At 44.7% G+C, this 72,089-nt stretch overlaps 1 protein-coding gene across 1 annotated transcript; it reads left to right on the top strand.

Moving 5' to 3' along the window:
• The first annotated feature begins 29,123 nt into the window (after positions 1-29,123).
• On the top strand, positions 29,124-70,339 carry LOC138582816 (myosin-4-like). Its single transcript, XM_069654481.1, has 40 exons — positions 29,124-29,176; positions 35,440-35,656; positions 35,755-35,898; positions 36,765-36,921; positions 38,873-38,900; positions 38,986-39,100; positions 40,367-40,459; positions 42,036-42,099; positions 42,193-42,291; positions 42,410-42,513; positions 44,595-44,733; positions 46,739-46,857; positions 46,951-47,100; positions 47,213-47,383; positions 48,149-48,452; positions 51,377-51,444; positions 51,543-51,630; positions 51,878-51,995; positions 52,815-52,938; positions 53,537-53,673; positions 54,163-54,418; positions 55,141-55,383; positions 56,078-56,254; positions 56,368-56,513; positions 57,488-57,578; positions 58,741-59,130; positions 59,233-59,359; positions 59,448-59,566; positions 60,047-60,243; positions 61,680-61,863; positions 62,443-62,608; positions 63,076-63,200; positions 63,349-63,657; positions 63,750-63,953; positions 64,977-65,102; positions 67,188-67,358; positions 68,620-68,724; positions 68,831-68,926; positions 69,545-69,676; positions 70,207-70,339. Exons 2-40 carry the CDS (start codon positions 35,453-35,455, stop codon positions 70,219-70,221), a joined length of 5,805 nt encoding a protein of 1,934 aa, XP_069510582.1. The 5' UTR covers positions 29,124-29,176; positions 35,440-35,452; the 3' UTR covers positions 70,222-70,339.
• Positions 70,340-72,089: the final 1,750 nt, after the last annotated feature.

Below are 72,089 nucleotides of genomic sequence, written 5' to 3'. Positions count from 1 at the left end.
CAGAGAAACCAAAGGTAAATTTAAAGCGTTTTTGAGCTAACAGGCGCTGCTGTTTTACCTTTGGCACCCATTCCACTCATGGCACCCTGGCCCATCATGCTCGCACTGGTGGGTGGCAAGTTAGGCAGCCATTTTGGTGTACGCACAAACTACGTGGTTCTCCTGGATTCTGGCGCACATGTGGGCTTTTTGGCCATCTTGGATTTTCTAAGCCCACAGCACCAAATGTTGCAGCATGATAGCTCAAACGTGGGTCAGGACACCCAACAACACACAATATCTTCTACCCACACTCACACCTGGACAACCTCTGCCACCCACCCAGCTACTTCATCACTCCCTCTATGCAGTTGAAGGGGATACAAAGTACAATATAAAAACAGCCAAATAAAATAAAAATACACTTTAAAAGAAATACTAATTTGTGATAACATTCTTAAAAAGGTAGCAAAATTTGCACTGGAGCAGGAGACTACTTCCTCCAAGAGTTCACTCTTGTTTTCTTTATCCATCCTGGCCTCGAGAGTTTGTAAACACCAAGAAGATAAATCTGCGCTGGCAGCTTTCACCAAGAGCACAGTTTGCATCTGCTGGAGAAAAAAGGCCCTACGTCAGTAATAGCCCTTAACATTTCCAGCCAACCAATCAGCCAACCAGTCACTCACTAACCCACTCACTCTCTCAACCAATCATTCACTCCCTCACTCAGCCAATTAGTCAGTCAGTCCGTCAGTCACTCACTCACTTAGTCTGCCAGTCTGAGAGTCACTCAATCACCCTGTCACTCATGCAGTCACACCATCGCTTAGTCACATTCAGTCAGTAACTCAATACTAGTCACACAGTCAGTCAGTCACTCCCTCACAATACCAGTCATTCAGTTACAAGCGCTTGGCTGGACTCAGTCAGGCTTACTCTGTAATCATCACAATTGATTGCACTAAGTCACTGATTGAAAAGACAATCATGCTCACTCAGGCACACAGTCGGTCATGCCTAGTCACTCAGTCATGCCCACTCAGCCTGGCAATCCCAGAAAGCCCTAAAAAGTAGCATTCAGTTGACGCTCCCCGTTTTGAAATCCTATTTTTCACAAGATTGCGGCGGGTATGGGCCACGAGTGGGGGTGAGATAGTAGACATGGATATAATGAAATCTTAAAATGGGTGCTCTGTGTTGCTCACTTTAACTATCACAGATTTGCAAGGTAACTGGTGCTTTGCTGGGTCTTTGAGGTGGAAAGGTTGCCTTGTGCATATGAGAGGCTCTGACACTGATAAAAGAAATGTGTTTGCAACCTGAGCAACCACATTTTGCATGGAGATTTATGAAACAGCTTAGTAAGCACAATACATAAAATTATAGCGCTGTAGGTTTAGGCATATAGTCTATTGCAAATTTTACAAGGGTATTGACCACAAGATTGCTTACAGGAATGTCTGGGGAAGAGATGAGGCAGGAGGAAGACTAAGATTTCACTCCATATTGACTGAGAAAATAATTTTAATACGGGCGTCAACCAACTTTCTTTTTTTCTCAAGGGTTGCTTACTTCTGATGCTGTTGCCGTACAGGACTGGGATCAGATTAAAGCACCTGGTGGTTCTGGTCCCCCTCTTTTTCCACTGAAAAGCCTGTTCCAGGCAATGTTCGATGGCCACCTTCTGATGCAAAGCTATTCTGTCCCAGTACACTGAAATAGTAGCACAAGTATTAATGAGCCATCGAGACACACATGACCCCACACACGGGGGTGGGTGGGATGATGCAGACTGCAGGGGTGCACCCATGGGCGAGTCTCGGGCATATGCCAGTCTTACCTGAACTTCTGAAACGGTGAACACCTAGGCACACTAAACCAGTAGGTGTTTGGTTATTTGATGTTAATCCCTATGGCCATTACACCCAGATCCTGCCCCTCCCAAAACATTGCCTCTTGGGAACTTCGAGGTCGCTTTACTCAAACCTTACCAGACAGGCAGGCACTTTGAGTGCACAGTTGTTTTTCAAAGCAGTCTTCTGAGAATTAATTACTTAATTGGAGTTGTAAACTAACTACTTGTGTGATAAAAATGTCTTAACCAGGTCTGCCTTCAGCCACTCGATTTAGAACTGGTACGGCAAGCTTGCCGCTTCAGCTAGTATGCACAGAGACAGGTTGTGAGGTGAATAGGAGTGCTGTGAGCAGTGCAGTGCACTCCAGCATTGGGCTCTTCACTTTCATCTGGCTAGTGTCAGTTGCCAAGAGTGAACCCCCATGTGTCAATGCGCTCTTACCATTCCTGCTCCTGCCATTGCACTCACAGTTCTTCCATCACAACAGGTGCAACTCACCTTCACGATGTACTAAAATAATAGTACCCATTCCCAGCAACACTAAAAGCATTCAAGCCTGTGTGTGTGCTACATATTGGCTTGATTGAGCGGTTTTACTCCGCACTAGTTGAGATGGAAGTTCAAATTGAAAAATAAGGACACTGGAAGATTTAAGAGGTTGGGATTGGTCTTAAAGATCATGGAAAAAGAGGCCCCTACATACAAACTATCCTGTATGTCCACAACAACTCATCCCGTTCTGCAAATAAGTATTCCTATTTCCGCAGCAGTGTAAAGAAGCAACGGAAAAAGCATGAAAGTGAAAGTGTTAGATGAAAAAGTAGGACATACCCTAAAGCATAACTATTTTACTCAAATGTATGTTCTTTATAACTACTTTTATTGTTCAAATACAACATTGATGGGTGTATATTGAATGCCTCATCAACCGGTGCATGCTACAAATCCTAATAACACAACATATCTCCTTCTCAAAGCTTCTGTGCCTTTGTCAGGCTGATCAAACAAAGAGCCAGGAGAATGAGAAGCGGAAGAGATTGTCTGCACTGCGGTTTGAGCAATCACCTCCACCAGCTTTTCAGAGGTGCTCGGCATTCAGTGGAATGGACCTAGGCGAGAAATGGCACCATCAATATGCAATCGCATTCATGTGCCAATGTTCAGGCCATTTGCTCCAAAATAAATCACAAAGATGAAAGCAAACCAGCATGCCATTGCCAAGTGCTGAAGACAGGCGTGTTTACATTCCAGTGGTTGGGGATGTGCATGTTCTAGGCCGCAGGGGAATGAACTGTCTGAGGGCTTCCCACAGACGAGCAAGGAAAGCTGGAGGGGATATTTGAAAAGCATCTAGTAAGGGAGAGGCGGCTATCAATGTAGAGCATCAACAGGGAAGGGAAAGGTGATTCAAGAGGAGATGGACTGCAAGCAGTGCACGCGTCTCTCTCATACACGAAAACAAACTAGTGTTCCATTAACATGCGCTGTCACATAAAAGGTTGTAATGAGTCCAGTAGAGACTGATAACAGTGAATATTGTATTGCATTATCTGTGATATGTCTGCCTGCCGACAGGTGTTTAGACCTATTTGGTCTTTTTTAAGGCAAGATTACAACTCCATATTGCACATTTGAATTCTTATTCATGTATACACATTCATTGTTGTAATAGTCACATGAAAACCAAAAAATAAATTTAACTAATGTAAAAGTCAAACAAATAATCCATGGGTACACACAGATCCCAAGTCAGTGATAAAGTGATAACATAAATTCAAAAAGAGGATAACAAACGCATGATCAATATACACATTCAAAAAGGAGTCAGAGGCGAGGGAGAAGAGGAGACAAAAAAGGAGAGAGAAAAGAGGCAAGAGTTATCAAACCATCTGTTAGCAGTTTCATGAACTCCTATCACCACTGAGATATTAATGAATTCCTTGTTCATACTCCAGTGAACCCCAAAAAACCATGTGACAATGTTACCAAGGCACTTCAACCTACACCATTTTGACAAAGCGTCACTTGGTCACAACCCAATCAGGTCAAATGTCATCATAATATGGTTAAACTTTGAATTTCTTGATTCCATCTATGCGCTACTACACACCTGATTAATCCTGTATAGGATTCAAACGAGCAATTACTAACCATTCTTAGCCTCTGACAAAGGCCCACATGTAATGGAGACTAGGAAGGTTAACCGAAAGCATGGACAACCATTCAATTGTATTACTTGAGATCCGAGATTGTTCATCCATTACTACTGTTAATGGAGTCTAATGACAAGTGACATGAGTCCACACCATGTGAGAACCATCATTTATTGTGAATGGAAAAAAGCAGAAAAATCTCATTATATACCTATTGCATACATGCCAACCCTCCCGAATTGCTACTTTTCACGGTCTCCTGCCTAAAATAACTGTAGCCCCAATGCATACCTATGGGGAAATATGCATCTCCCGATTTCCATGAGGAAATCTCCCTTCCCGGTGCAACTGAATGTTGGCATGTATGCTATTGTTGGGTGCGCCACATTATGATCACATTTGTTTATTCACACCACCAAGCAAACAATTGTAATTACCTCTCAAAATAAGTTTACCTCCTGGCTTTCTAGTAATGTGTGAGCCATTGTATTTACTACGCTCGCAACTAGAGAAGGAAAAAACAACAAAGAAAATTATGCTAGAAGTAAGCCACGTTAAGCCTTGTTGGCAGAGCATATTCGTACATGTAAACATGATACAGTTAAACTTGAAAAGAAAAGTACCTGAAAAAACCAGGCAGTCGTTACTGTGTGTAAACCCTCCTTGCATGCAGCTTCCCAATCTGGTGTACAAATGTACATCCTCAAATAAATCTTGTATTCAACGCATCCATTGGGAAGCTTTACGTGTTTGTTTAACTGCCGCAATTGATATTGTCAAACTGTTCAAGTGATAGTTATAGTTGCGCATTCCTCTCAAATATTTTCTAAACAGCTTTACCTGAAATGAGTGAAGGGTTCCACGGATGTGCGGGCTGCCGTCCTTAAACAGGATGTGTTCGCGCCTGAGCGCTTCGCTGTGAATTCAACATTACGCACCTTGTCAGGTGACCGCATCCCCGTCACGTGACTCCTCCATCGTAAAGAACGTGCTGATTACACACTTTGGAACGGGTTACTTGATCCGAGGCCGTCTTCTCCTTAAGTTTGTTTCGTTATTAGTGCATATTAAAGCGAAGTGTGCTAATAATTAAAGGAAAGCTAATGGATGTGACGTCCCAGTTTATGGTAGCGCGCAGTGGCGGGCCTCGTTGTGGACCCGCGCATGCGCAGTAAGAATAAACTGCGTCCGTGCGGCAGTTGCCGCCGGGACGCGTAGTAAGCAACATCGCGTCCCGTGTCCTCCTTGCATGATTGCGTGTGCGTATGCATGTGAGGGCCGCGGGGCCATATGTAACAACTGGCGACGAGGCGGGATTGTCGCCACAGCATTCGCCCAACGTACGTGGGCGCACAATCCGCATCATTACGCGAGGACACGACGCGGACCGAGCGTGAACCTCTTTTCTCCTCAGAGCAGTAGCGGCCTGAAAAGGTGCTCGTGCGCTGCTACCCAGAGAAGAGAGGGTGAATTTTTGGAACATTTGACTGTCCCCAACAACCTGGGGCAATCCAAAAAGGAAAGGAAAAAAAGCCAGACACAAGGGAAAAAGGCGACAGACAACAGCAGGAGGTACGTTGAGCCTTACACCAGCCAGGTTTGCGGCCTCTAACAGACCCAGAGGTGCCTGTGTGACCTGTGAAGATGGCCAGTAGCGACGAAGATACAGAAGTTGCGACAAGAGCGGTGAGGATACAACAGGGGTCGCTGTTGCCAATGCAGGAGTTTGACACGTCGGGGCCCCCGTCCAAACTAGGACCCAGGTGGCTACTATGGGTTAAGAAGCTCGAGATGTACTTTACAGCGACCGGAACCACCAACGATGATGCAAAAAGGGCGACCCTTCTGCATTCGGCCGGGCTGGACGTAATGCGCATCTACGAATCACTCACCCTGCCAGTAGTTAATTACAACACTGTCAAGACTGCGCTAGAAAACCACTTCATTCCACAGTCGAATGTCGACTATGAAAGATTTTTGTTCTGCAGAGAGAAGCAAAGGGAGGAAGAATCTCTCGATCAATTCTGCGCCAGACTGAGAGTGATGGCCAGCACATGTCGCTGGGACAACGACGAGTTGATGATAAGAAACCAGGTCCTCCAGGGCTGCAGCTCAGGTAAATTGCGGCGAGAAGTGCTGAGAGAGCCGGGGTGGGCACTACAGCAGATACTAGATAGTGGCCGGACGTACGAGCTGGCAGAATCCAGAGGAGCGAGCATGGACGCAGCGGTTAGGCCAAGCGCGCGGGAAGAAGCTTTTGCCATAAACAAAAGGACAAAGCTGAAGGACAAGTGGGTCCCGAAGACAACGGAGGACAGAGATCCTACAACTCCCGGATCACTCTGCCAAGACTGCGGATATGACCTGCCACATGGAGAGGAGTGTCCTGCTAAAACAAGATCCTGTGAACGGTGCAATAGACCGGGGCACTATGCCTGCATGTGCCGCGCCCCTGCTCCTGTGCCTACACAGAGAGGCCCCGCGAGAGCAAGGGGCAGCGGTTTCAGAAGGCAGCGCAGCATCGCATCTCTCGAACAAGAGGTACGGTGGTTGCAACTTGCAGAGGAAGAGGAAGAGGAGGAGGAGGATGAAGAAGAAGTGTTTTTCATTTCAAACATTGCCTCAGAAAGCAAACGGAAAAGACAACCCAGGTGTGTGGTGAACATACTGGGCGTGCCGACGCAGATCCTCATCGACACCGGAGCATCCGTATGCGTGCTGGCGGAGGAACATTATCTAAGACTCCCAGGCCCACAGGCACTGGACAAGTCCATGGCGAAAATATTCACTTTTGGAGAAGACACCCTGTTGCCACTCAAGGGTGTGTTCGTGTCACCGGTATCGAGAGGGGAAAACACCATCAAGGCAACATTTTTTGTCACAAACGTTAGCCCTCACTCGCAACTCAGCTGCGCTGCATCGGAGGCCCTCAATTTGGTTCACTTTGCATATGGAGTATACCAGATTGACATCGAAACGCTGCTGGACAAGTTCTCGGGCATCTTCGAGGGAATCGGGTAGCTGAAAGCACCCCCAGTACTCCTACATATCGATGAGTCCATCAGACCGACAGCGCTCAAACACCGTAGAATTCCGTTCCACCTAAGGGAGAAGGTGGAGGAGGAACTCCGATCACTCGTGAATATGGATTATTGAGACAGTGGAGGGGCCGACACCCTGGGTGTCACCGATTGTGGTGGCTCCCAAGCCGAAACAGCCCAGGGCGGTGAGAATTTGCGTGGACATGCGCCTCCCAAACGCCGCAATCAAGAGGGAGAGGCACATTACTCCAACTGTAGATGACATTATCGGAGAGCTTCAGGGGGCAAGAGTATTCTCAAAGCTGGACCAACGAGGGGGCTACCATCAGCTTGAACTGCACCCAGACTCCAGATTCATAACAACCTTCACGGCGCATGACGGCCTATACCAATTTAAACGCCTGAGCTTCGGTGTTTCGTCAGCTGCCGAAGTATTTCAGAACACCATCAGGGGGGCACTGGCTGGCCTTAAAGGTGTGTTGAACATGAGCGACGACATCTTAGTTTTCGCGGACTCGGAAAGGGAGCACATGAAGAGGCTGGAGAATACGCTCCAGAGACTGAAGAATTTAGGGCTCACCCTACATCGACAAAAGTACGAGTTCTTCAAGGACCGCATTGGTTTCTTCGGATTCATCTTCCATGCGGCCGGTGTATCACCTGACCCGGCCAAAGTCAAGGACATTAGGGAAGCCACCCCCCCACAGTCCCCCACGGAAGTAAGGAGCTTCCTGGGGATGGTAACTTACTGCGGGCGTTTCATCAAAGGGTTGGCGTCGCTGGCAGAACCGCTCAGAGTGCTAACAAGGAACAACGCCGCGTGGAAATGGGGTGCCAGTGAACAAGAGGCATTCCAGACCCTGAAAAACGCCCTATCCGATGGGGACACCATGGCATACTTCAACCCCAAGGTGGAATCGGAGGTAGTGGTCGATGCAAGTCCAGTGGGAGTAGGGGCTGTGCTGCTGCAACCCGATGAACGCGGGGACATGCGTCCCATAGCCTATTCAAGTAAGGCATTTTCAAACACGGAAATGAGATACTCGCAGATCGAACGGGAGGCGTTGGCCATCCTGTGGGGCTGTCACCATTTCCGTTTATACATCCTAGGCAAACCTGTCGTGGTGGTGACCGACCACAAGCCGCTACTGCCCATACTGGCAGGCGTGTCTTCTAAGCCGCCCCCCAGTATCGAAAGGTGGATGCTGGCCCTGATGGAGTATGGGGTGAAACTAATTTATCGACCAGGAACGAACAACCCGGCCGACTACCTGTCGCGCCACCCCAGCAAGGAAAACTCTGTCACCGACATTGGGGCGAACGAATGCCACGGGCTGCTGTGTCAGGTGGTGGATGGGTCCCTTCCAATGGCACTCTCAAGAATTGCGATAGCGACGGAATGCTCCAATGACGAGGTCTTTAGCATCATTAAAAAAACGCTGTGAGGAGCGGTGATTGGAGGGAGGTGCTGCGCAAGAACTCGCGCCGACAAGTAGAGGCCCAGAGAGACCTCCAAGCACTCTGGAAAGTGAGAGATGAACTCTCCGTCTCAGACGATGGGCTAATACTTCGAGGGAGACAAATCGTCATCCCACGGGCACTGAGGACAAGGGTGCTCGAACTGGCCCACATTGGTCATCAGGGGGTTGTCAAAACGAAGGCTCGGCTGAGACCCAAAGTATGGTTCCCGGACTTGAAGGGGAGAGTGGAGAGCTTCGTGAGGAGATGTGTGGCATGCCAGGCGGCGGCCCCAGGAGACAGAGCCCCGCCGATAAGGTCGATGGAGCGCAGTAGCAAACCATGGGGGACTGAGGGAGTCCAGGAAGAACGGGCCAGGTGTAACGACAAAGAAAGTGAACGGAGGGGTCTGCAGGAAAAAGAGGTGCGAGTAGGGGACAAAGTGCTGGTCGGAAACCGGCACCCCGAAGGGAAGCTGTCCCTGCCATTTGAGCCGCGCCAGTGGAAGGTAATGCATGTGAAAGGCACGATGGTGACGGCAGCCTGCGACTGAGGAACAGTCACGCGCAACCGATCGTTCTTCAAGAGACTTGAAGTGCCCGCTGAGAACGGAGCTCCGGAGGAATCCGTGGGTCGGGAGGAGCCACCTGGTGATCAGGAAGGTGAGCAGAACAGGGACTCCACTGGCTCTGAACGGGAGTGTGCCACTCCGCCCACCACCTCGCCAAGGTACCCGGTCCGCCGGGAGCAGAGGCTACCAGGGCATCTCAAGGACTACGTCCTGGACTCAGGTGACTGACATGAGAAAGCGAGGTGAGACTTCAAGTTGTTAATGCGACCGCCCACATGGTCACCAGATGTGCAGGGTGTGCACACCCCGAAAGTTTACACTGTTTTGGTTAAAGTTGGAAAAGGGATGTGACGTTCCGGTTTATGGTAGCGCGCATGCGCGGGCCTCGTTCTGGACCCGCGCATGCGCAGTAAGAATAAACTGCGTCCATGCGGCAGTTGCCGCCGGGACGCATAGCAAGCAACATCGCGTCCCGTGTCCTCCTTGCATGATTGCATGTGCGTATGCATGTGAGGGCCGCGGGGCCATATGTAACAATGGACACGTTCCCTACATCTTTTTGATGAACTGCAAAGTCTGTTTTTCGGCATAAATGAAAAATCAATAGAATGCCCAGTGGGGCTTTGATAAGAATTTAGTTGTTATCTTAATAGTGCCCTAAATTTAAATGCATCTAACCTAACAAAAAAGATTAGCTTTGATAAGAACAATGCTCAAATCAATAAGGGGAGGGATATAATAATAAGATGCACCTATTTGCATCCGCTCTAATGAGCACATGAAAGGAGATCTGTAGAAAATGTGTTTAGCCTGCTCTGTTACTTCCCGCATAGAGTTGTGTATTGGGCCTGATTAACTGAAAGCCACATATTTGAGCAAAAGGAAGATTAGCAAATGGAAAGCATGCTCCAAGTGCCATGTGTCATATATTTTTTGGTTTTTTAAAGCACTCACATAGCCCAGAGGCATTGAGGCGCTGTTACAGGAATATGTCTTAGTTGCATATTTATAACACACTTAATACCAAGAGGTTTCTAAGCACGGACCCGGGGAACAAACCTGTGTTGCTACGTATAGTCTTGTTTCCAAGGCAAGCACATTGCCGCTGAGCTATCCTCCCAGGATATACTCTGTCCAAGCATTGGTCGCCATACCTACTTTCCCCATTAATTTGACCAAAAATCATCTCCCACTAAATTCCAAATTCACAAAAATAATTGCAGTTTACATAAACATGGAAGACTTCCTGAAGATGTAACAATAAGTTCCAGTTCTAAGGATCACACCAATGGATATGGGAAAAACCCAGGTCAAGACTCAAAAAAGAGCCTTGAATGCATTGAATAAAAGATTTTGGTCCTTGATTAGTATGCTCTGGTAACGGTCAGTGGTGAGCCCACAGACAAATGCCCCCATGCTGCTAGTCAGCAGTCTTATAACACAGAAATATATTCCTTCATATATTACTTTAGTTCTGGGGCTTTAAATGTGTGCTTTTCAGCGTTTCCCCCACAAGCTGCGTTTACTGGACCCCTTCTGTCTATTACTTCTCTCGTGCAATGCAGAAGTGTTCTTATTACCTTGTTGCCCTTTAATATAGGTTTCTCCACATCAGCCACTTGCTGACAAAGAAGGATGTATAGCTTTTCAGTGGACATTTAGTGTTTCAGCTTTCTTTGACTGGCTGTCTCGTGATAATTGGCGGCTATTAAACCATAGCTCTCAATCTTTCATGGCCCATGGGCGGGTGAAAACACCCGATTTTGTATTTGGCACGTGAAAGCCCATTCATTGTTATGGGCTTGTAGGGAGCTTAGCGGATGAAAGAGCTGCCTACATGGCAGGTGACAACCGCTAAAAGCGGGTGCGTTGAGAGGTATGATTAAACCCTGGCTGTATTTCTTTGTCTCCATTATAATGTATGCACCCCACGGGTGCCTCAGACTGGTTTCCACTCTAAGCAAAGGGTCCCCCAACTATCATGGTGAAATAGGCCCCCATACCTCTTCAACCAGGCCTGAAGATAAGTTACCACGTGTCAAGACTGGCCTACATTTTGTAGCAGATTTGGACATATTTTCTCACTGTGACATAGCATTTTTAAAGGCAAAGCTAACAGGGCTGTTTTCTTAGGTGGGGATACTGCCATATACTGGCTGAACCAGCGTGGACATTTTTTCCACTCTAAGCAAAGGGTCCCCCAACTATCATGGTGAAATAGGCCCCCATACCTCTTCAACCAGGCCTGAAGATAAGTTACCACGTGTCAAGACTGGCCTACATTTTGTAGCAGGTTTGGACATATTTTCTCACTGTGACATAGCATTTTTAAAGGCAAAGCTAACATGGCTCGTTTCTTAGGTGAGGATACTGCCATATATTGGCTGAACCAGCGTGGACATTTTTTCTTACAGTATCATTACTAGCGTTATGCGCAAAGCAAACTTGAGTATGTTTTATAGTTCTTACATAGGAATACTGGCATATATTGGTGCTGCCATAATGGAAATATATTTGTGAAATCAGGATGAAATTGCTTTTATACTGGTACACATTGTGTTATTCATTTTTACTGCACAATGCACCATTTTATCCCATTATTAAAAAAGCTTTCTGGTGGGGATCACCCCTCCCCTGAGACCCGCTTTAGTTGGTGTGTACACCCTTACTACACTCAGTCGCTTTGGCATATTTTTAGGGAATATTTACACCCCTCCAATTAAAGGAATCAGCAGGTGCCACTGTTAGGTACAGTGTGCTGGTCTCCAGGTCTAGCGTTTTAAGCAATAAAGGTGCTCATAGGTCTTGATATGAATACAATGTGGATAGGATGTGCTTGTGATGTGATTGTGATGAAGGTGTGGCTTTGGAGTAAGTGTAATATGGATGGGATGTGATTCTGATGTGGTTGTGATACTGATGTGAATTTGTGCAGGCTTGAACTATGCTGGTGCAGGAAGGAACAGGATATGCCTTTGGGCTGGGGTCCCCCTTTATTGCTCATGTTATAGAACCATTGAAAAAGTAGCAAGTTGGTACTGCTGCTGTGCCAACGGTTGGTAGAAGCAGGGACAGGAGTACCTGATGTTCTGAGGGGGTACAGCAGATCAGTGGGTATGGCGACCCTGCTCACAAAATATTAAGGTTAACAATTGATCTCAAACCAAAGTTAACCAAGTCCACTTACACTAATTTGCTGGAATACTAGGGGTCATTCACATTTTATACATATGAAAGCTGGTCTGGCCAATCTGATTGCGACTATGTCACAGGAAACGTATCTTACTTCCACATTCGCTCTAGATGGATATATGTGTCTTAATAGACTGCCCACTAAGTGACAGGTTGGCAGACATAGTGTGGGTTTGATTCTAGGTATTAAGAATATAATGCAGGGCCAGGAGTTGGGTGTTGGGAAAGCTTTTAATTTTGCATATAGATTTGCCGCATGAAGGGTTGTGCTGGGCACCGCTATTTGAGACATAGGAACTGCGTGGCCTTCACCGAGGGACAAATGAATGGACGGATGGGTCAGAGGATTGACGGATGGACAGATGGATCAGTGGATGGACAGACAGTTGGACAAATGGAGGGATGGATTAATCGATGGAGGAATGGACAGATTTATGGATGCATCAGTGCATGGATAGATGGAAGGTTGAATGGATCAGTGGATGGTTGGATTAGTGGATGCATGGATGGATGAATATATATATGGATGGATAGATGGATGAATTGATGAATCACTGCATACATGAATGAAATGGTAGGTGGTTGGATGGACCAGTGGATGCATGGGTTGATGAAGCAGTGGATGCATCAATGGATGGGTCGATGGGTGAATGTATGGATGACTTGATGGCTGGATGAGTAGATGGATGAGTTGATGGATAGATGAGTAGATGGATGTAGGGATGTTTGGGTGGAGCGAAGGAACAGTGGATAAATGGTTAGACAGGTGGATTACAATACATCAAATTCAGAATAGGGAAAGCAGACAAAGTGCAACCTTATGGGGTTTAAGGGACAGGGGAAAGTACAGTGGGCATTGAGTAGATACGTCAGGAGAGAGGCAGGATAGGTGAAGAGGTGTTAGAACTGTGACTCTTCTGACAGTAGAAGGGCTTTAAGGTTAGATTTAAATAGTGGTAGAGAAGCAATTGAGCAGAGCGGGAGAGGAAGACCATTCCTGAGAAGGGGAGCGAGAAGAGAGAGGGATCAGAAATGAGAAGGAGCACCCGGGGGCTCGAGAGGTGTCCAGAAGGTGGGGCGAGGATGATCTTAAAGTGCGAGGGGCAGAGTAGGAGGTGAGGTGGGCAGTTAGGTAAGGAGGGGCACAGACATATATCGTTTTGAAGATGATGAGAAGAATTTTGTATTTAGCTCTAAGTTTCACAAACCAATTTACTGGCGGGCCAAGGAGCTAGAGGTAAATAAAGGAAGGTTCAAAGTGTGCGGGCAGCAAAGTTTTAGAAATTGTCCAGTGGAGAGTAAGCATAGTTGGAAAGGCCGTAAAAAAGACTAGCACAGTAATCAGTTTTACAGAGGACTATGGCAGTTATTAGGTTTTCGGTAGTGTTGAAAGGAAGGAGATGGTATATTTTGCAAATATTCAAGGGGTTTAGTCTGGTCGGGCCATAGCAGATATCAAGATAAACAACGAAAAATTGTGAGGTGGGACAAATACAACACCAAGGTTGCAAGCAGAAGGAGAGTAAAGACGGTAGTCAGGGGTGAAAAATAAGGGAGGAGGAGAGTGGGGGGTCGTGTATTTGGTAGTGAAGTAAAGAACTTTGGTTTTCGTGGAGCTGAGCATGAGTGAGTGAGATGGCATCCAATATTGTATGGTGGTGAGACAGTGAGAGATGTTGTCTCTCAGTTTGTCAGGTAGGGAGGGAAAATCAAAGGACTGATATGAGAAGGCGTAGGATATGAGGAGATGAGGACACCAAGAGCAGAGGTATAAAAGGTGAAGAGAAGAGGACTGACCCGTGGGAAACAGCAAAAGGATGTGGTGAGGAGGCAAGGTTGTTCCAGGACACTTGGAAGTGTCTGGGGGCAAGGTAGGAGGATATCCAATCAAGGGCGTTATCTTTTGTGCCAAGGATAAACCGTGTGGCTAGGTGGTCAGAATGTTCGACAGTAGCAAAGGCGGCAGAGAGGTCAAGAAGAATGATAGATGATAGGTTGTCATGGCGAGTGGAGGAAATTATGTTGTTTACATTGAGAAGGGCTGTTTCAATAGACTGGAGGTGTTTGAAGCGAGATTGCAGTGTGTGCCGAAGGTTGTGTGTATCCAGAAATTTGGAGAATCGGTTAATTACAATTCTTTCCAGGATTTTGGAGTAGTGAGGTAGAACGGAGACAGGATGGAAATGGACAGGATTGTTAGGGTCAAGGCTGAGTTTTAGAATGGGGATGACACTGGCCGATTTGTTAGATGAAGAGAAAGTGGCCATGTCAATAGATGCACTGAAGAGGGATGTATGGTACAGGAAAACAGTGAGTGCTATAAGTTTCATTAGTTGAGGGGAGCGAGGGTCAGTGGGGGAACAACAAGGGTTTGTTGGAGAAGTACATACATTTCTTTGGTGTCAGTGGGGTTGAAGTTGAACATGGTGGCGAGAGTGGAGGATAGGGGTGGCTGAGTGTAGTGGGCAGGAGGGGGATAGGAGATCATTTCTGAGGGTATCTCGAATGGTAGATATTTTAGAAGCAAAGTAGACAGCAAGATCATTAACAGAGAGAGTAGAAGAGATGGAGAAGGATTTATGGGGAGAGAAAATAGAGTTTAGAGGTTTTTGGAGGTGTCTAGGTTGTTAGGATTGAGAGGAAACTAGAGAGTGGTAGAATTCACATTTGGCAGTGTCAAGTTCAGCAAATGAGGAAAGCACGTGTTGTAGGTCGGAGAGGTAGATGGAGAGTTCAGAGACAGGAAAATTGCACTTACTAACAATCATAGAGGCTGGCAGGAGGAAGGAGGAGGCAGATGAGGGTGTCAGGATAGAGGCAAAGTCTATTGAGTGGCCAGATGGAGAGGCGGCAGAAGAGATTTTGCTGGCTCAGACTAGAGATGAGATTAGAATAGGAGTTCCCATTAGCATGGGTGGGCAAAGAGTGGATGGAAGAGAAAGAGTGATGATGGAGAAGGGAGATAAAGTTGGTGGATGTGGCCAAGGAGCGAGAGTAAAGGTTAAAGTCATCTAAGACAATGAAAGGCTGAATTGGAGTGAGTGAGTCAATTAGTGGGAGAGATGGTCAAAGAATTGGCCTACCAGAGGTAAAGTACAGCGATAGCAGAGGTAGTGTATGAGGGAGGATTGATAGGGGATTGGGGTGAAGCAGCGATATGAACTTTGGAATATGAAAATAGAGCCAACCACCACCCCTAACTATGAGGTGGGGAGCATTGCAGAAGTAGTAGAGGGGGTCATTGAGGGCAGCAAGTGTAGCAAAATCAGAGAGAGACATACAGGTTTCAGTGAAGGCAATCATTTCAAGAGAGGGGGAATGGGAGTCCGAGTCTCTCCCTGCGAGTTCCCACTTACCGCCACTGCTAGAGGAATATTGTGTAGCGGGATCACCTCCTTAGCCGCACAGAGAAGGTCTCCCCTCTGGGGAGAAGTGATGAGATTGTGGGAATCGTTACATCTGGTAATACCTGAGAATGTTGCAGCCCCATAAACACATAACCTTTGTATTCAGTACTTATGTTCCCATATCAATAGAATTCCTTCTATGATTTTTTTAAGGTTCATGAGTACCATGAAGTACAGGAATGAGAGCTCTGCCACCAGACACTTCGGCATAAAAACTTAAAAAAGGACATTGTGTTCCAATAAATATTGCAGTTTGCCAATGTTTGTAAACCATTGACTAACCTCCGTTTTGCAACTGTTTACAAAGCTCCTTTAAACATTTCAAAAACTTAGTGTTAACTAAAGTTTGCACAATATTTAAATGAGTGTGCACCGTGTTTGACAATGTTTTACAAAAATGTAAACTTCATGCAATACCTTACATTTACAATGTTTACTCTGTTGTAAACCTAACCAAAATTATGGTTTGAAAGGTTTACACATTTTTGTGAACCATTAAAACAAAAGATATGCTAAATTGTTGTAAACTATGTAAATCTTGTGTTTATGGTTTACAGAATATTTGTAAATCTTTCAAACCATAGGTTTGGTATGGTTTACAAACAAGCAAACCAATGTAAACACAAGGTTTTGCATACAGTTTACATTGTTGTAAACTGTTTGCAAACATAGTGTACACTGATTCAAATGTTGTGTAAACTGCAAGTAGACATTATGTTTGCAAAATGTTTACAATAGCTGTGTAAACTGTTGCAAAGTTGAGGTTACACAATGGTTTACCAATCTGAGAACATTGGTAAACTATCATTTTCATGCAGTATCTGTATACCAATGAGGCCCCACGCATTTTTTAAATCTTTGAAACTGATTACTGTCACTGACTCACAGCCTTTCCGTTAAATAAGGTTTGCTTCAATCGCAGCATATGTTGCCCTGTCTGCTGCAGCCACAATCCCTGCATTGACCTCCTTGAAACATGTGATCAGAGCTGGAGACATTCTCTAGGTACATAGCTTAATAGAAATTAAAAGAATTGCTTGGAGATTTATTCAAAATAACCCTCATCTGTACTTCTGAATGAAAAGGATATTGATACTTTGGACAACATGACCAAATAGACACAGCACAAAAGTAAAAGCAACAGAGAAACTGCCATAAACAAAACGTTTATTTCATGTAGCAGAACACAATCACATTTGTTTGCAATGCATTGCAAAGTCAGATGGAGTTTTCAAACCTAAGTTGCAAAAGGTCCTGTGGTAAATATCATTTCTACCAACTACAGCTAGGTAAATGTGTGTGCAAGTGCCTGGGTTCCAAACTGGTCTCATATCTGGATTTTCCAGTTAGCCAAAGTGTGTGCTCCTGGGCAAATCATTTTCTCACCTTTACTTGCCTAACAAAATGAGGAGTCTCTATAAGTGATACAGCTCACACTGTCTGCTGTTCCAAAAAAGCCTTACTCCCGATATTGGCAGATATGTCATCACTCATAAACTGAATATCATACTTTATTTGTCTGGGGGCTTATTCCTGTATGAAACGTTACATGAACATGTGGAGTACTACAGACGCATTCTGTGATGTAATTGAAAATGCAAATAACGGGCCTCTACATAGTTTTTGCCACCGTCACCCAACACATCCTAGGGCCCTGTTTGTTGGCTCAATCAGGTTCCAATTTTGGCAGCTTTTTCTTCTTCCACACATTTTTAATTCGTATTTACTAATATTATTTATTGATTGCATTTAATTTCATTTTATTCTGATATTAGTTCTTTATTGCGATACAAAATGATGGGAACCGACATACGGCTGTGGTTCAAACTAGTAAGAATGCATTCCGGCTACAAAGAAGTCAAACCAAGCTTTTATAAGGTTTATATCTCTTTCAGGGGCCGCTCGACGCACTCATTATTTGAATGACTTGAAGCTTGGCTCCAGCTAGAGCGAGTAGCGCCCCCTCAGATCACTCACCCTGGAGGCAGGATCACAGCACCCTCATAGACCGAGATGATTGAAGGCACAGACGACCTTTGGAGCGCGGAAAGGGGAATTGGAGATCTTGTTTCTCCTTTACCAAAGAAGCCACTTGGCTCCCTGTGACCTCCATGATAACCTTTAAAATGCAGTGCCAACTTCATAATTCTATTTGCGGTGCTTGTGAATTCCTGCCAGTGCTCTGTGTTCCTAGGAGGAAGGTTTTTCAGGGTCTGCTTTGCTTTCTTTGCTGCTGGGAGCAGACTCGGGGATATTTTGTGGGACGGCTGTAACCTTAATTGTAAAACTTCTTGGACTTTCAATGAAAAGGCGCTATCTGGGGAACAGGAGACACCACGTCATTCCTGATTAACACTGCATTGTAAAGTTCCCTTTTCTGGGGCCTGTGTCTGGTGTGCTCGATCTCTGGCTTTGCTTCTCTGTCATTTTCCCGCTTTCTGAAAGTCGCACAAATAAAGACTCATTTGTTTCCATTGATTTAGAGCGGTCATCAGGAAGCTGGAAAACGGACATACCTGTGGTGTTTTTTTTTAAATTCATGGCGTTTCACCCCCCCCCCCTAAACTCCCCTTTGCTCATTCCTGCTGTCTCCCCCACACCCTTTTTGCGCACAGTCACACACACAGTCATATACTACCCTTCACTCCTGTGGTCCATCCTCTCCGTCTCGCCCTAACTGTGGGCCCTGCGTGCACTCGTGTGTGGCAGGGGCGTGACCGTTTCATTTAGAAAGACCGATCCACGCAAGCAGTCTTTCTAAATCGATTACTTTTCCTTTTAGGAAAATAAAAAAAGATAATGACCTAAGACCTTGGCTTTGCATCTAGTAATCACTTGAAGTGACGACAGTATACAAATGAGTTCCTATTTTTCTTTGAATGTGTGTTGAGTGAATGTTTCTGAACGATGCTAGACTGGAAACAGAACTTTGGCTCATGGTGTCCTATTTTAAGGTTAGATCTCAATGGACTCTTCTGGGTTACAAACTATCCAGTGTGATACACAAACACTTACGCACACACCTGACAGGATCCACCTTGTGGAAATGCAGTTTGGTCTTTTCATTTGTTCCAGTCGTTGGTCTATGCCTTCGGTGCAGCACAGCGAGGACTATGAGCAAATGAATGGGTGGATGAAGTGCAGTTTTAGATCAAGGCTTCACAGCACAACATAAAGGGGTTGTATTGTAACTGTTGCAGCTATCACCCTCCCATTCATCCATTCCATTGTATTAATAATATAAGACCAAAAAAGACTTGATTCATGGAACTGTGGAAAGTGTATTTTTGCCTTGCAAAGTCCGGCAAAGTCAGCGCATAGTCATTTTGCAGTACAAAATAAATGTGTCTGGACTTTGCACGGCAAAAATACACTTTGCACAGTTCCATGAATCAGGGTTTGTGTCGGCAGTGCAAAGTCACTTTTCAGCAGTGCAAAGTCACTTTGAACTGGGGAAATATTCCATGAATCAGGCCCTGAAAGTTGAGGAGGCCTGAATACTTAGACCTGCCTGCCATGAAACTGTGATGCAAGTGCAGGATGATTTAGAGAAGGACAGATTTTGAAGGAACTTTTGGGTTGATATCACTTAGAACCCTCGCGACCTGATTAAATGCAAAAATGTGCACTGTCGCATTGGTGTGACATAGAACGGAGACTTTGAGTTCCTCCACTCCGTTTGTTTAATTAGGAAAACAGGCTGCTGTGGTCACACCTTATTAGTGCACCAGAAAAAAATTATGCTGGAGACTGAGTCCAATTGCTGTTGTGTGATAAGGAAGTTTAATTGATCTGCCCTATGGATTACACGTGTTTCGGCAAGGTGCCTTTCTCAAATCATGGCTTATCTAATTATGACCCATCATAAGTGAATGGTGCATTTATTATTTTCACTTATGATGGGTCATAATTAGATAAGCCCTGATTTGAGAAAGGCACCTTGCCGAAACACGTGTAATCCATTGGGCAGATCAATTAAACTTCCTTATCACACAACAGCAATTGGACTCAGTCTCCAGCATAATTTTCTTCTGGTGCAGTAATAAGGTGTGACCACAGCAGCCTGGTTTCCTGATTTAGAAAAGGCATAGCTTTCATGGTGGTGCACGTATTAGCATGGAGCCATAACTCAAAGTTCCCTCCAGTATTTGTCTTGTGTTCTGAATAGTGACCCATTAGCGCTGGTCGCCCAGCTAATCACCAGGACTCCTGCTTTACTTATGTTCAGCCATATTCCCCTACCACCATGGTAGCCACGCCGTTGAATGGGGCCGGTTACAAAAAGAAAATATTCTGGGACCACCCACTATATTTTCAAACTAGTGCAGTGTCATTAAGGGGCAAATGTGTAATATATGTGTGACTCTCACCTGGCACCATCAAGTTAGGCTGTGGGTACATGTGGTAAAGCATGATTCGTCAGTATGACTACCAGAGAAGGGGCATGTGCCCCCTTCTGCAAAGGCCACAAGCCCTGCCAATGTGTCCCCCGGCATTGCTCCCAGGCCTCTCTGACCCTCAGCCATGTATGTCTGCATTCCTCAGCGGCCCCACACACTAATATCCACGCAGCCCTGCACAAACCTCAGGTACACTCCTACATGATATTCCCACAATGCTGCATAGCCACTCGCCGTGCATACTCAATGTATCCTACAATCCACAACCCCACAGACACCCCCAGTCTAAGATGTTAGATGACACCTGAGCCATGCATACCACCGAGGCCTGAAACCCCGTCCCATGCATACCACCGAGGCCTGAAACCCTGTCGTCCTCAGATGATCCCAGACTCATATGTATCTTCTCGCATTACCACCAATGCTCCACGGCTCACAACACATCAGGTTCTAAGGCCACAGCAGAGGTACCCGCCTAAAAAAAGCCCCCTTAGCCTGTATGATCACAAGCCCTTCCTCACTCTGCACGCCCTGCACGAATACCCCAGAACTGCCTACCTCCCCCAGCCCTGCACAAACACCCCAGAACTGCCTGCATCCGCCAGCTCTGCACAAACACGACAGAACTGCATGCCTCCACCAGCATTGCACAAACACCACAGAACTGCCTGCATCCCCCATCCCTGAACGAATACCCCAGAACTGCCCACATCCCACAGCCCTGCACAAACACCCCAGAACTGCATGCCTCCACCAGCAATGCACAAACATCCCAGAACTGCCTGCCTCCCCCAGCCCTGCACAAACCCCCCAGAACTACCTGCCTCCCATTGCCCGGCAAAAACACCCCAGAACTGCCTGCATCCGCCAGCCCTGCACAGACAGCCCAGAACTGACTGCCTCCCTCTGCCCCACACAAACATCACAGACCTGACTGCACCTCCAGCGCTGCACAAACACCCCAGAACGGACAGCCTCCCTCTGCCCCACACACACATCACAGAACTGACTGCATTTCCCAGCCCTGCACAACCACCCCAGAACTGCCTGCATCCCCCAGCCCTGCACAAACACCGTAGAACTGCCTCCATCCACCAGCCCTGCACAAACACCCCAGAACTGCCTGCATCCGCCAACCCTCCACAAACACCCCAGAACTGCCAGCATCCGCCAGCCCTGCAAAAACACTGCAGAACTACCTGCCTCCCCAGCCCTGCAGAAACACCCCAGAACTACCTGCCTCCCCTTGCCCCGCACAAACACCCCAGGACTGCCTGCATCCCTCAGCCCTGCACAGACACCCCAGAACTGACTGCCCCCTCTGTCCCACACAAACATCACAGAACTGAGTGCATCTCCCAGCCCTGCACAAACACCCCAGAACTGCCCGCATCCCCCAGACCTGCACAAACACCCCAGAACTGCCTGCATCCCACAGCTCTGCACAAACACCCCAGAACTGCCTGCCTCCACCAGCCCTGTAAAATATACCCCTGAACGGATTGCCTCCCTCTGCCCCCACACAAACATCACAGAACTGACTGCATGCCACAGCCCTGCACAAACACCCCAGAACTGCCTGCATCCCCCAGCCCTGGACAATCACTCAGAACTGCCTGCCTCCACCAGCCCTGCACAAACACCCCAGAAAAGCTTGCCTCCCCCAGCCCTGCTCAAACACCGCAGAAATACCTGCCTCGCCCTGCCCCACACAAACATCACAGAACTGACTGCACCTCCCAGCCCTGCACAAACACCCCAGAGTTGCTAGCACCCCCCAGCCCTGCACAAACACCCCAGAACTGCCTGCATCCGCAGGCCCTGCACAAACACCACAGAACTGCCTGCCTTCCCCAGCCATGCACAAACACCCCAGAATTGCCTGCATCCCCCAGCCCTGCACAAACATCCCATCCCTGCCTAACTCTGCTAGCCCTGCACAAACGCCACAGCCATGCCTGCCTCTATGAACCCTGCACAAAGAGCCCAGAGTTGCCTGACTCTCCCAGCCCTGCACTAACCCCCCAGCCTCTTCAGCCATGTATTTATTTATAAAAAAATCAAAGGGAAAGCAATACATTTGTGCTAAGTACAAACAACGCAGCCCTGCACAAGCCTCAGGTACACTCCTACATGATATTCCCACAACGCTACATATCCACTCGCCGTGCATACTCAATTCATCCTACAATCCGCAAACCCACAGACACCCCCAGTCTAAGATGTTAGATGACACCTGAGCCATGCATGCCACCGAGGCCTGAAACCACGTCGTCCTCAGATGATCCCAGACTCATATGTATCTTCTCGCATTACCACCAATGCTCCACGACTCACAACACATCAGGTTCTAAGGCCACAGCAGAGGTAAACACCTAAAAAAAGCCCCCTTAGCCTGTATGATCACAAGCTTTTCCTCACTCTGCACACCCTGCACGAATACCCCAGAACTGCCCGCATCCCCCAGCCCTGCATGAATACCCCAGAACTGCTTGCATCCCACAGCCCTGCACAAACACCCCAGAACTGCATGCCTCCACCAGCAATGCACAAACACCCCATAGCTTCCTGCATCCCCCAGCCCTGCACAAACCCACCAGAACTACCTGCCTCCCCTTGCCCCGCACAAACACCCCAGAACTGCCTGCATCCGCCAGCCATGCACAGACACCCCAGAACTGACTGCCTCCCTCTTCCCCACACAAACATCACAAAAATGACGGCATTTCTCAGCCCTGCACAAACACTGCAGAACTACCTGCATCCGCCAGCCCTGTACAAACACACCAGAACTGCCTGCATACCCCAGCCCTGCACAAACACCACAGAACTACCTGCCTCCCCCAGCCCTACACAAACACTGCAGAACTACCTGCCTGCACAAACACCCCAGAACTGCCTGCATCCGCCAGCCCGGGACAGACACCCCAGAACTGCCTGCCTCCACCAGCACTGCACAAACACCCCAGAACAGCCTGCATCCCCCAGCCCTGCACGAACACAGCAGTACTGCCTGCCTCCACCAGCAGTGCACAAACACCCCAGACTGCCTGCCTCCCCCAGCCCTGCACAAACACTGCAGAACTACCTGCCTCCCCTTGCCCCGCACAAATATCCCAGGACTACCTGCATCCCCCAGCGCTGCACAGACACCCCGGAACTGACAGCCTCCCTCTGCCTCACACAAACATCACAGAACTGACTGCATCTCCCAGCCCTGCACAAACACCCCAGAACTGCCTGCATCCCCCAGACTTGCACAAACACCCCAGAACTGCCTGCATCCTCCAGCCATGCACAAACACCCCAGAACTGCCTGCATCCCCAGGCATGCACAAACACGCCAGACTTGCCTGCATCCCCCAGCCCTGCACAAACATCCCATCCCTGCCTAACTCTGCTAGCCCTGCACAAACGTCACAGACCTGCCTGCCTCTGTGAACCCTCCACAAATAGCCCAGAGTTGCCTGACTCTCCCAGCCCTGCACAATCCCCCACGCCTCTTCAAGCCATTTATTTATTTATAAAAGTCAAAGGGAAAGCAATACATTTGTGCTATGTACAAACACCCCTGGCCTGCCTGACTCTCCAAGCCTTGCACAAATATCCCAGCCCTGCCTGACTCTGCTAGCCTTGAACATACACCCCAGACATGCCTGCCTCTGCCAGCCCTGCACACATACCACAGCCCTGTCTAACTCTCCGAGTCCTGTTCAAACAACCCAGCCTTACTGCCTCCCCCTGCACTGCCGAAACACCCCAGCACTGTCTGACTCTGCCAGACCTTCACCCCTTTCCCAGCCCTGCACAAACATCCCTACCCGCCAGCCTCCCCCAGCCCTTCAAAAGACCCCAGCCAGCTGGCTCTGCCAGTGCCAACCCTGCACAAACACTCGTGCCCTGCCCACCTCTCCCAGCTCTGCACGAACACCCCAGCCCTGCCTGCCTCTGCAAGATCAAGATGCTCCAAGTCGTCAGCCTCCCTCAGCCGTGCATGCATCAACCATCAATGATCCGGATTCTTAGATGCCCTCCAGTTTCCCGTTCCCTGTCAGGCCTGGTAGGGCTGAAGATGCATCCTTTCATGGGGCAGACACTGCCCCAGCTGCAAGCATTTCAGTATCCTTGGTAAGTCATAAAAGTGCGTCAGGGCCTTTCAACTTTTTCAAATGAAAGGGAATAAAGCTTCTGGGGGGACCCTAGCAATTGCCCCCATGTTTCCAGTAAGCAGTGTTGTAACACAGCAATATATTCCTTTCTCTATTTTTGTTGCAGGGGTTAAAATTGAACTTTGCAGCGCTCATATTAAAAGCTGCGTTTCCTGGAGCCTTTCCGACATCACTTCCCACAGACGACAGTGTTACCACCTCATTGCCATTTAACACTAGTTCCTCCATATCAGCCATTTGCTGACAAAGAAGGGTTTATAGCTCTTCAGTGGGCATTTAGTGGTTAAGAGAGCTGCTGGCTGGCCGTCTAGTTTCAACGAATACCTGGCACTTCTTGCCCACTGCATCGCCGCTCTCTGCTTCAACTTTCAGTGCTAAGCGGATGACACTCAGCTCGTTTTCAGGCTCCACTCTGCCACCTCTTCTCCTTTTCTGACTGTCTGTCTGCTATCCAGGAGTGGTGTGCCGCCAACGATCTCTGCCTTAATGTCAGTAAGACGGAGATTCTCCTCATCGGCACACCTGCACCCTCCTTTCATGTCACTCTCTGGCTGGCTTCCCTTGGCCCTCTTCCTGCTCCCATCTGTGAGAAGAACCTCTGGGTCATTTTTGACTCTACAATCTCCTTTTCTCCTCACATTTCTGACGTCTCTAAGAAATCGAACTACTAACTGCACCTCCTCAGAAGTATTCTTCCATTCCTCCCCTTTTACTTCCCCCAGAAGCTCACTGCACTGTCTCTAGAGCTCTGGTTCTCTCTAGGCTCGACAACTGCAACAGTCTCTTTCTAAATCTGCCTGCTGCTACTCTCAGCCCTCAGCAACTCATCCAGAACACAACAGCAAGACTTCTCCTTGGTCTCAAGCCAAGAGATACTATCTCTCCAGCACTGAAATCTCTGCATTGGCTCCCAGTGGCTGCAAGGATTAAGTTCAAGACCCTCTGTCATGTCCACAAGGCCTTCTGGGGCCTGGGTCCTCAATACCTCCAACCCTCTCTTCGTAAATACCTTCCTACTCAAGCTCTTCACTCCTCCACCGCCATCTCCCTCAGGGTGGGTCACTTCTCCAAGCAACGAGTTGGTGGTAGATCTCTTTCCTCGGCTGGGGCCTCCCTTTGGAACAGCCTCTCTGCCTCTGTGAAACTTGATCAGAACCATCTCCAGTTCTGGAAGCACCTCAAGACCTTCCTATTTGTTTCTACCTTCTCTCTTCCTCTCCCCTTCTGATTGCCTGTCTGATACTGCACTGATCACCTGGTTACCCTCTGATTCCGGGCCAAGGTCCCTGTCCGCCCAGTGGCACACCCGCACCGCCTCTCGGCAACCCTTGCCCTTGGGTCTGTAGCTGTAACCCTGCAGTCCCGCTACCTGCACTTTTGGACACATGCTGTATGCACTTACCCTTGCACTTGCCACCTGCTGGCTGCACTTCTTGTTATTGTTTTGATCCCATGTACAGCACTGCCCCCCCTGAACCTGTGCAATCTCAATGTCACTTGGCTTAGTAAGTGTTGTCTCAGTCCTCCCTCTGTTCCCCCTTCCTTGCCTCGTTGTGCCTTGAAACACTTGTGTATAGGCGCCTTACAAATGCCACATCATATCATATCATAATCAGCGGCTATTAAGCTTATCTTTGTCGCCATTGCAATGTATGCACAGTGATATTCGGTGGTGCGGCTTTTGATGACAAGTAGACAGGAGGTTTGCGGGAGACTCTCCTGTGCTTTCCCTCCTGCGGCGCTTCAGCACAAGACATGAGTGCTCCTAAGAATCACAGTGTGTAGGTGCAGCACTGCATGTGCCATGGTGCACATATCAGCCTGTGGGCAGGCACAGGTCTCTGGCGGGGCAGTTTGAATAACATTTGGCATCAGACACGGGGATCAGGAAGCATCCTGGAAAATAACAGCTGCGTTATTACATAATTTCCCTAGCCTCGACCCTAAAGCAAATGCCCAACGTTGTCATAGGGCTTATTAGTCCACAATAGCCCCAGGTCAATGCGTGGCTACCCAAAACCTTAGCCTTCAGGCACGCCCCTCCCAGATGCATTGGTGCCAGGGACCCTTCACCTCCAGGAGTCCCGATTAAAGTGAAAGGTGCAGACAGTGGGGCCATCTGGACCCAGGTCAACAGCCACCCACACCTACCTGATAACCTTAGGATGTGTTCATCTCCCTGCTCTGCGCGCATGGCACCTCTGATCCAGTCTAAGTGGCATGTGCAGTGATGCATACTCCCCAGTACTCACATGGGGTACGGTGTGTAACAAAGCGAGAGACAGAACCTGTACCCCACTGAAAGCCGTGGCTGTGCCCCCCCCCCGCCCTGTCAAACTTAAGTGGCTGGCGTTTTCACCTGACGTTGGTGGCCTCACTTTTGCCTCGTTATATAAAGAGGCTTGCTCCTCTGCAGACATTTCTTCGATTTGGACGATACATTTGAGCCATGTACTTTAAAGAGCACTCCCCTTACTGTAGTACTGTAGCACTCCCTGTAACGCCCCTCTGTACACAGGCTCATGACGAGTGTTGTTAGTGTTGTCATTCTAGTTTATTCCATCATCACAGTCATTATGTTCTGGCCTCCAGCTGCACCATTATATGACAAGTGGGAACCCTGCTAAGGGGGCAGTGACAACTGATATATTAGGTCAGAGTTCCAATTAACAACGCCTTCCTGTACGACAAGGCGTACGACAAGGCAAGCTGACGCGGTGCGCGCTTATACACACATACATTCATACATTGGAATGCATTGTTGAATGGCAGTGCAGGCAAGCCCATTCCAGAAACAATGTTGAGTAGTTCTGTGAAACTCTGTGTCTGCATCTTGGAAAGTCAGTGTGCTTAAAATAGTCTCCGGATCTCAGCCAGTTATTAAAAAAACATAGAACTGGTGAGAATGGGACGGGGAGACGCTGATCAAGATACGTCTCATACCACATTTCCATGCCTTCTTCTTCTCTCCCAAATCTACCCTGTGGCTGGAGGATGAAGACACACACTGGCCCAAGGAAACATATAACTATGGTGATCAGACGACAGTTCTCAATCTGGAATTCCACTGCCGTCTCGATACATCCATAAACAATATTCACATTTATAGTATGAGGATTACCCTGATGAATATCCATCTATCCTCACTAAGGATAGAAACATGTTGGGCTTTTAGGGAAGGCAGTGGACTGAATAATGGCGAACAGGTGTATCAAAAAGGGACGAGCACCAGCAATCTACATTTCATTCAATCCCAGGCATGGTAACGACTATCTTCATAAATGTGAAAAGATGTTAATACATCAACTAGAGAATGGCCCATGATGTGCAAGTGGCAGTACATGTATACATTCACCACTGTGGTAAGAAGCACATGGCACACTCCCCTTTCACAAGCAGGCACACGCATTCTCAAGTAGCAAAAGGTTGCCCTGCCCTGCTGCTCAGTGTTGCATAGGGGCTTCACCTGGGAAATGCGCACTGTTTACAAAACACATTAAATAAATGAAATAAACTCCAAGGATAAGCGCATTCAAACTTAAATACACTTTCCACTAATACAGACTTCTGCAGCTGCTTGTTTACAAAATGCACACCCGTCCCGTTAAATTGCTATCAGAAGCTGCAATCTTTTTACCTTCGACCCATATAACATTGCTGCCCATCCCATTAGGCAAGACCCTTAAGAGTGAAAATCATACTTCCTAGGAAATTAATAAAATAACAGAAATAAGAACAAAGAATTGGCAAGTCCTCGATGTTTTAGTTGAATCCCCGGTCTGTTTCTTCTTGGCTTCTGGCTCTCACTGTGTTTCCTGGGCTTCCTTAGTTTTCCCTGATAAGTCTTCCCTGCTCCCGGATCACAGATGCACTGAAGAGAGGGAGGGCGAGCATCTCCCACGACGCTCCCCGCCAGACTGCTCCATGTGGTCGAATTTCAGAACAAGCGAACGCAAAGCATCCATTGGTGCCCAGCATCCATCTGCCAGCCAATTATATCCCACGATGACGAAGTGAAGAGAAATCAAAGCCTTGGGAATTTGATAGACGGATCCCTGGACACTATTTGACCAAATATAGAAGGCCGCCCTGCTGAGTTGGCAGGTCTCAGCTTATAAAAGAGCACCCTTTGGGATGGCCTTTAATCCGCCTGCAGCCCGGCTTCCAGAGGTAATTAAGGACCACTTGTGTGTGTGTGTGCTCCTTGTGTCTCACTAGTCTGGTGTGTAAGGAGTGGATTCTACAGGCAGTGCCTCCCTGGTACTTTTAAGCTAAATATAATTTGAAGCAAGCCTGCATGTAACCATTGAACTGAAATCATACGTGTATGGGACCGGTGTGCATCCGCGCCTTTCCCATGCCCGGCATGCCTGAAATAATGTCACTGAAACCCAACTCCCAAACACGATGTGCCCGGTCTGTGCCCAGGAGCCGGGAACTCAGAAATGCTAAGTGATGAATGTTAAATGTTAAAGGTATTTGTACCGTGCACCTTCACCAACGGACTTGGTCCAGAGGCGCTCTGGCGGATCTGCAAATGAGAAGGTGGGATGGGTTAGTAGGTGAATCGGGAGTAGGGTAGTGAGAGGAGTGGTGTTCTGTTGGCAGCTTCAACTCGTTATACACCGGGTGCTGAGCTTTGGTGCGAGTATTGGATCGGTGTCAGTCCACGTGTGCTGTTGGTGTTGCTTATGTATTGTTGCGGTGTTGTGAATTGCGTGCGGGTTGTTGTGCGAGAGATGGTTGTGTGAGATTTTGAGTGAGATAAGTCTGCAGAATGCTTCAGATGTTGCTGCTAAACCTCCCTTGGCATGACTCAGTTAAATAAGGATTCACAACAATGCTTGAGACTAATTAGAAAACACCCTGGCCTACACCTGTTCTCTCTCTGCTTCAGTTTTCAGTGTGCCTTGAGGTCCTACGATTTTTCCACCGGGGGAGTAAGTGAAGGTAAGTGCCTTTGCAGAACGCTGCTTATTTTACACAAGTACGCAAACTTTGGATGCGCTGACAATTTACCGAAGTGTGGGCCTCTTTCGAGTTGGGGGGTAATTCTAGATCAGTTACCCCCAAACTCAGTTACCAATGCTGCCACTCGTTCCTGCAGAATTCATGTCAGGTTACATGTGGAAGTATTGGGGAGTTACCCCTGCACCCCCATTCATAGAGTCCATAGGAATCCAGGGGGGGCATTGCTGGCAATTCCACCCACGGTAACACGGTAACTCCTCCAGTTTATGCTATTAAAGTGGGGGAGCTTACTCCAGAAAATTGCTGGAGGAAAATCCCCCACTTTAAGGGTACATTTGTAATTTGATTGCAATAAAAATGGCGGTAATTCCATTCCACCGAAAAAGCTGGTAAGGGAAGTAATGCAATTTTTTTGCCGTACAGTCAGACTCAGATTCTACCTCTACGGTGGGGGAGGGAAGAACATTCAATTGAGGGCCACATATTTCTTTGTTAACATGAAGCAAACTTAAAGCTAAATATAGAAATGATGCCAGCAGAAGTGGTCATGTGTCCTACTTCAACGGACACAGGATTCCTACTGAGTTGTGCTGACTTCTCCTTGAGCTAACATGCTATTTCTATCTCTGCGTCTGGGCAGAATCATTTTTTTTGCTGCAATTCCTTTCTTGACATTCCTTTATCGGTATACCACTATAACAGGCCCAGTGACTGTTGAAAGCCATCAACATGCTCGTGTTTTGAATGGCAGGATTGTAACTCTGTATTGTGACCATGGCCGAATTGGTTTTGCTGGTCAAACTTCTTTTAGATACAAAACTATCCGTGAGCGATGCGAGGCCTATGGCAAAATGATGTGTTGAGAGATGCATGGCCTCTAGCCTTTGCAACAACCTTCTTTCTGGGCTTTGACCGGCAAGAGGAACTCATGCCCACCTAGTCTTTCATGTCTGATTCCTGGTCAACCCCGAGTACCCGCCTTACACTCTCTGGCTCTATTTGCTCAACTTGCCTCCCAGCTGCTTTCCACATGGAGTACCATGGCTTAATAATACTCAGCGACTTGCAACCAAGTTTGGGAATGAAAGTATGCTACGTTACCTTATATTTGCATAGCGCCTCCTGCCATATTTAATGGTGTCGAAGTCCTGCATTGAATGGCATCTTTTCTGAAAGGGATGGCAAGCAGGTGGCAAACTTGCTGCTCGCCCTGTCTGACTCTGATCCCTACATATCGCGGAAACGTACCCCTGATTATCGCAAGTTTGTCCGTCTGGGTACCTCTTGGAACCTGAACCCACCTGATCTCCAATCTAAAACCCTGGTCAACCAAAGCTCATCACAGACATCAATCTACTTCTCTAAATTCAGAACTGAAAAAGATAAATCCGAAAGGTCCTAGTGGGTCCTCTAGGGATCACAATTCCCATTCTAGCTTTCAGGAAGGAGAAACAACAACTTAACTGGCACCGTAAGTGGTTCCTTTCCTGCAGCCCCTATCACGGGTGTAGGTGCCTACCTACCCCATAAACTGGAAACATACCCTTGGTCTTCCTTACTTGTGTCGATTGCTGATGCCAGGTGCTACACCTAAAATGATCAAATATCATGACATCACTTACTGACAGAAAATACTGAATGCAAGGACCACCTTGTACTGCCACAACATTCGTGTCTCTGTAGTTTTTATTGTTGTTGTTTTAATTCCAACTCTGACCCAGGCTCCGGGCTCTGTCTATTTGGGTTTATTGTTGTGGCTACCTGATTGCCAGAGAGCACCATATGCATATACTTTCACCCACTCATCTCTCTCTCTCTCTCTCGCTCTCTCTCTCTCTCTCTCTCTTCTCTCTCTCTCTTCCCTCTCCTTCTTGTGTTGCTCTTACTTGACTCTCTCTTTCTTCCTCTTCCTGTTTCTTGCACTGACTATGTATGCCTTTCAATCTCCCTTCCTTTTCTCTTCCTCTTGGTTTCTTTGCCCTGCTTTCTCTTTCTTCACCTTGCATCTCTTCGCTTCTATCTCCATTTGCATCCCCAATATTTTCTCTCTCCCCATCTGTAGCTCTCTCTGGCTTATCATTTCCCTTTTATCTCTTTCATTCATTCGTTCATTCGGTTCTCTCACTCCTTCTCTCTTTCCCTTGACCCCTCCCTCTCTCTTTCTCTCCCTGATCCTCTGTCTCTCTGTTTCTCTCTCTCTCTCTCTCTCTCTCTCTCTCTCTCTCTCTCTCTCTCTCTCTCTTTCTCTCTCTCTCTTTCTTTCCCTTTCCCACTCCCTCTCTCCTACCCTCTCTCTATCTTTCTCTCCCCACCCTCTCTATCTCTGTCTGTTTATTTCTCTCATTCTCGGTTCCTTGCCCTCTCGCTATCTCTCTTCCTCTCCCCCACCTTCTCTAACTCTTTCCTGTTGCGCCCTCCATCTACTTTCCCCCTCTCTCTTTCTCTCCCCACCCTCACTCTCTCCCTAGCCCCTCCATCTCTCTCTCTCTCTCTCTCTCTCTCTCTCTCTCTCTATTTCCCTCTCTCTCATTCTCTCTCCCACCCTCTCTGCATCTCTCCATTTCTCTCTCTCTCTACCTTTCATTGCCCCCTCCCTCTCTCTTTCCCTCTCCCTCTTTCTCTCCCCCATCCTCCCTCTCTCTCACTTTCCCTTGCCGTCTCCCCCTCTCCCTCACTCTCTTTCTCACCCCATCTCTATCTTTCTCTGTTTCTCTCTTTCTCTTTCCCTCTCGCTCTCCGCGCCCTCTCTATTTCTCTCTCTCTCTCTCCCACACATTCCCCTTCCCTCTCCCTCCCTCTTTCTCTCCCCTACCCCTCTCTTTCTAACTCTTTTTCTCTATCTCTCTTTCCTTGTACCTCTCTCCCTCTCTCTTTCCCTCTCGCTTTCTCTCCCCCATACTCTCTATCCCTCTCGTTCTCTCTCTCTCTTTCCCTTGCCTCCTCTTTCTCTTCCCTTTCTCTCTTTCTCGCCCCCACCTTCATTCTCCCTTTCCTTTTTACCTCTCTCCCTCGCTCTTTCCCTCTCTCTTTCTCTCCCACCCCCTCTCTCTTTCTCACTTTCCCCTGCCCTCTACCTCCCCCACTCTTTTTCCCCCCACCCTCTCTGTCTCCCCCTCTTTCCCTGTTCCCTTCCTCTCTCTCGTTCCCCCTCTCTTTCTCTTCCCCACCATCTCTACCTCTCTCTATTTCTCTCTCTCTCGCTTTCTCTCCCTTTTCCTTGCTCCTCCTTCTCTCTTCCCCTCTCCCTCTTTCTCTCCCCCTCCCTCCCTCTCTCTCACTTTCCCTTGCCCCTCCATCTCTCACACTCTATTTCTTTCTCGCCCCATCCCTATCCCTCTCTGTTTCTCTCCCTCTCTTTTTATCCCCCACCCTTCCTTTCTCTCTCTTTCCTTCGCCCTCTACTTCTCTCTTTCTCTCACCCACCCTCTTTATCTCCCCCTCTTCCTCTCTCTGTTTCCTTTGTCCCTCCCTCCTCTCTTTCTGTCCCCAACACTCTCTATCTCTCTCATTCGCTCTCTCGTTCCCTTGTCCCTCCTTCCTTTTTCCCCTCTCTCTCGTTCTCTCACCCCCCCCCACCCTCTCTCACATTCCTTTGTACCCTCCTCTATATCCCGCTCTATTTTTCTCCCCGACCCTCTCTATCTATCACTTTCTCTTTCTCACTTTCCCCTGCCCTCAACCTACCTTCTCTCTCTCTTTCTCTCCCCCACCCTCTCTATCTCTCTCTGTTTCTCTCTCTTTCCCTCCCTATCTCTCTTTTTCTCTCTCTCTTTCTCTTGTCCCTCCCTCTCTCTCTTTCCCTCTCTCTTTCTCCCTCCACTGTATCTCTTTCTCTCCCTCTCTTTCCGTGTCCCTCTCTATCTTCCCCCTCTCCCTTTCTCTCCCTCACCCTATCTCTCTCTTTCTGTCTCTCACTTTCTCTTGCCCCCTCCCCCTCTCTCTCTTTCTTCTCCCCACACCCCTATCTCTATCTCTTTCTCTCTTCCACTTTCCCTTGCCCCCTCCCACCCTCTCTCTTTCTTTCCCCCACCCCCTCTATCGCTCTCTGTTTCTCTCTCTCTTTCCCTGGTCCCTCCCTCTCTTTCCCTCTCTCTTTCTCTCCCCCCTCTTTCTCTCTCTTTCTCTTTCCCTTGCCCCCTCCATCTCTTCCCTCTCTCTCATTCTCTCTCTCCCCCACTCTCTCTCTCTCTCTCTCTTTCCCTTGCCCCTTCCCTCCCGTCCCCCTCTCTCTCTTTCCGTCTCTTTTTCTCTCCCCCACCCTCTCTATATCTCTCTGTCTTTCTCTCACTTTCCCTTGGCCCTCCCTCCCTCTCGTTCTCTTCCTCTCCCCCACCCTCTCTATCACTCTGTGTCTCTCTCTCTTTTACCTGTCCCTCACTCTCTCTTTCCCTCTCTCTTTCTATCCCCGACCCTCTCTCTCTCTCTCTCTTTCTCTTTCCTTTGCCCCCTCAATCTCTTCCCTCCCTCTCTTACTATTCCCGACCCTCCCTATATCTCCCTCACTTTTCCTTGCCCCCTCTCTCTCTCTCTCTTTCCTCTCTTTTTTTCTCTCCCCACCCTCTCTATCCCTCTCTCTTTCTCTCTCTCACTTTTCCTTGCCCCCCCTCTCTCTCTCCTTCCTCTCTTTCTTTCTCCCCCCCACCCTGGTATCAGCTGGGGCAGTTGTGGTTGCTTGGATTTGCCTAGGTCAGCTAAGGAAATCACAAAAAGAGTAGGTCTAACTATACCTTTGTTTCCCCCCTCACTGTTATGGTCAGTTCATTTTTTTACTTTTTTTTATACCTAGCTTTACTTTTTATAGGACTCCCTTTTGCCATGATGATGTTCCTCTGACATGGTTTGGTCAAAATTAAAACAGCCCATAATATCCCCAATGAATATGGTAGACTTCAAAAGGCAGACGATGGTTGTCGGCAATATTCTAATGTGAGAAATACAGCGGAGGTTCTCTGGGTGTTCAGAACAGATGTTATAAGAGTCCAGTACAGGACACGTAGGCGAGCAGTGCAAACAGAACAAGAGCTCTGGGTGTAGAATATACGGGTGCTGGGTGTATAGAGCACGCTCTCTGAGTGTACCCCACACGGGATGTACACAATAAGCACGGTACAATGGCTCTCAGTGTACAGAGGGAGCAGCCTGAGTGCACCGTACAATGGGTTTGAGTGTCCAGAAGAGCACTGTGAATGCGCCATGCAAGGGCTAGCTCGACTCTAACCGCTTCTGTGCAGGCAGATAGCTGCAATGTGAACCCAGGCCAGGTGTTTGATGCAAGCACCTTGGAGGCCCCGGTGAGGACTCTTGGAATATGTCAGGCAAATGGAACCCATGTATTTAATGGCAGACGTGAGATCTAGACATTCCCACAACGTGAATATTTAGCAGAATATTACACTGGAATGCAACCTAGAGAGCAAGTGAGAAGTCATAGTCCACCAGCAATGGACGGCCCACTGAGTGAGGAGCTTCAGCCAAGCACGGGCCGATAGCCATCATCCCTCCATTCAGAGACTGGTGGATTGTTGACGAGGGTTCTTTTGACCCAACTGAAGCTCATTGAGTTTCATATCACTACCAGTTGAGTTGCAAGAGGGGGAAGTGTTCCCTTTCTGTGCACACCCTTGACGTGGTCTCCACGCTATCATGATAGATATATCAGAGGTCGCCTGAACATTTTACAGTGTCCCTTTGTAGAGGCGGGTAGAAATCACATAACAATGCTATGCAGTGAAGCTCTCGCTGACCAAGGCATCCAGAGTCTTCCATTATCGAAGATATCAGAATGATCAGTATTGGTGGGGACAAGTAGGGTCACACTTCTGACACCGTTACTGACGGTCCACAAATTAGGGGATTGTGACCGTTCCTATCCAGGATTTGGCCTGTTTCAATATTCCAGGAGGGCAGAGACCAAGTTATTTAGAAGCTGACTTTGGTCCATGGTCACTGACTGTGTTGTTTAAAAGTTAGGAAAGGGCAGTTTAGCAGTTGGGCACTGTTTGCTAGAGGGTGCTTTGATCCCAATTTTCTGGCAGCACATATTGTGTACTTGCTAATGTTATAACTTATGATATTCATGGTGGCATTTCCTACATCACTTAATATGATGGCACCGGTGTTATGATTATGTGGCACCTCTAAACCTTCAGCTTTTGTGCGATAATGATCTTTTCGCTGTTTATATACGAATGTAAAATAGTTGCTCAGAACCACATTCAAATTGTATTTCCTTGATGCTGCAGGAACTCTCCAGCCATGAGTTCAGACGCTGAAATGGCCGTCTTTGGCGTGGCGGCTCAGTTCCTCCGAAAGACTGAGAAGGAAAGAATTGAGGACCAGAATAGGCCCTTTGATGCTAAAACCTCCTGCTTTGTCTGTGAGCCAAAGGAGTTATTCGTAAAGGGTGTAATCCAGAGTAAAGAGGGTGGCAAAGTCACAGTAAAAACTGAGGGCGGTCAAGTAAGTAGAAATTGATTTAACTTACTAAGTCAATATCCTTTAACAAGGCTCAACTTCAATCCAATATTAATACATCCTATACCTCAATTCTTTCAAAGACTCTCACTGTCAAGGATGACCAAGTCTTCCCGATGAATCCCCCCAAGTATGATAAAATTGAGGACATGGCTATGATGACCCACCTGAATGAAGCGACGGTGCTGTATAACCTCAAAGAGCGCTATGCAGCCTGGATGATCTATGTGAGTACACTGAGAAGAATGCAACTCTCCGTGGCATTAGTGATAATGTTATAGTTTTCATTTTCTATACACATACTCTGGCCAGTGGCCAAATCAACTGGCTCTCTTCTTATATGTCCAGAGGAAACACATATAAACTGTCTTATTTTATTGCTTAAAAAAGGAAATTGAGATTAAATCCTGTCTGTATTGTTTGGGAGATTGCTCAATAGCATGCAGTGACTACATAGGTAACGTGAGTTAGTAAGTTACTATCTGGCAAGAGCAGCAGTTGTAGAACTTACTTTTGGGCCCTTAACACCACTCTATCCACAATTCAGAGCCTGCTGATAGTTCTACAAAAACCTTCTGTAACATGATCGTAAATTGGTTTACGAGACTGGTTCTGCTGCAGGATATTTTGTAGGACATTTTACACGAGAGTGTGCATAGTTGTGACACTAAGGGCACTTGGTTACACTTCTTCCACACTGCCAACTGGGATGGTCCCAGAATCTTTTGTAGTTTGAAATGTGGGCCCTTGACTAATATGGCCCCGGGGTAGGACAATCCTAGCAATGTGGCTACTGTAATTGTCAAGGAAGACTAGGAGAACCTAATAAACTCTCCTTTACAGGGACCATGCTTGTGTTCTGCTTTGTAGCACTCTAACCAGTATTCTAAGCACTCCCTGTTCTCAGATGCATTGTGGGGCAGCAAGGAATTAGCATTGCTTCTCAATCTTATATGGTACATGCCATGTTGTCTCCCGTGTTTTCAGTTATGACACCAAAACTCTGCTTATAACCTATATTATGAAGTAGTAGCATTTTCTACAGGTTCGTTGCCCAGGTGGACGATGATAAGCATTTTCTTGTGTTTCCCAGACATATTCAGGTCTCTTCTGTGCAACTGTCAACCCCTACAAGTGGCTGCCAGTCTACAACCCCGAAGTGGTGACCGGCTACCGGGGCAAGAAGCGCCAGGAGGCCCCTCCACACATCTTCTCCATCTCGGACAACGCCTATCAGTTCATGCTGACTGGTGAGTGAGTCACCCGATGGACATTGCCTTGGGCAAAACGACCTCAAACAACGTAGCATAGTCACACAGATTTCTCAAATTATCGAATGGGGGGAGGGGCTATCAATATATTTATTTCTAACATCTAAGACTTATGAATTAAAACTGGCCAAAAGAAAATGCAACGCAGGAAACAACAGTTTATCTCGTATTGGAATTATTTTTCAAGCTATACAGCAGAGACATGCCCTCCTCTTGCCAGGGTGTGGGCTGTTTAGAGGGCACAGTGTGCAGACACCTAGAGAATGCTTAGCGCACACTGGGTAAAAGCACTTTCACGAGGAAAAAACACGTGTATGCTGCTCTCATGGTCTGATTCCTGTCATGGGCTTCTGATTAAGCAGCCGGGCGCCCCTGTTTCCCTGGAGACTGGCACAGTGGCCCCGTAGGCTGGGCCTGGGAGTGTCATATCTAGTTCTGTGGCTTGCCATCTGATGCCGGCTGCTCATACCCTCGCGAAGACAGAGATGTCCCACCGGTAGGTCACACAACCACCTATATACATCAAGTCCTGGAGGAAAGTTCAACATCAACCTAAAGTGAGTGTTAGAGTTCACATTAATGGGAAATACAAACACAGTCAACAAAGGACACATACACAAAAAGCCGGGCTAAACGCGTGCCTAAAAGACCCCTTCCAACCTGTGTGCAGTGCAAAAAATGCGGCTTCCTTGCATTCGATAAGACGGGTGCATGGTGCCTCCATATCCTGTTCTTGTCCAAGACACTTTACCCCCATATGATCTTTGCTTCTCCTGACCTTTACTCAGGGATGCCTCTTGCCTGCATTGGGTAGCAGGATGCTAGACTGGTGAATCAGTCCTGCTAATTCTGAGGTCTGGGGAGTCAAAGGTCGACATATAGGGCAACATATAGGGGCTGAGTTCAGGTGTGGGATGGCCAAGGCATTCCATATACTGTACCCAAGTCCGTATGATTAGCTGACGCGTGCGGGGCCCTGATTTTCAGTTTACTCGAACATTCAATGAAACCTGGTGCTTGCAGTATGTTTTTTGCAACAGGGGAGCATTTCTGTATCATTGAGATTAGACTGAGTATGATTCAGGATCTTGCGACCTGCAATGCCCAGAGAAAGCTTCAGAGCATTTTGTTGGAAAAAAAGGTTGATGGTGAAAAGCATTGATGGCAAACAAATGAGAGATGAAGGGGGTCTTGTGGCGGAATGTCTCAGCATTTGGGTCTCGGGTCTACTGCAGGCTTCCAAAAGGAATGAGAGAAGGCGAGGAGGTGGCTGCAGTGCTCAGAAAGAAACTACACGCCATTGTGGGGGGTGTGATGAGTACAGGGGTTCTGGCATCACAGCAGTTCACTAAAGTCATGCGTATCCCTCAGGATCCTGCACATCTCATGCATTCACATGTATGTCCCACACCGTGGCAGATTTCTGGGTGTAGGCTACCAATAAAGGTGGAGCTACCCTCTTGGTATACCCATGGCCCATATAATGTTCTCTTCATATTGTTGTGATGGATGGCACACACAATGCGGCTTCTTTCCCACAGACTTATAATTTAATCAAGTGGCACAAATAGATTCTCTGTGCCTCCACTTTTTTATTGAGAAACATTTCCTGTTGGGCTGCCATGCTTCCAGTTGACACCCAATATCATGCCATCATGTATCACCTGCATCACTGTACACATCACCCTGGCAAGGGGGCATTTGAAATGTTTTCGGCAATTACAGACGCAAGCTCCCAGGTGTACTCACAAGTGACTATGCTTTGCTAGAGTGAGTGGGAGTTGAAGTCCCCAACATCTGGAGGGCCACACAATGAGTGACCCCTCTGAAACAAGTAGCAATGATTTGGGGTACCATCTATGAAGCTATCAAATCCGTCTTTTAAGTATTCAAAATGTCATCTGATAAATCTGGTTCTCTTCTTCCCCAGACCGGGAAAACCAGTCCATCCTGATCACGTAAGTATGCGTCCAGGCCTTCCTTGTATTTGCAATGCTTCGCATTGTCCATCAGGATGCAACATGTGTGCGCTTCATTCCACAGCGGAGAATCCGGTGCTGGGAAGACTGTGAACACGAAGCGTGTCATCCAGTACTTTGCATCAATCGCTGCCTCCGGTGACAAGAAGAAGCAGGAGCCGACACCTGGGAAAATACAGGTATTGTAACAGCAACCCCTTTGCCAATTGTAGGTCTGTGATTCTTTAAAAATATGTAGTTCTTGAGAATTCTGCATAGGAACATATTGGAAAGCTATTCTGTGTTCTTGCTGATAAACCGTTGCGTTTGTTTGCAGCCCTCCAAATTCTTTAGTTAAGTAGTTGGAAATACAGCACCTAAAGGCAATTTAGTTGAATTATACCGCACACCGCTACCATTTGCATGGTCTCCAGGGGCAAGATTACAGAAAACTTGCACTGGGGCAAGTGCAAAGTTTGCACAGTATTAGCACTAGAGCAAAGTTTGTCCTATTTCTATAAACACTTGAAAATGTTAAAAAAACCATTGCACCATGACAAGTGCAATTTGGCATGGTATAAGCACCAAGGCAAACATTTCCCGAGTACAAAAAAAATACATTTATGATGCCTATGTTATGTTATGTTACTAGTGCTATTCAGTATTAGCACTAAGGCAAACTTTGCCCTGGTGCAAAAATGCAGTGAAAAAGTATCTTTTTGTTCACATGGGTAATTGTTTCCCTAATGCTTATGACATGCCAAAATGCACTTGTCATGGTGCAATGGTTTCCTCATATTTCCAAGTGCAAACTCTGCCCTAGTGCAATCTGTGTAATCTTTGCACTTGCACCAGTGCAACACTTCTGTAATCTGGCCCCAGGTGTTCTAGATAAACAAATAAACACACACATAAACATTGTATATACACATATGCCCTCCCCCATACATGGATTTGTAAAAGGCAAGGTATGCAGTATACGTGCATAGTTAACTTAAAGGATAAAGACATGTACTTGCTTAGCTTAAAGTGGGGCCAGCGTGTTAAGAGTACTCTACGACTGGCATTTAAAGGGTGAAGTCACATTGGGCCTCAAAACCCAATCATACACTGCCAACCATCAAGAAAAATGATATTCTGGAAAATATGTTGATGATGATTGTGAATTGTGGAAGAATAACTTGGTTTTCACAATGGCACCTCTGCCACTCTAACTACTATGCTTCTTATAAAGTATAAATAGGCACAGAATCCTGGGACGCCCTGGATATATGTGCCCAATATACACCCCTTTACTAAAACAAACAAACCAGCATGCGGAGGGTGGTAGAGACACATGTGTTGGTGGTTGCGGTCCGCTCCGTGCTATTTACGTATCACACAAAGCGATCGATTCTATGTTTGTTGACTAAATAATCGATAAGAGAACTTGGGAAATGAATTTACTATGTTTATTTCGGCTCTAGGGCACCCTGGAAGATCAAATCATCTCAGCCAACCCGCTGCTGGAAGCCTTCGGCAACGCCAAGACCGTGAGGAACGACAACTCCTCGCGTTTTGTAAGTATTGATATTCCTCAGCTCTAAAGCAGACAGCAAGAATAAGTGATTTATAAATGCACCCCACACATAAAAGACTTCAAAGACAAAGGGCCGGATTTACAACCATGTTTAGACATGTGGAAATCCCATTGAAAACGTTTTGGTAAATCAGCCCCAAAGACTGTTTAACGTATTCGTGTAAGGAGCTAACATGCAGCATGGACCATGTCCAGCAGAGACTCTTGCACTCAGTAGCACTATTTGCATATCAAGAAGTTGTTCCATGTACAGGACACATTCTATTAAGGAGAGGACATGCAGCATGGACCATGCCCAACACAGACTCTGGCACTCAGTAGCACTATTTGCATACCAAGAAGTTGTTCCATGTACAGGACATATTACAGGACATATTCTATGAAGAAGGGGACATGCACTCAGTAGCACTATTTGCATACCAAGAAGTTGTTCCATGTACATGACATATTACAGGACATATTCTATGAAGAAGGGGACATGCACTCAGTAGCACTATTTGCATAGAAAGATGTTTTTCCATGTACAAGACATATTTATATAATGAGGGGGCATGCAGCATGGACCACATCTGATGCAAAATATTCCACTTAGGAGCACTATTTTCATAGCAAACAGTTACTCCAGGAGCAGCACATATTTTTAAAGGAGAGGACATCCTCTTAGTTGCACTGTTTTCCCACAGCAAAGTTGCTGCAGATAGGCGAGAAATTGATTCAGTGGAAACCCCACATCCATAGGTTGATCTCGTGATGCATGTTGATTGGGGGCCTGATTCAGATGTGATAAAAAGTGTGTGGAAAACCGACATTCTCCCCTCCAGTTTCCGGCACCATCACTCTGAGGTGGGTGCAAATATTGGAGGGGATATGTTGTGCTTTTCAGCAGCAAACGCTGATAAAAATCGCATGTTGTAGGGGAAACATCTGCTCCTGTGACATCGTGAGCATTTCTTAATAGACTGCCACTTTTCTAGTTTAAGAAACTTTTTTAAAACTTTCATTAAAATATAAAACTGATGCTGCAGTCTAAGAAATGCATTGTTTAAAGGGGAACAAGTGTGCAGTGGAGTTTAACGGCACCTCATAGTTACCGTATTTGTACTCCTTTTTTTATGGTGCTAACCCATTGCTACTGGAAGGAAAATCCTCTCCGTGTGGCTGCCCTGCATTCCTGACGGTTGCTAGGGCTCTTGTCAAGCCATAAATCAGGCACCTGCAAAGCCCGAAGCCTTAGTGTTCCTGCACCACATTCGTTCTTCATCAGAATATGGTGTTTGTAAGTAAAGTATTCCTCCATAATGGAAGAACACTTTCTTACATTTGCACGCACCTCAGAATCGGCCCCTTGGTGTGTTGCTTTAAGTGTCTAATTGTGATCATTTGATTTTGCAAACACTTTATTATTCTTTTATTTTACTCTACGAGATTTAGTGGAAAACTGTGATATTAGAAATGTGTATATTATTCAACATTCCAAAGTAAACCAATTCCTCCCAATTCAGGATCTCTGAGGGAACGTGACACAAATTGACATATGCCTATTTATAATTCCACAGGGTAAATTCATCAGGATTCATTTTGGGGCTACAGGAAAACTGGCCTCTGCTGATATTGAAACATGTAAGACCCAGCGAGTCACTTAATCACCAGATCCGCTGATCTGCCAGTACCATGTTGTGCATTAAATAATTGATGCTATTTTTTTGTGAATAGATCTTCTGGAAAAATCCAGAGTAACATTCCAGCTGTCAGCCGAAAGGAGTTACCACATCTTTTACCAGGTCATGTGCAACAAGAAGCCGGAGCTCATTGGTGCGTAGGCAAAATGACACAAAAAACAAAAATTGCTTGCATGATTATGACCATTCTGTATAATTTACAACACATGCACATTTCAAATTTAAACTTGACTATAACAATTTCCCCACAGATATGCTCCTCATTACAACCAATCCCTATGATTTTGGATTTGTGAGTCAAGGCGAGATCACCGTGGCCAGCATTGACGACGCAGAGGAGTTAATGGCTACAGATGTAAGTACATTTAGTCCGGCTCTGTCACTCGGCGGTGTGCATGGGGAGCTCTGGAAATAATGCAGGGATGGTTGCATCCACACCGTTCAGCCCATGCTACTCAATACCCTCTCTCTGTAAGGGATTGGCTGAAAGGCCCATGAGCTTCTGTCTTGGGGCATTGCATTTCACCAGCCTCACTGCAATGCCTCATATACATTAAAGATCCTTAATATTCCTGCAGGACATTTGCTCAGATGCTCATGCCTGGAAAGGGAGTTCATTGTATGAGTGCATGCAGTCCTTTACCACCATGCATGTCTCCCCTGCTCAGCCTTTTACCATCATGCTTATATCTCTTGTACATCCCTTTACCATCATGCGTATATCTCTTGTACCGCCCTTTACCATCACACATACCTCTCTTGTACAGCCCTTTACCATCATGCACACCTCTCTTTTACAGCCCTTTACCATCATGCATACCTCTCTTGTACAGCCCTTTACCATCATGTATACCTTTCTTGTACAGCCCTTTACCATCATGCATACCTCTCTTGTACATCCCTTTACCATCATGCATACCTCTCTTTTACAGCCCTTTACCATCATGCATACCTCTCTTGTACACACCTTTACCATCATGTATACCTTTCTTGTACAGCCCTTTACCATCATGCATACCTCTCTTGTACATCCGTTTACCATCATGCGTATATCTCTTGTACAGCCTTTTACCATCATGCATACCTCTCTTGTACAGCCCTTTACCATCATGCATACATCTCTTGTACATCCCTTTACCATCATGCGTATATCTCTTGTACATCCCTTTACCATCATGCATACCTCTCTTGTACATCCCTTTACCATCATGCATACCTCTCTTTTACAGTCCTTTACCATCATGCATACCTCTCTTGTACAGCCCTTTACCATCATGTATACCTTTCTTGTACAGCCCTTTACCATCATGCATACCTCTCTTGTACATCCCTTTACCATCATGCGTATATCTCTTGTACAGCCTTTTACCATCATGCATACCTCTCTTGTACAGCCCTTTACCATCATGCATACATCTCTTGTACATCCCTTAACCATCATGCGTATATCTCTTGTACATCCCTTTACCATCATGCATACCTCTCTTGTACATCCCTTTACCATCATGCATACCTCTCTTTTACAGTCCTTTACCATCATGCATACCTCTCTTGTACAGCCCTTTACCATCATGTATACTTTTCTTGTACAGCCCTTTACCATCATGCATACCTCTCTTGTACATCCCTTTACCATCATGCATACCTCTCTTTTACAGTCCTTTACCATCATGCATACCTCTCTTGTACATCCCTTTACCATCATGCGTATATCTCTTGTACAGCCTTTTACCATCATGCATACCTCTCTTGTACAGCCCTTTACCATCATGCATACATCTCTTGTACATCCCTTTACCATCATGCATATATCGCTTGTACAGCCCTTTACCATCATGCATACCGCTCTTGTACATCCCTTTACCATCATGCGTATATCTCTTGTACAGCCTTTTACCATCATGCATACCTCTCTATTCCAGCCCTTTACCATCATGCATATATCTCTTGTACATCCCTTTACCATCACGCACACCTCTCTTGTACACCCTTTTACCATCATGCATACCTCTCTCGTACATCCATTTACCATCATGCATACATCTCTTGTACATCCCTTTACCATCATGCATACATCTCTTGTACAGCCCTTTACCATCATGCATACCTCTCTTGTACAGCCCTTTACTATCATGCATACCTCTCTCGTACATCCCTTTACCATCACGCATACATCTCTTGTACATCCCTTTGTACAAGAGATGTTACCAGTATTCTATTTCTGGAATTATGAATTAATTTCCCAGGAAAAAGTTCAAGTGAATAGTCACCACTGAACTCAGACACTATAGAACTTGATATTTAGGCATACAATATGACAGCCATGCTGGAAAATGTGTCTATTTGTTATATTAGGTGAAAATAATAGTTCTAGTTATGTATACCTTTATTGCAAAATTAAAACAAAATGTCTGAGGGTCTTTTTCTTACACCCAGAGTGCTATCGACATCCTGGGCTTTAATTCAGAGGAGAAAGTGGGTATCTACAAGCTGACCGGCGCAGTGATGCACCACGGCAACATGAAGTTCAAGCAGAAGCAGCGAGAGGAGCAGGCGGAACCCGACGGCACGGAAGGTATAAACTGTGGAAATAAGTTACAGTATTTGTCTCTACTACTGCTGGAGACTAGTCACCTGCCTTTGATCCGTACATTCGGAGGGGGAAGGCATATGTGACAGGAATTGAAAATGGGCACTCTGCTTGCTCTATGAGGCATTTGCAGCCAAAGAATGTGATGGGTGGAAGGTTGTGACAGGCATTGCTCTGGGCCACCTCCCACATCTTTGTTTTTAAGCCTGTCTGCGTCATCGTCAAGGCAGTCTTAGTCTTGCTACCAATGGGAGTGGTCTAGTCCGAACTGCTAGGCCACCACCCTCAGCACAGAAACACAAGCAAATCCAGGCGTGTTTCAGCCTGGTTGGGCCTCATCAACGAGGTGCAGCATGGTTCTTTTCAGCCATCATTCCTTTTGTTTTGCTATAAGGAATTTGCAACAGCAGAATTTAATGTGGACTGGAGTAGATGGAGAAACTGGGCAGTAATGATGTGCTGTGCCCGGTTTCAGGCACAGCTCACCATCATACTTTTATGGAGGATACTTTTTTATGGCCCAAATATATGTGATGTATACATCTGACATATACATGTATATTGACAACACCAAGAATGTTATTGTGGGTTTAAAAAGGTTTGAAAAAAAAAAAACTTTCACCTGAAATTTGAAAATAGGAAAGTCCATTTGAGCCACGTCACACATTCCACAATGCCACATAGTAGCTATCACTGGAAGTTTACCTCCAGTTCTGAGCCACAACAGTAAGACATTCTGGGTATGCAAATTAGCTCAAATGCAACCTTTTTCTCCATACAATTGTCTCTGTCTAAGAGGGCAATGCTATGTTATACATGGTGTATATTATATATGTCACACATAACATATATTAAATACCAAACAAGGTCATGTACGTATGCAGCACGCATGTATCACAGATATTACACTAATTGAAATGTATGATATATGGGGGCCTGATTTACAGAAATGTTTTCAATGGGACTTTCATTTTGTAAATCAGGCCCGTATGTCTTTTAGGTTCTTATATGTGTACTACCAGTCCTTAACTGCCAGCCAAAACTCAGCACTTCTGCCACATTCAATAAGCACAGGGTTTGTGGTAGACAGAAAAATAAGCCACAGAAATTCATGGCTTCTTTAAAAGTCGGTCTTTTGCTCCTAGCCTTTGGACCCCGTTCCCACAGCATGGGCCTTGTAAGGTTCCTCTTGTAAGGAAGCTTCCAGCTGCCACATGCCTGATATTTACAATTTAAATGGAGAGGCAATGTGGTTGCATACTGTAATGCACACTGTGTGCTTCACTGAATGAAACCAGGATATTTTGTGTCTCTGAAGGAGGGTATTTATCTTTGATACCTTACCCAAGCCACTTTCAAGGATCTGCTTTCTCACACACAGCCTCACACGCACAGGCGAGTTAGACACATAATCTGTTTTTTCCTAATGTGTGTGTTTAGGGGTGCTGATGAATCGTCTTCTTGATTCTGGATTATCAGCCTGTACACAGAGGAACACAGCACGCAAAGCCGAAAATATGTTGATGATTTTACTCCAAACTTTGTGTAGCGTCAGATTTGGAGTTTGAACTATTGGTAGTATGATGCAAAGCATATAAGTGTGCAAGGTTTGAAATCAGTTGATCTAATGCATAACAATGTTTCATTTGACTTCAGTATCAAAAATACAGTATTGACATAGATCGGAAACTCCAACAAAATAGTAACAGTTTTCCAGTGGCTTTTGGAAACGTGTCCAAACGTAATGTTAGTATTTACATAATGTATAGCAATAGATATGAAACAATGTAATGCTACATAAGGCTGTAACCTTTTTTATGCCACCTATTTGATGTACCTGCCTATTCCTGAATGTAACTGTGTCATAAAACGAATCTGTAACCAATCTCGTAAGCTAATGCGCCTATATGCCTTTGGGCTTTGTGCACTGTATAAATGACATGTAAATGAATAAATACATGCATGAAATAACCTATATCCTTGATTGCAGTGGCTGACAAGATCGCCTACCTGATGGGTCTGAACTCTGCAGATCTGCTGAAGGCTCTCTGCTACCCACGAGTGAAGGTTGGCAATGAATACGTCACCAAAGGTCAAACTGTCGCCCAGGTACAGTAGCGTTGCCCCCATTTGCTATGTGAAACCCAAGGTGTTCTGAAAACCAAAGAAATACTCATTGACGCTATAATTCTCTCTGATCAGGTGTACAACAATGTCGGTGCTTTGGCCAAATCTGTCTATGAGAAAATGTTCTTGTGGATGGTCATTCGCATCAACCAGCAGCTGGACACGAAGCAAGCGCGACAGCACTTCATTGGCGTCCTGGACATTGCCGGCTTTGAGATCTTTGATGTAAGTAAATTATGCGATCACTGCAGCTGTAACATACAAATGCTAAAGTGTCACTCGATTACATGCATGAAATTTCAAATCAACTAAAATATCCTGTATCTTAAATGTTCAGTTCAACACCCTGGAGCAGCTGTGCATCAACTTCACCAATGAGAAGCTGCAACAGTTCTTCAACCACCACATGTTCGTCCTGGAGCAGGAGGAGTACAAGAAGGAAGGCATTGAGTGGGCGTTCATCGACTTTGGCATGGACCTGGCCGCCTGCATTGAGCTCATTGAGAAGGTATGGTTGGTGTGCTGCTCTTAACCAAGATTGTGAGGCCTGAATCAGTGACTGTTAGTTTCAAGATAATATATGACAACATACCTTGCTGCTTCTCCCCATGGGTAAGAAACTACAGCAACTCTGAAACTAGGTAAACCTGTATTAGTTTGGAGCTTTTTTATGGTATACCAGAGTCCCAATGGAGGCTTCTGAATACATTCACACTTATTACACACAAGGCAAAAGAGAGAGTACACCAGAGGAATACAATTCATCTAATAGCAGGCATCACTTAGGATAACATGAACATTCATCCTCTAACGCTAGAGATCTCTGAGCTCTATTACACTTTGTCTACAGCAATTAAACAAGGAAGCAGAACGGGAGCACCTATTTCCATGCAATTAGAAAGAATTAAAGGGAAAGGGTGTGAATATCTAGTCACTAATCTGAAGATGGATCATGATCTACTGCGTGAGATCTCAGAGCTTATTTCTTTTTTTGCCAATGAATTACTAGATACCAGCCTTCTTTCAAACCAATGTTTGGGGCCCTTGGAGGGAAGATGAGCCTGGATTAATTCATAATCAACTTGGTACATTTCAAGAATGATTAACAAAAGCCCCTTAGAGGTGCAATAAGCCAAGCCTCTGCCATTTACCCCACATTAACCCTTTTCACTTAATGTTCTAAGGTTTTACTGACAAACTGCAACAATTCTGTGTGTAAATGTTTAAAACTTCTTTATTCTAAGCTATGCCCATGTTTTCCCCCATCCTCTAGCCCATGGGCATCTTCTCCATCCTGGAAGAGGAGTGCATGTTCCCTAAGGCTACAGACACATCCTTCAAAAACAAGCTCTATGACCAGCATCTGGGCAAGTGCAACAACTTCCAGAAGCCCAAGCCTACCAAGGGCAAGGCCGAGGCACACTTCGCACTGGTGCACTATGCCGGCACCGTGGACTACAACATCAACGGCTGGCTGGAGAAGAACAAGGACCCACTGAACGACTCTGTGATCCAGCTCTACCAGAAGGCCTCTGTGAAGCTCTTGTGTTTTCTCTATGCCAGCCATGGAGCTGAAGGTACTTTAATTAGGACATTTGATAATGGAGGAAGACTGTTTTACTTTTAGATGAAACCCAAAGTATTGCTTGTGCTGTATGCCATTCCTAAAAGTTGATCTGCATAAATATTAATTACAATAATTCATAGAACAAACATAATAATGTCTACCTTTCTACTGCAATAGGTTTATTACATGCTGTGCAAGAACATTGCTTTTTACAGGCTGTCAATCAATTGAGGGAAATCCTTTACTCATTTTGTTCTGAATGTTCAAAGGTGATTGCTAAGAAGAGGGAACTATGGTTACATAGAATAGCAGTGTGTTCTGATAGTATACAAAGGTGTCCAGTCATACTTTCGAAAAAATAGTTTCGACATACAAAAGTTCCGAATACAAATTTTCGAATGAAAAAGTTTCGAATGCATTTTTTCATGTTTTAGGTATTATTTTAGTTTCGTATATATATATATATATATTTTAAAGGAATTGGGGGTTGGAGGGGAACCACCCCATAAATTTTATTTTTTTCAAATGCATTCAAAAATTCTGAACCGTATACAAAGATACAGGCAATCATTGGGTACTTCCACAGATTACACTGTCAAATTAACATTGTTATAACATCACAAACCCAAGATGGCGACCATTAGTGAGGTAACATGTTACACAAAGATGTGCACTGAATTACATCAGGAGATTCCTGTGAGCATTTCAGTTTTGTGTCTTTTAGCCTTATTTCTGCTTCACAGAGCCCAACACTGAAGCAAACATCTGTGTGATGCCATTGAGCCAGACTATGTGGATCATATTTATATGTGATAATCTAAGGTTTTGGGCATCTCCAGTTTTGATGTGGTTTTAGGCTTTGTGAATCAGGTATAAGGTTAGCAGGTGCAAATCAGGCATACTGACTGGCATCACCTCTTTTACTCCAGTGCAAGTCTTTGTAAATCAGTCCTGTTGTGCTTGAGTCCCCTTATCAATATCACTAGCAATAGATAAACAGGGCAGACCCTTAAGAAGAAAATAGGCATTCTTCTTCAGATATCTACCAATAATGCACGTTTCGCAACAAAGTTTAAGTTTGTATGGGTACATGTGATACGGTTTTCCAAATCTCTACCAATGCATAACGAGTTCATCTATTACGGGTGACTGTCAATCAAAGCCCCGGATGCTATATAATAATAAGACACGGTTCATGGAATGGGTGACCACAAGAAACAAAAGGGAGACATTTTGATTGGAGGACCTCTGTCAGGTGTCAATACAACACACATATTATCAAAAATGGGCTGTGTAAAACAATTGTTTGGGAATGATTTTCAAATACACAAATCAAACGAATAAACAAGACTATCAGAAAGGATCAGTTTTGTTTCTTATGACACTCAGTTCCCACAAGCCCTTCCACCGGGACTAAGGTCTAAGAGTAGACTTAATCGATGCTCTGACTCCACCAGCTACCCTGTGGTCATAACCACTCCAGATCATCATCAGTATGTACGACATTCCCTCGGAATCTTGAACCAACGTCCAAAGCACAAACTAGACTAATCCCCGTACAGTTGGCACGGTGAGCAAATACCTCTTTGTAGTCAAACTAGCATTGGGTTGGTTGATCTACTGAATAGTCAAATCAAGTTATGTTTTTAGAACCTCCACAATGAATATAGGTGACAAACATGTACATGTAATGGATTTCAAGGCATACTATTTCCATATATTTTTGATCATTCTAAACACACGGTTCGATTTTACTCTACAGTGGTTACAGTCTAGCCGTATAAAATCAGCAATATTTAAAATTCCACATGAGCATATTCTACATGAAGACTGAGCTACAAATGAACAGATATGCAAATTCTGCCTAAAATATAAGTATGCTAGTTTCCATTTAAGGAAGTTGCAATATGTGTTAATAAACTCAGGCATTTTAAACATGTTTACAGATTTGACAAGGAATGTTCTTTAAGTTACAGTGACTTGTATTAATTGAAGTATAATTGGTGTTCATTGGGACAATAGGCTACCACTATAAAAACGCTAGATGGACATTTAGAAATAGAAAGCCCATACACCATAGCTGTGATAGACAATGGTATGAAAGAGAGTTAATGATGTCCCCCCACTAAAGTTATTCTTGTTAAGCCTCTGCGTTCTGAAGTTGCACGCGTAGCAGATGATCACTAGGGTGTTCTTCAAATGCTAGCAAGAATCTATACATGTGCAAATCATCTAGTCTCCAAAAATGGGTACCCACAGCCTTCATGCATCCATTGGCAGCATCACCTCGGCAATAGGATAGGAGACCTGGGAGTAGCTCCCCATCTTTTGAAAATCCCTTCACGCCAATGAATTGAAATCACTCCAATATTGGTGTCTGGTAAAATGTTTCAGTGTATGGTGAGAGCTGTCCTGATGGGGGTATAGGTGGAGGGACACCCGAGACAAGATCCCCCATTTGGGCATTAAGGCAAGATTATGAGTTCAATCCGTGCTCTAGCCTAACAATGAAGGCATTGAAAGCACCTGTTTGCATTTACGAATTAAATGAAAAACGTTTTTTGAAGAATTATTATGGATTGGTAGGTTAGCATCAAAAGAGAAATAGTAACTAAACTAATATGGAATACATTGTAAGATAACATACAAAACACTGCATTAACGCCCCCATCCCCCGCTCGTCCAAAATACGATTGGCCTTATTTACAAATGTGTTTTTCAATGGGAACATCCTATTGAAAAACACTGTAAATCAGGCCCTATGCATCGATTATGTCCATGTGAAAAAACCTAATCCATAAACACATGCAAAGGACACATTTACCTCATCCTAAATGGGGTTTAACATATTTTGCAGTGCCCCTGAGGCAATTAATCATGTGTGATTAAACTCAACAAATATTTGACCGTGCAAATGCTTGTTTTTCATTCAAGAGGGCGCTGGCAAGAAGGCCGGCAAGAAGAAGGGTGGCTCTTTCCAGACTGTGTCTGCACTCTTCAGGGTGAGTCATTTCTTCTCAAGAATGAACTCTTTTTTTCCAGTTCCAATGCGCCATATGTACCCCTAAATGCTGACATGCGCTCTTCCTTCAAACTACAGGAAAACTTGAACAAACTGATGTCCAACCTGAGAAGCACCCACCCTCACTTTGTGCGCTGCCTCATCCCCAATGAGACCAAGACACCCGGTGAGTGACAGCATTGACAGTATTGACAACACTCAGACATGTTCATTTGTAAAGCAGATACGCTGACGGATTACCTCAACCGGTATTCCAGGTACATGTTTAGTTGACAATCATATCACAGTTTATTGATTTATTAAGATATGACTAGGTTTCATATATTCATGTTGAGGAATTATATTAGATTGCAATATTTAGATTCAAATGTTTTATTGACACCGACTTAGTCTGTAATCTGCATTGTTTTAAGGTGCCATGGATCACCACCTGGTTATTCATCAGCTGAGGTGTAACGGGGTGCTGGAGGGCATCAGAATCTGCAGAAAGGGATTTCCCAGCAGAATCATTTACGGTGACTTCAAACAACGGTAAATGGGGCATGCAAAATGCCTGTGAACTGATAAATAACTACATCATGTGGAACATTATGTCTTATTACGTCTGAACAATGTAGGTGTACACATTTCTCTTGATGAGATCTCTGAAATTATATGAAAAATTATATGAGTGGTCTTTCTCCGAGTTGAGCATAGGGCAGGCTCATAAAATAGTTTGCTATTGATATACAGAGAACTTTATTTAGGCGTTTGCTTATTGCAATTTGTATTGTGTACATGCATAGAGGCAAGAACTGGGATTAGATGGGTGGATGGAGAACAGGTCAGGGAGCCTTTACGGCATGACCAAGGTTGCTTTCTAGAGTCTCATAATACGATCAACTAAGACACAGTTTCAGCTAATGAAAAATGGTTTCAGCTCCATCTTCAAACGAAACGTAGTTACGGAAACACATTGCACTCCTACACAATTCACTTTACTCACAGCAACTACACCATATATATATATATATATATATTCCTTGTTTATATTCATCTACAAAGTAGAGGACGTTTAATACACTCTTTTCTGTATGTACATGAGACAAAGAAATTGAAATATGCTTTGATGTTAACGTTATTTGTCCAAACATCTATGGAAATTGAAGTTCATATTGTAAAAATGTTGAAGATTTTGGAGCACAAGCTGCGTTTTTCTTCAGACCACATGCCCTGGTTTTGCATAGCTGATGATCAGTCGTATGCTTTGCCAATATATGCATAATTATTGTAGACTGGTCCTTCAGTTGTCATCACAAGGTGCATGTTTTTCACAATAATGTATAAATACATGTTTCTTATCATCTACAGTTACAAAGTCTTAAATGCCAGTGCTATCCCAGACGGGCAATTTATTGACAGCAAGAAGGCTTCTGAGAAACTACTTGGCTCCATTGATATTGATCATACTCAGTACAAATTTGGACACACCAAGGTAAATATTTCAACTTTTCTTTTCAGTGCTTCCCAACTAATTCGTGTTGCATGTTTGGGCTCCATTGAGATCTTAAAATATGGACACTTGTCTGCTTGCTTTATATTTGCTTTATATTTTCTATATTTCACATCATTATTTTTGAGTATTTGAGAGTATGTGCCTGTCAGAATTAGATATTCTCTTCTTACCATTTTCAAATATGTTGATGTTTGCTTAGTCTGCTGCACTGCAGAAAATCCAATGAAATATCCTTATAAATATAATATAGTAGAAAGCTAAACAAACATTGAGAATCACATATAGAACAACAGCCTGTAAAAGAACAAAGTACAGCTGCCTAAATGCATAGTAGCTGTATGAATGCAGAAGGACACAAGATGGACTTCAGACTGTTACATATATGTTGCATAATTCAGCAGTCGATGAATGCTGAGACGTCCCCCGAAAAGGTTAATAAAAACCTTTGCTATCAAATGTTTACCTGTTCATATTTATGTATCAAGAATTTGCTTTGATATTAAGAAAATACATAGGTGGATAGTATTACCAGGACCTATGAAAATATCATGTCTAACCAACTAATTTTGTTCTAAAGGTTTTCTTCAAAGCTGGTATTCTGGGTGTTCTTGAAGAGATGAGAGATGAAAAATTAGCTGAACTGATCACAAAAACTCAGGCCATGTGCAGAGGATTTCTGATGAGAGTAGAATTCCAGAAGATGATGCAAAGGAGGTAAACCTCATTCACAGGAGAACATTAATTTACAGTATGTATGGAAAGCTCATCAAAAGTTAGTTTTGCATTTGTTGGAATGACCGAGGTATAGAGGATTACATTATTTATCTGTTTTTTAAGTTGTACTCCGTTAGTACAGTCTGTGGCAATATCCTTCTGCAGAGCGTGTATAGCATACCACTTGGAGCACTGTAATATTTTGCAAAGAGGCATTTTGACCGGTCAATTTCTCACTATTTCTCACTTGGTATTTCCTGGCCTCCATTGGAACAACCTGTTTTAAATATGAATAAAATGTGTTTTTAATGAGGCTGCTTTAAATGAACCCATCAATACATACTAATCCTCACAACATGTGCAATGTAGACAAACACATACTTTCTTTTGAAACTACTTCAACAAAGAAATGTTTTGATGTTTAATTGAACATCAAATCTCCAGTGGGGTGAACATACTCCATCAATACATTTGTTGATTCATTCTTAGAGAGTCCATCTTCACCATTCAGTACAATGTCCGCTCCTTCATGAATGTCAAACATTGGTCATGGATGAAGCTCTACTTCAAGATTAAGCCCCTCCTGAAGAGCGCCGAGTCTGAGAAGGAGATGGCCAACATGAAAGAAGAGTTTGAGAAAACCAAAGAAAGTCTGGCTAAATCCGAGGCCAGAAGGAAGGAACTGGAAGAGAAAATGGTTGCTGTCATGCAGGAAAAGAATGACCTGCTGCTTCAAGTCCAGTCCGTAAGTTCTAACTCTAATACAAGAACAATATTCTAATTTCATAACATACAAAGGCAATACAAAAAGTAAAGATTGTTCTATGAAAAGTGAAATAACTGAATTGAACCCATTTGTTCAAATTTACATTGAAATAGGGAAGAAGATCATCGTTTCATGGTTGCGACACCATGGCCCACTTAAACATACCATATATAGTTTTCATTGTTAGCAGGCACCGTCAAACAAGTAGCTGTTAGGGGCGGTGGTAGAACAATGGGCAACACAAAGAAGTGATGAAAACAGCTGGCATCACAGGATGAAACAGCATTTTTGGGTCATGGTGTATTAGTGAGAGCCAGGGGGATGGGGATGATGAGGGAGCTGGGCTGGGGGATTAGGGTGCAAGGTGTGGGAGTAGGAAGAGGCCAATCGTGTGAAACAAAAAGAAGGCCTGCAATGGAGAGACACATGATAGGAAGGTCCACATCTCTAATTTAATTGAACTGTGACCTGAATGCAATGCTTATTTCTTAATAACATGGCACATTACCCGCTGCAGATTCCCTTAAATGAGGAGGAAACGATCACTTACAAATATTGAAGTATAATGTATAGGACTCCAATTACACTGTCTTATCTTTATGTTTAAATGATATATAACTAACGTTATTTAGTCAAATTCGAAAACCATGAATGGTCTATATTACATTTGTGCTTTTGACATTTTATTTAAAATCTCATAGGAAACAGAAAATCTGTCGGATGCTGAGGAAAGGTGTGAGCAGCTCATCAAAAGCAAGATTGGCCTGGAGGCTAAAATTAAGGAAATTACCGAAAGGCTGGAGGATGAAGAAGAATCCAACGCTGAGCTGACCGCCAAGAAGAGGAAACTCGAGGACGAGTGCTCCGAGCTCAAGAAGGACATCGACGACCTCGAGCTGACACTGGCCAAAGTGGAAAAGGAGAAGCATGCCACTGAGAACAAGGTAACATATATGTTTTTATTTGACTTAGGAAACACACAAAAAAGGTTTTGATCAAATTATTAGGCCATTCTTTGCTGATTGACGAAAAACACACAATGAGAGGTGCCTTCTTGCTTATTGTGAGCTTACTTAGAATGTGCATACTTAGGCGCAGGTGCCACAAGTGTTACCAAGATAAGCAAACTCAATGTTTACAAAGAAGTTGAAAACTTTAGTTTCGACCCATTCAGCATTTTGAAAAATAGTGTGTAAATGCGAACTATTAAAACTAAGAAAACATGGAGGAAGTTGCCTGTGAATAAGGAGCGAAAATGCACAAAATGTTGAGCTTTGTTGATTAGAACAATCAGACCTGAAATGCAAATCAAGGCTATGGTACCTGTTGGCCCAACACTGTGGTCTTTCTGTAAGTCAAATTAACTAAGTTCACATGTTTTTTGTTCAGGTTAAAGCCTCATCTTTAAGAATGAACATAATTGCTAGAACATTTTTGGGAGTTCCTATTTTCTGCTTAAATATGACCCCAACCAACATTGAAAACTCCACACCAAATATTTGCTGGTTCAAAACAAACAGCACTTTTCTGCAACATTTTTATGAGATGTCCTTGTGACAGACCAGTGCTGAAATGCCGCTGGGTTTCTGAATGATGTATGCATTTAAGATAAGATGAATTATCCATTTGCAATCACAGGTTAAGAATCTTACTGAAGAAATGGCCATCTTGGATGAAAATATAGCTAAGCTCTCCAAGGAGAAGAAGGCTCTCCAAGAAGCTCATCAGCAGACCTTGGATGACCTTCAAGCGGAAGAAGACAAAGTCAACACTCTAACCAAAGCAAAATCGAAGCTGGAGCAGCAAGTGGATGATGTAAGTCACCTCCCATAGAGAAAACGACAGCTGTTCAATGACAGATAACAATATCTCTCACTGTTGCCTGGCATAATCACAATGATCAGTTCCTACCTTCTCTTTTACTGTAGCTTGAAGGTTCCCTGGAACAAGAGAAGAAGCTTCGCATGGACTTGGAAAGAGCTAAGAGGAAGCTTGAAGGTGACCTCAAATTGGCCCAGGAATCTCTTATGGACATGGAAAATGACAAGCAACAGCTCGATGAAAAGAATAAAAAGTAAGTGTATTAAAGGTTGCAAACAGGAATGAGAATTTAATCAAGAAACAGATTGGAATGACAAGTGATGTGTGACCTTTAGTAATTGAGGGCCATTCCCAAACATGCAGTCAGTAGCCAGTGGTAGCCAGTAGTGAACGTGCAGTAAACACGCAGTAACTGAAATTGCAGGTTGGCTTCACTCGGCCTGCACTACCAGTGATCTTGATTAGAGAACCCTGCATGGAGAGATGACTAGTACATGTATAGGGATAGTATGGGTGGGGCAACATATTTTCGTCAAACTCCTTCAGGATTGTGTACTTTGCAAAACTGCATAATAATTGCATAGTGCAATAGTGTTCAATTAATCTCCACACAGCAAGGAATGTATCAATTGTACGTACCATAGCTCCATTATATGTCAGGTAGATATAGACTTTCACGTAACCATTGCTATTCTCCTCTTTAGTGGTAATTCAGTGGCATAGCTTTCCGGGATAGAAAGTAGTTCATTTAGTGGTGACTAAACATTGCTGGCGTCATCGCCAAGAGCATTCATTCATGTGGTAGATTTCAACTCAATCACTTAATCCCAACAAATCCCAGCTATGGTATAGTGAATTGGTCACATGGTTTGCAACTTCTTATTAAAAACGGATTATCGACACAAGCTAAAACAGTATTTTGGACAACCACTAAGTTAATAATTCTACTTGCTTCAAAAAAGAGGGACAACTTCAACATTTCAACTCACATATCACTTTTAGGGTGATCTGTGAAAACTGTTTCTTGGCCACAAAACATATACATGTTGAGGAAAGATGAAATGACATCATTGTGCTCATCAGGTTTTAAGGTGCATAGTACAGGGAACGTGTGTAAGTGTGCACAACACTGCAGTTAATTAACCAGTTTTTGTTCCACCAGGATTATGAATGGCGATAGACAAATCTTGCTCATGTGAATGTGCTTAACTTGTTTCATTTGATCAGGAAGGAGTTTGAAATCAGTCAATTCCAAAGTAGGATTGAGGATGAGCAGATCCTAGGTGTGCAACTGCAGAAGAAGATCAAGGAGCTGCAGGTATGTTTTAATATTTCTGATTTCTGAGAACAGGAAGAGCATAGGGTCTCCCACAGATTCAGATTGAAAAGCTTGAAAGGAGGATGCAGTGAGTAACTGCACAGAATAGACTGCACTATTATGCCATCCTGCCAACTTTGCGGGACTCTGGCTGTGTCCCATCACTCGACTGCACTAGTACTGGATGACCATTTCCATAAGCACCTCCTTGAGTTGAAGATTGCATTCTAAGCGAAGCCAGGATGTATACTGGAAGTGGTCACAAAGAGGAGAAGCCTGTTGGCATACATCATCTCCTAAACTTGTTTGGCATTTGCCAAGGACTTTAAGAAGTTCACCTCCTCCCATCACAAACTGCTAATATAATAAACACCAGTCACTGGTGGGTGAAGGGCGGCACACATATTCAGCCATATTGAATTTGAAGCATAAAAGGCACATTCCTCATGTTGCCCCCGCTCTAATAGTAACAGAATGAAAGTTGACAGACATCTTGGCACCACGAAATATGCCTTATTAGTCAAAGGTGTGAACACAAGCCACAACTGTCCTCATTATTGTGGTGCCCACCCTCACGGCATTGTGCTTGGTTTAGCAACCATGGGTGGCCTGCTGATAACAACACTCCTGAGCAACAGTCTGACTTTAAAGCTCTCACGTATGAGACTGGTTACAATGCAGCGGGAATGACCAACTGTACCTACCTGGTTCATGTGCCCTGACACTCACAGGTTTCAGAAACACACAAATGTAATTCATAAAATAAATAAATAATAATATCTTATTTTCAAGTGAAAGAAGGACATCCTTGGTGTTTTATTCGGTGGTCTATTGATTGTGAAGAAAGAATCATTGGTCATATCGTGTTAGCATGTTTCCTTTTTTCTGTCTTTGTACTAGTTAGAGAAATTGAGGTGGTAGTAATCTAGAGCCATTACCTTATTGGAAAGTATTCTATAGCAGGTGTCTGGTATATACAGAAGATATTGTCTCAATGCATTAATTAAAAACATTTTACATGCATGTCGTAGGTGATAGACACACGGACCAAACAGTGGTTTGCAAACATTCTTTAGACTAAAAGACCGTCCACATTACCCAAAATATTCCATACTTTTTGGCCGTCATATCATTGAGGCATTTGTACTTCTCCTATTTTCAGGCTCGCATCGAAGAACTTGAAGAGGAAATAGAGGCTGAACGGGCGGGCCGTGCCAAAACAGAGAAGCAGAGGTCAGATCTCTCCAGGGAGCTTGAAGAGATCAGCGAGAGGCTGGAGGAGGCCGGCGGGGCCACCTCAGCTCAGATTGAGATGAACAAGAAGCGAGATGCGGAATACCAGAAAATGCGCCGTGACCTGGAAGAGTCCACACTGCAGCATGAAGCTACAGCCGCTGCTCTACGCAAGAAGCACGCGGACAGTGCCGCAGAACTTGCGGAGCAAATCGACAACCTGCAGCGAGTCAAACAGAAGCTGGAGAAGGAGAAGAGTGAGCTGAAGATGGAGATCGATGACCTCGCCAGTAACATGGAGTCTGTCTCCAAAACCAAGGCAGGTTTATTTGACTTTTGTTGTGTATTTATTGCCGTTGCCTAAGTTATTTTGCAAAACTGACAAATCAATAATGTATATATAATTTCCTTTTTCAAAAAGGCTAACCTGGAAAAAACATGCAGAGCCCTAGAGGACCAATTTAGTGAAGTGAAGTCAAAAGATGAAGAACACCAACGACAAATCATTGACCTGAATACACACAGGGCTCGCCTGGCAACAGAGAATGGTAAAACATGCATACTATTCAGGACTTTTCTATAAGAATGATAATGCAAAGACAACTTTGTTCATTTTCTAAACATCTCTACCTTTAGGTGAATTTTCTAGGCAGTTAGATGAAAAGGAGTCTTTGATTTCACAGCTAAGCAGGGCCAAGCAAGCCTTCACCCAGCAGCTGGAGGAGCTGAAGAGACATCTGGAGGAAGAGACAAAGGTAGATGATGTCACCCTCAAGCAACATTCCTACATAGATTTCAATGTCATTTCAAGATATGCCACTATTTAAGCAAATTATAAAACACAGCTTACTTGTCTCAGTGACATTCTCCAAGTTATTATTACAAGAGGTAGTTACTAATGGAACCCTTAACTCCCTGTTTAAGAAAAGCTAAAGTTGTGATAGGTTCTATCACAAGTAAAGTGTAGGTCTGCAGGCAAAGAGCTTTATGCAAGAATGGACATTTGGGGTGAATTATAACACTAATTGAACATATTTCATGGATGATACGTTATTGGGTCTGATGATAAATGGAGCTCATTGTGTTACATTAACACAAGTGTATTAATATGCATTTGGATGAATTATGTCAAACATTAAGTTCAATAGATTTTCTGAGGCTCTGCTCTATTTGGTGTGAGAAACCCTAATGCCACTCTATTTTGTTCCAACTTGTGGTGTTGTCCCTCCCTGCAGGCTAAGAATGCTCTCGCGCATGGTCTGCAATCTTCCCGCCATGACTGCGACTTGCTCCGGGAACAATATGAAGAGGAGCAGGAGGCCAAGGCGGAGCTGCAGCGGGCATTGTCCAAAGCCAATGGTGAAGTTGCCCAATGGAGGACCAAGTATGAGACCGATGCCATCCAGCGCACAGAGGAGCTGGAAGAGGCCAAGTATGTTTTTAAAGACTCTTTACAATGTTCATGGTTTGCTTTTGAGTGATTGTGTTTGAGAGTATTGTATGGGTTCTTTGCAACATACCCATAATACATTCAATAAAAACATTGTTTGTGGTGGTCTTTCAAGCATCACTGCCTCTGCAATAAAGATAGGGCTTTTACCTAGTGTTCATATTTATAATTATAATTGGTTATTTATAACGCACGTTACACCCAGAGGTTTCTAAGCGCGGACCCGGGGTTTGAACTTGTGCTGCTCTGCGTTGTCTTGCTTCCAAGGTGAGCACGTTGCCCCTGAACTATCCTTTCTATCTTAACTGACAGATGTGTTATGGCGATATATCCTAATTACTCTCACATGCATAATAGAATCATCAACAGTGTTGGAATGTATATATAGACTTAATATGTTTTGTGAATTTATGTACTGCAAACCAGACACCCAGGGGTGTTGGAGTGCTGAACAAGAATGGTTTGGTCAACCCTGAGCAGGGGTGAAGTGTGAGGACAGTTCTAAACATTAGTGTAACGGTCATTGCCAAATGGCAGTTACCGATGCAGATGTTTTAAAGGACCGACATTCCACAGGGAATCTGGCAGCTCACCTGCGTGCTACTGAAAAATTAAAGATGGGTCGCCAGCACATTAGACGAGCTGCAAGTGACCTAAACTATAGTCTTTTTCAGTTAATAATAATACTGCGCGGCTCGCAGTCAGCGAGCAGCACTCCCGAACAAGCATATATGCCCAAAACCAGAATCACCTAAAATGTGCTTAATCGAAGAACATTAACCAGTGACTAATTCAATTCCTAGCATGGGCTCCAGGGTAGTATACATTTGGAAAATATAATTCTTAGGGAGGGCCCCTGTGATTTCTAATTTCAGCATGGGGAACTCTTCCCTGGATTTGCTTATATGCTCTCTGATTTCAGTGTAGGTTGGCCTGCATTAGAAATAGAAAAAATACTGTTTCTAGCACAGGTGCTGCACAGGCTCCCAAATCCTACGGCTAGTGGGTGGTGTTACTCCGAAGCCCGCATTGACCTGCACACATCTCTCTGTTGGGGATAGCTTGCATGGAGACACTGGTAATATTCATGGGCCACTTTTTAAGGCGTTTTCCCAGACCTTGTGTGGAGCAGTAAGAAGAAACGTAGCGGTCTAGTGCAACGATTGAGGGAAGAAGACATTCTGACTTGGTGGCTTTGAAAAAGGAGGCGTTTTAGCCACATTTCAAAATTACTAGACAGACTACTGATGGGGACAACAACATATTTCATACAAAACAGAAAAGAAGTTTTACAAAACAGAAAAGAAGTTTTATTGACAACCACAATTCTCCATTATTTTCTTTCTTATTTGACCCACAGCTTGCTGCACCGTTTTTAAATGTCCTGTGCTAATAAATAAATGTTTATTCTCCTTCAGGAAAAAGCTTGCCCAACGACTACAGGAGGCCGAGGAACAGATCGAGGCTGTTAATTCCAAGTGTGCTTCTTTGGAAAAGACAAAACAGAGACTCAATGGTGAAGTTGAAGACCTCATGATTGACGTGGAGCGGTCGAACTCAGCCTGTGCAGCCCTGGACAAGAAGCAGAAAAACTTTGACAAGGTATCGCCAAGGGCAACATAGTTAGCTCTTGGGGTAATATCTACAGACAATGACTTGAAAAGAGCCTTCCTTCAGATCCCTTGCATTGCATGCTGGTGGCTTCTGAGCTAGTCATCCATTTCAATAAAATCTTTCCCTATATACAGAAGTCTTAGGAAACACATATGCCACACTTGGAACTAGGAAACACGCCCAATCCAATGTTCAGTAATGTGTATTAGACCATGATTTCTTCTAATGGTTAATGGAATACCTTATTGAAAATTGGAACAGACACAAAACAGGGAGATGAACTCGAGCAATGCTTAGAGTCTAGTGAACACCCTACATGTATCCAAAATTGAGCTTTACATATCTTTTCAGACAGTGGACTGATTCTGTGGTTGAAGTGATTATAAAGCACTTATAATAGTTAACAACGAGGTATGTACTTTGTGAAGGATTCCAGAGTATCACGGTATCAATAGAATTGAAAGAGTAATTTCACAAATATTGTATCAGTTCATTAAACGCTAGCAATAGGAGAGTATTGTGCAAAAGCCCGAATTTCCATAATGTTTGCTTTCCCTGACTCCATAGATCCTGGCAGAATGGAAGCAAAAGCACGATGAAGCTCAGGCAGAACTTGAATCAGCCCTGAAAGAGTCACGATCGCTGAGTACCGAGGTCTTCAAAATAAAGAACGCATATGAGGAGTCATTGGAACATCTTGAGACCCTCAAGAGAGAAAACAAAAACCTTCAACGTGAGTTGCAGTTTCAGCGGTGTGGGGACTTGTTGGCTTTGACGGTTCAGGGGAGCCCTGGATAGAACCAAAACCATCTCAGAAGAAAATAAGCAGAGGCTAATAACTTTCTCTGATCCTTCTCCGGCTATGAATCACTGAGAAAAAATACTACTCATTAAATTTGGCTGTATTTTTCCCTTTACTTTCATAATGTTTTTTGCATAACTAAATCCAATCTATCTAAATAATTTGATGTATTTTCCTGATTTGGGCTTCATTCGATTTTTATTTTGGGTAGGTGCGTGCAAGCACTTGACAACTCACAAAATTGAAATAGCATGTTTCTAACTTTTGATGTGCTGAAGTTTCCATTTTAGATGTGCTGGGCACCATAGAGCTGCCTATATGTACATATTGTCCTAATTTATGAAACACAAACCCAATTAGGTTCTGCAGTAATTTAACAAAATGTATTCCAATTGCAGAGGAGATTTCTGACCTCACCGAACAAATTGCTGAAAGTGGAAAGAGCATTCATGAATTGGAAAAAGCCAAGAAACAACTTGAGCAAGAAAAGAATGATCTTCATTCTGCATTGGAAGAGGCTGAGGCAAGTATAAGACGGACCCACTCCTTGTGCAAATCATTAGAAATGATCACATAACAAATGTGTTATTGTAAATGATAGCGCTTCAATTCCAACTTGCATACAAACAAAGCAATGTTGCCATATAAACCAATCATCTTAAACTGTACAGGCCTCACTGGAACATGAAGAGGCAAAGATCCTCCGCATTCAACTGGAGCTGACCCAAGTGAAAGGTGAGATTGATAGAAAGATTGCTGAGAAGGACGAGGAGATCGACCAAATAAAGAGGACAAGCCAGAGGGCTCTAGAATCCATGCAGAGCACGCTGGATTCTGAGATCCGAAGCAGGAATGATGCCCTCAGGTTGAAGAAGAAGATGGAGGGAGACCTGAATGAGATGGAAATCCAGCTGGGACACGCCAACCGCCAAGCAGCCGAGGCACAGAAACAGCTCAGGAATGTGCAAGGACAGCTCAAGGTAATGCATCATTACAAACATATTAGCTATTGATGTTTGCTCTAGAGAGTGCAATATTACACATTATAGTCTTTCTTTGCTTTCTCATAAAGGATGCCCAGCTGCACCTGGATGATGCTCTCAGAAGCAATGAAGATCTGAAGGAACAGGTGGCCATGGTTGAGCGCAGAAGTAACCTGATGGCAGCAGAAATTGAGGAGATGAGAGCGGCCCTGGAACAGACTGAGCGCGGCCGCAAAGTGGCTGAACAGGAACTTCTCGATGTTTCTGAGCGTGTGCAGCTGCTACACTCTCAGGTACACCTCGTCTGCCCAGGGCTTTCCATTCTCCTTTCTCGTTTGCCCTTCATTTTCCATCCGCTGGACATTATCTGGATATAGTCTCTGGCGCATCTTACTCAGCTTCCTTTCAAACATAATCTGTTTGCCAGATCTTCTGGCAACACCATCTTTATTTCTTGATGTGCTCCCCCCTCGTGGCACTGGCTTAAAGAGCATCTTCATTTGTTTTCTCTGCACAGAGGTTCCTCATGATAGTCATTATTCAACTGTAGAATGAATGCATTGTTTTCCAGACCCATTTGTGAATAAAGGTTGTTGCATGACAAACCTTCCCGAATGACAGAATGTCTACATTCTGAATGACGGAGAGCTGAGAACTAGGGTTTGGGTATGTTTGACCTTTTGCAAGTAGTCCTCAGCAATTTGACCTAAAAACATTTGACCTTTTTACCAATTTGACCTCCATTGTAAAGATGTGGGGGACACCCCTGCAACCCATTTTTGACGTATGAGCGGGGAACACCCCCGCAACCCATGCACCTCATGTTCAGGTAAGTAGGAATTCACCTATTTGACCTAAAACAAAAAGGTCTGTTTGGATCGGATGCAAAAAAGGTCAATTTGAACCACTCAGAAAAGGTCAATTTGGTCAAAATGTCAAATGTTTTAAGTCAAATAGGCTAATACCAAGAACTCGTGCACAAAGATTTCATTACAATATGTCTTCTACATTTACAATCACTGTACCATCCACAGTACACTATTATCCCGAGTTTTTAACTTTGATATCCAGCAATCTATCTTCTGGAATGCTACTATTAATGGCCATATCACCTGCCATTTAAAAGAACATTTAAATAAGCAGTGTGCCGGATAAATAAGCTTCACTGGTACTATTCTACTATGTCGTGGTTCAGCACCATAGTGAAAGGCAACCGAATGCAATGCATGAAACCAAAGAGATGCTTAGGAAAAATCTTGAAAAAAATATACATACAGAAAATGAATGATTAAATATGATGACATTATTATTCGCAGAACACCAGCCTCATCAACACAAAGAAGAAGATGGAGGCGGACATCTCTCAGCTTCAGAGTGAAGTGGAAGAAGCCGTCCAGGAGGCGAGAAATGCAGAAGAAAAAGCCAAAAAATCAATCACTGATGTAAGTTGTGTTTATTTGCCAAAAAACACTTTCATTTTGATCATGTAAGGCCGTTTTACTATTTTAAAGCCAAGACTTGCTCTTGAACTTTTCTGGGAGTATGCAGCCAGAGGCCATCCTAGGGATGTGCATCTGCAGTGTCTATTGTGACATCAGCTGTGTCCACATGTGTTAATATCGGGGGACGCATGATATGATATGATATGGCATTCATAACGCGCCTGTATACAAGTGTTTCTATCAATTAAAACAGTGTTTGATTGGCAGATACTTTGGATATGGAACCTATTGCTTTTTTATCAGTCAATTAGAATTAAATGGTGTGTAGATTTATTCGAGCTAAAGCATTGGAAAGTGTGCATTGTTAGGGTGTGTCCATGGTGCTTCCTGGAATGAAACACTGGCACACCGAGATGTTCACCAACTCCAATGCTGGGTCATAAAGACAGAGAACATCCGTCTCAGAATGGTCAGAAAAGGCGCCTGCCAAGACAGTGTGTGTTTACCTAAATGGATGGGTTAACCAGCAGCAGGCAATGCTAAGAAGCCACTGCATATAGGGGGAGAAGGAAGAGTGGAGCTGGCATATAACACACCCAGAAAGAGACCATTCCCAACTAGAATCAGAGCCAGAAGTGCATGATCAAATGCAGCAAGGAAGTAGCGAAACAGTGTAACGCGCATGGACAGGGTTATGGACATTGCTACCTAGGAGAAAGAGTAGGAACAGCGAGCGTAGGATTGTTAGCAACACGGAAGCTCCTATTGTGCATAGACCTTCTCACGATTGGAGCTGTGAAAGGGATCTCTCTCACTCCTTGCCCCCAACCACCCACTCTTTCCCATCTTCGCTCTCTGGGGACACTACAGCAAACATGCCCCCTCCCACCAAACGCCCTCCCTCTGCCCCCAGTGCTAATCGCTTATCATCAAGGGGATACCACTGCCACTTCACTCCTCCCACCCTCCCAAGCCTCTCCGTCACCCTTTTCATTCCCCAGTCTCTTCGTCGCCTCATTGGCCCGCCTCACACCAATTACCGCTCCTCGGCCACTTCCTTTCACTTTCTGGATTGCGAAATCGAAATTTCACACCAGTTATGTGCACCAATATCAATTTCACAAACCAGGAAGTACACCCTTGTCTGATAAACAGGCAGGGTACATATGCCCACTATTAGCAGATGTTATTGCCCTCCTCTGAGCCAATCCGAATCTTCAGATGCTCAATAAATAAGAGTGCAGTCAATAACTACTAGTGTTGACTCCATTCGTAACTGTTTTCTTTAAAAGGAAACAGAAACAACAATGCGATTTCCAGGCAAAGAAGTTTATCAACAAGCATATTCCTCTCTCGGAGGACCATTTGCTCCACTGAAACACACCAACGATAATGCTGAACCATGGGATAATGCTTTCCCTTATCGAGAAACTGTTTGTTTTATTTGACACCTAATGCATGCTCATGGTAAACCCACTCCAGTTTAGCCAAGTTTGCAATTAAACCTTGTTAGTTAAATACAAAAAAATACAAATAAATAAAAGCATATTTAATGTACTGCCTCTCTATTTACTTTACTCACTATTAAAGTAAAATGTTTACTTCACCATCAAAACCCTGAAAATTGTATTTCTATTGCCACTAATCGCTAATTGCCCTTTGTACCTCGGGACAGGTCGTCAAGACTTAGGATAATGACTCTCCCAAACTTATGACTAGGACATCAATAAACCTCATCAGCAAATGAACACTTTTGTTGCTCATCTAAGCGGAAGTGAGCACGCAAATTGCTTATTTGTTTAATTAATAATGCCTCTGTCAAAATGAGTTGCGATATATATGAACATGTATTCCACTAGGGGTGCCTGCTGCTATGTCACAAGCTATACACTAATGATGCTCGCTTTGTCTTACATTTGTATTTTATTGCTTTCTTTCCACTGTTTCAAAAATTCTCTGAATAAAAAATGTAAAAACTTGCCATTATTCAATAGTGTAATCTTATGGGAGATGCTTTTACCTTTGTTAATGCTGTTGGGGAAAGTGTTTTAATGGAAGTTACAAATGATGTATTTCGTTCACTAGGCGGCCATGATGGCGGAGGAGCTGAAGAAGGAGCAGGACACAAGTTCCCATCTTGAGAGGATGAAGAAGAACCTGGATCAGACGGTGAAGGACCTACAGCACCGCCTGGACGAGGCTGAACAGCTGGCGCTGAAGGGTGGCAAGAAGCAGCTCCAGAAACTAGAGGCCAGGGTATGAATTACATTAAAAGCACTTTTGGATTAATGATTTCTATCTTAAATGCTCTCGGTTGAAACCTATAGTCATAACGTTACTGGGAGGAATGACGGAGCAGCAATTTTTTCTAGATTTTTGCTTTGACACAATTGAACTGCAAATGGGATCCATAATCCGGTGGTGCCAATGACTCATACAGTTGTGAGCAAGTGCAAGGACTGCACCGACTTCTGCCCCACTGCTTTCTGTTGTGACCAGGAGTAGGAAGTGCCAGGGCAGGTAATGTCACAGTCAAAGTTGGTTGCAATATTGATACATACCAGGAAGGCGGTTTTTCCTTGGTTTTGGCAGTCATTCCTGTACCGCCAATGCTGAAGTACCTCTCGTTTTAGGTTAACCAGTTATTAAACAGTCACTTATTGTAAAGGTGAACACACTTGCAGTGATGCCATTGTGGCGTCCGCTTGCCAACTGAGCTACACTGAACACCTGTTAAGTGAAACTCATTGGATGTGTTAGTACCAGAGCTGGACTTGGATCTCCAACTTTCTAGCCATGTCATTACTAGGTTGTTATACAATTCTAATTCTCTTAGAATAGCCAATCAACATAGAAACAGTGCATGCAAAGGACCACACAATAAAACATAAAAACGCATCTAGGAAAGGTAAAGTGTGTGTTCTTGTATACTTTGAAAAAGCTGTTTACTGTTGTCTCTGTCCCCCTTAAACAAAGCTTAATCACCTTACCACACAAAGGAGCGCCCATTGGGGCACGTGTCCAATTCACAGTTTACTGCATGGGTCTGCAACCTGTGGCTTTCCTAATGTGTTGGACTATGATTTCCATGAATCCTCTCTATTGGCTATGCTGGCTACCGATGATGTCAGTTCTAGCCCAAGAAATATGCAGAACCAACTTTACAGACCCCTGTTCTACTGCATCCCTATCCCAACAGTCTCAATTGTTCCTATGTGGAAGAAAACTATTCAAGTAGATGCAGACACTGCACCTTGATGAGCCATAAAAGCTACTTCACCATCCAAAAATATGTTCTACCCAGAAGAAGTGACAAGGGTTTCTGAAGAACATGCCCTGTTTCCTGTAGTGTGGCCGGCCTTGCTCCTTGTTAAATCTTATATCACCGGCTGCTCCTCTTCTCCTGCTGGAACCAGTGCCTCATTCCTAAAGGGGCCTCTGAGTGTGGTGAAACACAGTTCATGGTGTTCTTCTGCAGGAACTAGACTGTTTCTTATGAAAGTACGCTCTCTTGCAGGTGCATGAACTAGAGAACGAGCTTGAGGCAGAGCAGCGGCGAGGAGCAGAAGCTATTAAGGGGATGCGGAAGTACGAGCGACGACTCAAGGAGGTCACCTACCAGGTAATCAGAGAGCCCTGTAGACCGATCACTATGGTCGCCACTAGGCTATTAGCACGTCTTGCTACTCGGCCAAACACTTGTTCATCAACTTCTCTATCATTGGCAGTCTGAGGAGGACAAGAAGAACGTGATGCGGCTCCAGGACTTGGTGGACAAGTTGCAGCTGAAGGTGAAGGCCTACAAGAGACAATCGGAAGAGGCCGTAAGTGAAGAATTCAAGCATTATGTTTTTTTTTACAAGGAGTAGTACTGCCATGAACCGTCCCTTCACCAATGTGGTTGTTCACAGGCCACATTTAGAAGCAGGGAGGAACTACGCTAATTCTACAAAACAGTCATGTAAGATTAATGCTTGGCAGGTTCACTTGGGGAATAGAGTGCCCTGCTTATTCTCTGTAGCATGTCTTGAGATTATCATTAGGGACATAGCTTCTTTCACCTATTGATGATTAGAGTGTGCTCTTCAGTAAGGATGCAAGGGGAGAAAGGGTTGATATAATGGAGGGCCACAAGATTTTGTATCATTTAGTTAAATGCACTGCCAGGTACTGAACAGTGATCAGTGATCAGTCCAGTGTCACAAGACACATTTATATTCAATGATATTATTGAGCAAGAGAGTTAACACGTGTTTCATCACGGTCAACATACTCGTTGCTTGCAGCCCTTCTAGACGTCACATATGTACTCACAAAAATGCATTGCCCGTTCCCATGCTTCTTCACATTATCTTCTACATTTAGCATAATAGGTTGATGCCTACGTTGATGTTGTGCTCATGAATTGCTAATGTTGTGATGCAATGTTCTCTCTGTTTCAGGAGGAACAGGCCAACACCCACCTGTCTCGATTCCGAAAGACTCAGCATGAGCTGGAGGAGGCTTCTGAGCGCGCGGACATCGCCGAGTCGCAGGTCAACAAACTGCGAGTGAAGAGCCGAGACATTGGCAAGGTGAGAGAGACCGTGATATCCCTATCATAGGATGAGAGAGGAGGGCAGCCACCCACCCTGTCCTAGTGGAAGACGCAGCTAGTGTGTGCCTTTCTCTCATTCATTCTCTTAATAATTTCATTGAGTGGTGAGTTTACCCCCCACACCCTCCGTAACGGGCCTGCGCTATCCTAATTTTAGACACACACATTTGTTGAATTGCACATAATTGGGAGGAACATAAATGATTGTGGCGGCTGATTCATGTTCTCTCTCATAATGCCAAGAATGGGAGCGGGGCAGTGGCAGGTGTCTGCCCATTCACCCTTCAAAAGATGGCTGCCCGGGTAGACTCGGAGAGAGGGCCAGCTGCTCTTTTCCCAGGTGGCGGCTCCAGCATGTGCCCAGCTTCGAATCCTATGCCATGCTTGCAATTCACCAAACAGTTCTGAGTCATTTCTGACATATGTGCTATTAAATGTAAGTTAACGTGATAGAAGTGCACCCAATGTAATCAATGGTAATCAATGTCACGTTTGATTTTCTTGCAGAAGGTGGAAGAATGAGGAGTGGAGGCGGAATGCTGAAGAGGTTCATAGAATATGAACGGCTTTGGGATTCAATGTATATTGTACAAAATGTACCATACAGAGCGTCTAGGTTACAATAAATGTTATGCAGCCACCTGTTTCTGATCAATCTTTGTTGTGTATGCATTGTCTCGTGGACCCAGAAGGGGGTGTAATCCTAAATCTATGCTTAGGATTCAAGATTCCCCGCTGAGGATTTGGACGTGCTGACGCATAGCTCCATGATCGAATTTTAGTTGCTATTTCCCATCACCATAACACACATTCTCCACTCAAATTCTTAAACAAGCTACTCTGGCCCTTATCCTTTCTACTCATTGCTCCTTATTCAAATCCCTAACTCCCCATCCTCACAATGATCTGGATTTGTCGACGGTCTATAGAACAAGTAAAGGCAAGGGATGCAGCGAGTTTTCTCTGCATCGCCTTAATGCAGTTGTCTTCAAACCAAGACCCCTTGAATATGTGTTTTGTGGCCCCTGACCATTCAGGCTGCTGTATGAGAGATGGACATCACCTTGCAATAGACCACCTTTACCCATTGTATTGTTTGTATTGTATTGTTTATTTATTTATAGAGCGCACGTGGCCGTTAAGCAACTGGGCGCTTACAGAAAATAAATCTTGGGTTGCAGGTACATAAATAAGTTACATTTCTTATGTTACAGGATCATTTATCAAGCATTTCTTATGTTACAATGTCGGAAGACTTACATGTGAGATATGTTACATATATCAAAACATTTATTATGTTACAATGTTGGATGACTTACATGGAAGATATGTTACAGTTACAAGTGTTTACAGAAAATATATTTGGTACAGTTGGAAGCCAGAGTTTAACGTTAGCTTTGAACACATGGAAGGAAGGGGTGGCTCTAAGGGCATATGGGATGGATATCCAGAGATGAGCTGCCAGAACCGGGAACCTGGACCCACCAGTTCTTTTCAGTTTAAAGTTGGGGACTTTGATACTGTTTGAGAGGGCCTTTCTGATGGGACGTTCAGAATTGTGCTTTGTGAATTTTTCTGTGAGGTATGCAGGAGCTTTGTTGTTCAGACAATTGTGTGTAATGTTCAGAGTTTTAAATGTGTTATGGTCATTGATGGCCAGCCAGTTGATGGCTCATCTATGGGCAGATGTGTTGCCCTTTGGGAATTCCTAGGGCTGTTCTAAGGGCATTGTTCTGCAGGGTTTGGAGTTTGTTGATGTTATGTTTACTTGTGCCTAGGTACAGTGCATTACAGTAATCTAATTTGGAGAGGATGAGGGCTCGCACTATGGTGGTGCAGCTATCTGTGGATAGGTATGGTTTGCAGGCGTGGATAAGTTTGCAGGTGTAACTGGTTGCTGAGGCTGTAGCATTTACTTTCTTGTCGAGGGCGAGAGCTGAGTCTATGTAGAATCCTAAGGTTTTAACTTCCTTGGCTACCTTGATTTTGATGCCATCGATCATGATGGAATTGTACAGCTGGGGTAATTTATTCAGTTTGTTGGTAGACCCGATGATTAAGAGCTCAGTCTTGTCGTCGTTAAGACACAGGCCATGGGTGGCCATCCAAGTTTGGATGATTTGGTAGATTTTATTTATGAGTCTGGTGTCCTTTTCTTAGTCACCCTGGATTGGGATAAGAATCTGGGTATCATCGGCGTAGTTGGTATATGAGACCCCTAGTTTGTCCAATATATCAAAGAGAGGCTTTGTAAAATATTGTATAACGTGGGGGAAACACATGACCCTTGAGGGACTACACAGGTGATGGGGACTGGATCTGCTGCTGATGAAGGTGAGAAGACTCTTATGGTTCTCTGGTTCAGGAATGAATTTATCCATGCCGTGACT

This window comes from Ambystoma mexicanum, chromosome 3q (genome assembly GCF_040938575.1).
Source record: "Ambystoma mexicanum isolate Mex_15411 chromosome 3q, UKY_AmexF1_1, whole genome shotgun sequence".
Lineage (NCBI taxonomy): Eukaryota > Metazoa > Chordata > Amphibia > Caudata > Ambystomatidae > Ambystoma > Ambystoma mexicanum.
The sequence above is the reverse complement of the archived record's forward strand: the minus strand, read 5'-3'. Positions and strand labels throughout refer to the sequence as shown.

Coding starts and splice junctions, on each gene's coding strand:
- LOC138582816 (XM_069654481.1), top strand. CDS start 35,453: ATGAGTTCAGACGCTGAAATGGCCGTCTTTGGCGTGGCGGCTCAGTTC. Junction 55,384..56,077: donor AGCATGCCACTGAGAACAAG/GTAACATATATG, acceptor TTGCAATCACAG/GTTAAGAATCTTACTGAAGA. Junction 61,864..62,442: donor AGCAGAAAAACTTTGACAAG/GTATCGCCAAGG, acceptor CTGACTCCATAG/ATCCTGGCAGAATGGAAGCA.